This window comes from Quercus suber, unplaced genomic scaffold (genome assembly GCF_002906115.3).
Source record: "Quercus suber isolate HL8 unplaced genomic scaffold, Cork oak 2.0 scaffold_96, whole genome shotgun sequence".
Taxonomy (NCBI): Eukaryota; Viridiplantae; Streptophyta; class Magnoliopsida; order Fagales; family Fagaceae; genus Quercus; species Quercus suber.
Genome location: NW_027069561.1, coordinates 649,968 through 722,056, shown reverse-complemented (window position 1 = coordinate 722,056; position 72,089 = coordinate 649,968). Strand labels below are relative to the sequence as shown.

Sequence of the window (72,089 nt, the reverse complement as noted above, 5' to 3'; positions counted from 1 at the left end):
CCAAGTGGGAAAAACGTTAGTCAAAGAAGGGATATATGTGGAAACCCACTTACTCAATCCACCTTCTGTTTCATTAGCAATGAGCTTAAGAAATATGAGAGAAAATGCTAGATTTTCTTGGAAGAGATTTAAATCAATGTTTCTTAATCTAATTTATGGTCTTTTTTAGTTAATGTTTTCTTAAAATTAATAAATAAATTATAAATAAAAAAAGACAAAACGACGTCATTTTGTTATAGATAACGGCAACAGCTAATAGATTGTTAACGGATGACTTAATTGAGAATAAATGAAACTTAGAGAACTGCAATGACAATACTCAAATTTAGAGGACTGAAATGAAAGTAATGTTATTATAAAATTATTCCTTTTCAATTTTTCTCATGGTATTTCCAAATAAGGTTTCTTAGTTTAACTATTTTTAATTCTTTTCTTCTAAAACATCTAAACAAGATAATTTAGTTCCATTAAATTCAATTCATTTCCATTCATTAATTACACTATTTCCATTTCATTATATTATTTTCCATTCTTTTATAATTTATTCATTTTATTTTATTCCTCTATAAACACCCAAAATAAACTTAAACAGCATTTCCAAGAGTCAAACAATCATAAGACTGCCAAAGCATAGTGAAGCCCTTTCCCTCCTTCCCCATATAGTTGCCTACTTGCCTATAGGGATAGCAATTTAAACTTGTCCCCGCCTCACCTACCCCACATAGCTGATGAGGGATGGGGGTTAACATTTTCCTCATACCCACCCCATTTATATGTAAATAATTAAAAATGTTTTTTTTTATAAGGTATCTATATGTGTGTGTATGCACACGCGTACATGCGCATTCTTTTAGTCTTCAAACTTTAGATTTATGATTTTTTTTTTTTGTATTATTGAATTTATATTTTTTATATTATAAGATTTAAATTTATTAATTGTCGTATTTTTATGTTTTAATACTTGAATTGTTGTATTGTTATATTTTCTTAATACTTGGGAAAGATTTGTGATGTTAGAACTTCTTTTAATGGGGGGACGGGGGTGGAAGGGATGTTGAAAACAATCTCATAAGAATTATTAGAAGTGGCTTTCAAGTGAGAGCAATCGTTATGGTCAGCTAGCAGGCAATCCCAAGAAAGCCAACTACCTAATCTTTCTTATTCCCATTCAAGTACCTTAGATATTCTCAAATTAAACAACTAAGCAAAAGAGCGTTAAAACAACATCTCTCTCTCTCTCTCTCTCTCTCTCTCTCTCTCTTCCTTTGGTCCACAATAAAACTTGGTGGCTTCAGATCTCTCAGTCTACTCACGCATAATCTCAAACGAACCTAATCTCTGAGACAAAGGTATAAGGATGTACAACAACCAAACTAAAGAATTGATCTTCTATATTTAGCACTCCACCGACATAACATGATAATAGCTCTTTGTTTGGGACTTATTAAGAGATGCATTCTCCGTTTATTTGATCCTCGAGTATTTTACAATAACCAAACTAGGGTTGGCAAAATTTGATTGCAAACATGACACGACTAACATGTTTATAAGTAGGTCATGGGTTCAGGCTAAACGGATTCGGGTCATATTCAGATCGACATAGCAATTTTATAAACAAGTCGTGTTCAGGTTCAACATGCGAACCTATTTGACCCCTTTAGCATATAAAGGTATTAGCTTTTTTTATCATTATTTTGTTATTATTGCTTAATTTATGATTATAATTATATGTTTATTACTATATTTACAGCTATAAGTGTATTTTAATTTTAGATATATAAGAATTGATAATAGGTTATTTAGGTCAGGTATGACCTATTGATCAAACAAGTTATTAAACATGTCATTTGTATTGACCTTTATATGACTTGTTAATTAAATGGGTTAAATATGTCGTGTCGGGTCAACCTGTTTGATAAATAGGTTGTGTTAGAATTGAAGATTCTTGACACGTTTACTAAACAAGTTAGATTTGAGTCAACCCACATAGCTAAATACTCATGACTCGATACAACACAAACACAACCCATGAACACAATTTGCCACCCCTAAACCAAACTAAAGAATCACAAGGTGATAGATGAATCAAAGAGCCGATCATTTGGAACCAAGGCAAAACAAATTCTTGTATGCATAAGATGAGAGTTCAAATCAAAATAATGGGAGGAATGAGCAAATCAACCTTGTGAACCAAATATTCAAAAAGATTGGCATATTTTCCTTGGGATTCTTGGAGAAGATCTTCCCAACTACAATTTCCAACCCCCTTTGCCTCTTTGTTTGATTTGATGTTAAATTTAAGAGATGTGAGAGATCTAAAGTCATCAGTTCTTCTAATATTTTACTTGAGAGATTTGCAGCCATTAGGGTTTCTCACAAGTCAGGAAAGGTATAAAAAAATTTAGAGAGAGAGAGAGAGAGAGATGGTGTTTAAACTTTTTAAGTTAATGTAGTTCGCTTAGTTTTTAATTAGATAGATGACTAAATTTTAAGTAAGGGTGAGTAGTGACCGAACCTCGTCGATAAAACTGAGCCTCACCGACAAAACCACACCGAAATTTGGACCGACCGAAGGAGCAAATGCCAGCGAGTGGAACCTAGTGACCCTTCCAACATCGGTGCGGTGACACAGTCAGAGATGATTTTCGAAACCGACCCATAAACCAATACTGACCGATTCTTATATATACAAATAAGAACTTGGTGCTAAACCTCGTGGTTTCACTGGGTTGTTAAAAAACAAAAGAAGATAGTGAAATGGAATCATTTCATTGGGTTGTTAAAAAAAAAAAAAAAACGTAAAATGACTACGTTTTATGCTAGGTTTTCACTTTTCACATATAAATACTCTATTTTATCTTAGTCTCCACAAAAAGCCTTTCTCGCCTCTCAAGTCTCACTCTCAGCACAGCAGTAGTGTAGCATCAAAGCTTCTTCAACAACGCTGGACTGCCAATAACTCGTAAACCAATTTTTATTTTCTCAACACCACTTCGTCTCTCTTTGCACTTAGTATTGATAGTTTTTTTTTTCTTTCACAGAATATCGATTTTAAGGGAGACTATTCTCACTTTCTTAGTCTTTACTCTTTAATCTGCAGAAAAGTGGTAATCATACTATTCACCAATGACCACTGTATTTTTATTTTTAAGGATTTTGAGCTACTGAGATAAGCTATTGCCTAACTATCTAAGTGACTATTGGATATTTGGCTTTTTATTTGTTTCGTTTTAGTAGTAGCCCAATAGGTTTTGCTTTTGATTATGAATTATAATATGTTGACAAGTTTAAAATTTTAAATAAACCAAGTTAGTCTTTGAGGTAGTATAAATTCATTGTAGAGGATTTATTTGGTCAAACAATTATTATGTTATTGTTCCTGATTGTCCAATTGAGTAATGTCTATGTAGAAAAACATTTTTAATACTTAAACCGATTAAATCGATAAAACCGACTGCAAAAAACCGAATTGCAATAGGTCGGAAAATTGACCCTTGGTAGTGTGCATTGGTTATGATTATGGGATAACCGATTCTTATCGGTTTAGTGATAAATTTGGGAAAAAAACTGCACCGACTGAACCGTGCACACTCCTAATTTTAAGAATGGGACTTAAAGAACAATAATTAAAATATTTTATCTAAATTTTGCCCTTAATAAATTGTATATATATATATATATATATAACTTGCGTGTGCTCAGATTGGTAGCCACAAGTACTTATGGATATCTGCTAGAACAGAGCACAAGAAAGAGAGAGAGAGAGAGAGAGGGGGGGGGGGGGACTGCTCCTAAGCGAGAATGGGAGAGATAAAGTTCTCATGCAAAGCATTGCTAGTAGGTTACATAGAATCTCTCTCTATTTTAGAATATGACAAAACTTAGGTACAATACATTAAGTACTGTTCTTTAAGTTCTCTTCTTAAAATTCAGTTATGTAACTACCTAATTAAAAAATACACTTTCATCCCGTAAGAAAAAATTCATATAACCAAACTTTAAAAGGAAATCTAATGAACAGCACCTAATTTATGTACTTAAGTCTTGCCCTTTAGAATAAGAACATATTTTTTTAGCTTTAGCTAACCATTTTTTCTTTTCATCCACACTAATTCCTTATTATAAACTCTATTTTATTAAAATATTATTTCTACCTTCATTTTTTATTATTGCTTTCCAAAAAAAAAAAATCAACTTTACTTTATCACAGTTACCAAGTCATAAAAACAATAAACAAACATTCAAATATTATTTCTTCTATACAAAGTTTAAAGAATGAATAGTATTTTCAAAACCAAATTAAAGAAATTACTTTTTATCACTCTAAACTATACCGTCAATTACCGTTTGCACTCTAAACTTTTCGAATGCACACTTTACACTATAAACTATGATCATTGTTACATTTTGCACCTAACATCAAGTTTACCATTAACTTAGACGGAAAAATATGGCACAACCTTATCAAAAAATATATATATATGGCACAACATAAAAAGACCTAATTGCCCCACTTCTTAATCCTTAAAAACAATCAAAAAAATTACATTTTATCACTCTAAACTATTCTCTTAATTACACTTTACACGTTAAACTTTAAATTTCCTCCCAATTTAACAGTAAATTAACATCAGAATGCAAAGAGTAATATTTAGTATAATTTATGGTAGTAAAGTATCCCGCTAAAAATGCAGCTGTAACTAAAACATATCTTTAGAGAAAAGTGGGTAAGGCATTATGAGTAAATTTTGGGAGTATCTTATTTTGTTACCCGTATTCAATCACTGTAATCTACTACCAATGCTCTTAGAACGTTGCTAAAGTAAAGCAATCAACTAAACGGTCTATTCAATGCAGAGTGTCCTTCAATCGACTAACTGAAGACTAATGGCCATCAGGAATTTTATGAAGGACAAAACGGTCTACCTGATTTTGACTAAAAGAAAGCCTTTAAGGTAAGTTTGCTGTTGACAATTTACAAAAATTAAAAATAAAAGAAAACTGTAGTCGAGAATGGCTCACAACTCCACAATTGTGTATTATTTTGCTGGAACACTCCACACGAGAATCAAAACAAAAATTTTTGATAAATAAGAAACGAAATTCGAAATTCGAAATCTTCCAAAAAATAAAAGTAGAACGCATTAAAAGTCCTCGTACCCAATATTAGCAATAATAAGCAACAACTACAAAATTCAGATACTCAAAAGTACAGCGCGGATTACTAGTTCATTAGAGTAATAACCATGAAGCTTTACGCCACAGGAAGGACCTCAATATCAGTTGCCACTGCAGGCGACCGGTAATGATCCTCCTCCTTTGGAGTGTGGATTGTGACCAGATCAGGTAAGGGAGTTTTGGGGCCCATCTTGCCGTGGGGATCCCAATCAAGCATTATCTTGACCTTGATACCTAGAACACCCTGTATGCCAAATAGATATTTGATAAAAATCAGACTCAAAAAAAGTTATGCAAGTTTATTTGGAACATTTGGCCAATGAGAACGATCTAATAAAAGCAACTCAAACTGAAAAGTCAATCTAACCTGTCTCAGAAGAACATGTCTAACAGCAGAGTCAATATATTCATTGACAGGCTGACCAGAAGAAATCATATATCCATCCTTGAACTTCATGGCCTTTGCACGTTGTGCCCTAAGCTTTCCACTAACAATCACCTGTTAAACGTACCAATTAACCTTAAATCCAATTCCAAACAGATCAATAAAAGCCAGAACAATAAGGGTTTGAAGCTGCTGCCTACAAACCTCACATCCCTTTGCCCCACTTTCCATGACAAATCTCAGTACACCATAGCAAGCCCTAAATGAGAATCACATGTATCAAGTTAGTGCAGTTTTAAATATAAATAACACAAATGAAGTCAATAGATGAAGTAGAACAGAAAAAAAAACTAAACCTATAATTCAAAAGGTACACACTATTCTTAATTGAGTTCGTACTTGAACCAAAAATCACAAGGCAAGATCTCACATGCAATTCACAACATCAGAGAAGTATTAACTAAAGCACAGAAGCTATTTCTATGTTCAAAATCTTGGGATAGACCACCATTTTACCTTATTTATAACCACCACTAGTTTCATAATTTTAAATCCTGTGATGGAGAAAATAAAACAGTAACCAACGAGTCAATGGTATTGATTTCTTCTAGAAGCTCCTTGTAACCATATCGTAGATCGAATTCGTGTGTTAAAAGAAAGAGAGGTCCTTTTTTCTTTGGGGAGGATGGGTGCATTGACCCAAAAAAATACAAACGAAGGCACTGAAGAAATAAACTTGGACAAATAGGAAATAATGTAGCAATTCCAAGCATACAAATCTAAGCAAGTTTCTTGTCATTGTTTGAACAGCCAGAGTTGCAACTTTAATGTAGTCATCTTCCGACACAAAGATGGTATGGAATTTTTACCTATTTGCTTTATAGATGACTGACCATATGGTTAAAGAATAACCAAGTACAGAAAAATTGAACAAAACAAAATACAGCTAGGGCACTGAAAAAATAAACTTGGACAAATGGGAAATATATATAGTGATTCCAAGCATACAAATCTAAGCAAGTTTCTTGTCATTGTTTGAACTGCCTGAGTCACAACTTTATTGTAGTCATCTTCCGACACAAAGATGGGTATGGAATTATTACCTATTTGCTTTATAGATGACTGACCATATGGTACAAGAATGACCAAGGACAGAAAAATGGAAAATAAAAACTACAAGACTGCCAAAGGGCATATGGGTTTCAAAATGCAAATGAAAACCCAATTCCAGAGAAGTTATGAAATAAGGAGAGAAAAGAAGAATTGACAATAATGTACCCTTCCCAAGGTTACTGCATGAAAACCAGAGCACTTCACGAGGATGATGGCATGAAGGGTACTCGAGTAATATTAGTATAGTCATCTTCCGACACAAAATTGGTATGGAAACACCAATCTGCTTTGTAGATGACATAAAAACTTGGACCAAAGTCCAAGTGACATACACCAGATTTTACAAAAACCAGGCCGTGTTAATTCAAATGCACAAACACCCCCAAAGACTTTCCCAATTTTTCTATCCAGAACAAACAAGGATTCTTATTCAACGATCAATACAGAAATATAAGACCAATTTTGTGCTAGAGCAATAAAAACAACAAATGATTAGATTCAAGTTAAACCTAGTGTAACTCTCGATAATGTTACAACATCCAATAATTTTAAATTGGATTAGTTTTTTGACAAAAACTCCATTAGATTATATATATGTATGAGGCTCATTTAACAATGCTCCACTAGCTCAACAATGCAAATTATTCAATCAACCAATAACACACTAAACAGTATTACTTTTGAAAATCAAGATTTATAACCTAATATCCATATTACAATCCTATACACCACTATATTGATATCTTCAATTCAACGCAACTAACAAATCATAGCGAATCCATATAAGCATTATTCTCATAAGTCATTTCCACCATTAAACATCAAAGACAAAAACAAAAACAAAATATATAAATGATTGAAGCATATACCTCCTAACAGCAAGACCTCCGAGAAGCTTGTATCGGAGAGACTCGGCTTGAGCAATAGCGCAAAGACCTCTGTTGTTGACCTTCTCAGCGTAAAGCTCCACGCTGTTCTCTGGAAACTTGAACCTTTTCTGCACCACCGAGGTCAGCTCTCTGATCCTCCTTCCCTTCTCACCTACAATAAACAAGCAATTAAAAATAATGCAAATTAGCCAATCACAAATCCTAGAAAAATCAACACGCTGAGATCACAAATCACGGAATCGAAACCAACCGAGAACGTTCTGGGTTCGTGTGGCTCTGATGATGATCTCGGTTCGCATCGGCGTAACCCTAACCTCGACGCCGGAATAACCGTCCTCAGCGAGCTCACGAGTCAGGACCTCGTTCAGCTCGGCGTAGAAAACTCCGTCAGCTACGAACTGTAACAAATACAAATAAACAAAAGCTTGAAATGAGAAACGACTGGTTCTGCTAGGTTCGCATTTCTGATTTCTTGGGAAACAAACGAAGAGTTAAGGAAATAGGAGGATCTGACCTTTCGCTTCTTGCTCATCTGAGTCGCCATTTTTGAAGGAAGAGGAGTAGGGATCTGAGCTCTGAGCTTGAGGTGGTTTGTGCTCTGTCGATTCGAAAACCCTAGGGTTTTTTCTGAAGTGGAGAAGAGGGGTTATATGTATGGGAGGGGCAAGGGAATCTGACGGTGGATATGGAATTAGGGTTTTCCCTTCAACGGATGGGATTTGTTTATTATTTTACGGTTCTGTTTGGTGAAGGGTTGTGTTTTGTCGAGTGTAATACTACTAAGTAATAACGACCTCTCGTCGTAACACTTAAGGGGGTCTACAGAAAACCTATCAATCTGCCAAACTCAACCTGACTCAATTTGACCCGTTGAGTTGGATCGGTTTTTAGAGTTTAGTGAGTTGGGTTGAGTTACAAAAAAAAAAAAAATTATAGCGGGTCGGGTTGGGTTTGGGTCATAAAATTATAAATTTGCCAAACCTAACCCGACCCACACATATTTAATATATATTTAAAATATATTATATATTTAATATTTTTTTTAACTTCCTCAATTCCTCTTATTAATACTAATTATATATATATATATATATAATATTATATAATTTCAATTCCTCTTATTAATACTAATTATATATATATATATATAATATTATATAATTAATAAATTTTTTAAGATAATCAACTCTTCCTCTCCCATATAAAAGCTAATTAGTTCACACAAACCCTAGTAAATTACTATTATTGTTTAGTCATTAGTGTTGTTTACTTTTAAGGAGTTACATTAATCCTAATCTTTGGGTTTTTTTAATATATTAATATTTATTTTTTTTTACTCAATTTAATAATAATAATAATAATAAAAAATTTGTCAAATCCATGGGTTTAACCCGCCCAACCCAACTTATATGGGTTGGGTTGAGTTGGGTTGGACTTATGGGATGGGTTGGGTTAAGTTAAATTTTTTTGACCCATCATGGTGGGTTGAGTCAAAAAATCTCCTTAACTTGACTCAACCCGACCCATGCACACCGCTAGTAACACTGACACATATCGAGTTATTAACAATTTAACACTTGCTTTCCATCATGCTTTGTGATGAATTTCATTACAAAAAGTCCTTGACAAAGAGGACAATATAAATTTATGACAAAAATACAAATAAAACCTTTGTCTATTGTCATTTTGGTCCCATAAATTCTATTTTTATTATTTTGGTTTTTTAAATTCTTATTTGCTAGTGGGTTCTAGTTAGCTCAACTGATAAAATATATAATAGTTAAGTAAGAGATCTAGGTTTCAATTCGCACTTACAGAAAAAATTAATTGGTATTTTGATCTAATGATAAAGAACTATTTTCAAGAGCAGATACCATAAGTTAAAACTATCTCAAAAATTCTTATTTGCTATCACTAAAATAACAAATGTGAACTTATATGACCAAAAAAAAAAAAAATTAAACATATAAGACCAAAATGATAACTAATTAACTTAAAGAATACAATTTGTATGTTATTCCTAAATTTATTATAAGTTTGTTGATGGTCATTTTTCACGTTTCACACCTAACCATGTGTTTTGCATCTATTAGACGTCTTTTATTTAGGCTTTTTCTAAGAAGGAAGTCAAATTTGACATCTTCATGGAATAAGCTTTAGGGTTCCATTTTGCCACTGCCAATATGTACACAAGCATTAAATGCAATCCAAGAAGGTTTACTGCGAAATGAGCTTAGTCAAAAGTACTCAACAAACAAATGTTAGTTTGTAAGAGCATCAGCAACGGTATGGCTAAATGCCAAATCTAAGCTCCTTTTGCCATTCCTATACCATTCAGCTCAAAATGTCCCCTCCATTGGATGTTGTAAAATGCAACTATTGTTTAAAAAAAAAAAAAAACAATTGTGCCTATATGTAGAACTGCACTATAGCTCAATGGTAAAAAGTATAATAATATTTTATGATTAAACCTTTCTCTCTCCACGGTCTCTCTCTCTCTCTCTCTCTCTCTCCCTCAGTTCCTCTCTCTATCTCTCACAACAACTCCTCCCTCCTCACTCCCTCTCTCACATCTCTCTCGTTCAAAGCTTGCACCGGTGCTAGGTTTTGGATTTTGGAGGTCGGATCGACATGGATCGGCAGGCTGGGTTTGGATCGATGGGTTTGAATCGGGGGATCTGTTGATCGGTTGGGTTGATCGTCGATAGCTCCAATGGTGGCTCCAATGGGTTTGCTTTTGGTTTGGGTTTGATCGTTTGATCGTTCTGAATGGGTTTGCTTTTGGTTTAGGTTTGATCATTTGTTTTTGGTGGATTGGTTTGTTTTGGGTTTGATTGTTTTCCGATGGTGGATTGGTTTGGTTTGATTGTTTGTTTTTGGTTTGGGTTTGATTATTTGGTTTTGGTTTGATGGTGGTGGCGTTGCTTTAGGGTGGTGAATTTTGATTTTGGCTAGATTTTGCTCAGCAGAGGTGGGTGGTGTGACTGAGAAGCTGGACGATGGTGGTGGTGGTGGATGGTTGAGAAAGAGAGAAATGGAGATCAGAGAGAGAAGTGAGAAATGCATTTATATTATTTTTATATTATTTTAATGTGTAGTATGGTAAAATTAAAGTTGAGACGTTGGTTTATTGTAAAATGATATTATATAACTGATAAAGTAGTTTTTTAAGATGGTAAAATATGATAGAATTGGCATAAGCTATTGTGGATGCTCTACATGTTAGCATACATACTCATAAATATATATATATATATATATCGTAAAATGGAATAGCACAAATATAAATATAATGCTTTATGCGGAATATAATAGGCCAAAAAGGTCTTAGCTCCAACTCCTACAACCTTGTTACTAAAGATTAGCTCAAAGCTGTGAAGTTTGGAACATAAGTCAAATTGGCCATAAAGCTCGAAGAGGAGTGTCTTTTTTGGGAGAGAGGGAGTGCTTTAGTGGTGCATGCAAACATATTTTACTAAGGGGTTTCTCTACAATTTCAAAACTATGTGCTGCTATTTTTCTCTACTAAGAGCATTCTTATTAAGGCTTCTAAATGCTAAAAATCCTATTTTTTAACAGCTGAACCCCAAAAAAGCACCTCCATCAAAGGTTTTAAATTGTAAAATTTTGGCACACTGCTACAGTGGGCTTGTATTAATACAAGCCCACTGTAGCATGAATTGTAAAAAAAAAAAAAAGTTTTTTATTCTCAGTTTCTCACAACTCTCTCTCCGTTTTCAGTTCTCTCTTTCTCTTTCCTCTCCCTTCTCTCTTCTCTCTCCCGATGGATGTGATCCGGCGATGGTTCTGGTCTGACGATGGTTTTGGTTCGGCAATGGTGGTCCAATAGTCATGGGTCCGATGTGGTCTGATGGTCTCCCTCTGTTCTCTGTTCTCTCCCTCTGTTCTATGTTCTTTGTTCTCTCTTCGTGGGTCGAAGGAGTCGTGGGTCGGAGTGTGGGTTTTTGGCTTAGAGTGTGGATCGAAGGAGTCGTGAGCGTGGATCGAAGGATGGATCGAAGCGTGGGTCTGATTGTTCATGGGTCAGAGCGTGGGTCTGATTGTTCGTGGGTCATCCTCCGCCGGGTTCCACTCCTTTAATCAAAGATTTCTCTCTCTCTTCACTCCAATGATCGTTGCCTTCTTGTTGGATCCAATGGCGCTGGTTTGTTCTATTGTTTCTTCTTTCATACTCTGTTTTTTCGTTAATACTACTCTTTGTTTGGTTTCCCAGAAAATGGAGGGAAAGAAAAATCAAAATTGGAAATTGAGATATTAATGTATTGATTTTTGGGTTCAATTATAATGGGGTTCGTTCAATTTTTGTTCTTTTTCACATTCAGAGTTTCCTTGAATCTCTATTTACTTGCTGAGAAAATGGAGGAAGAGAAAATATATAGTGCTTTTGTTCTATCTATTGTGCTTTTCACCTTCAAAATTGTTTTGTGGTTGCGATGGTGGTGCTGTGACTTGTGGTGGTGGTGACTGTGGTGGGTTGTGGTTGCTACAATGGTGGTTATGGCAAGTGGAGCAGTGGTAGGGGTGGTGGAGGAGGGCGTTGGCTGGTTGTTATAGATTTTGGTGCAGTTGTTTTATTATTATTTTAATGAGTAGTTTATATTATTTAAATGAAATGGTAAAAAATATAGAAGGTTTGATGTTTGATGAATCTTAAAATGGGATGGTATAATGAATAAAGTAGGTTTTTGAAGTGTTAGATGCTAAAAATTTTAGAATCTTTGATGAGAATGCTCTAATACCTATGACTTTCTCTGTTGTAGTTGTTGTTGTTCTCTCCTCTTGTTCTATTCTTATTTATACAAAATTTTGGGACTTTCCCACCCCTTTTCTAGTTGACTCTCTTCCTCCATCTTTGGCAATTCGTATTACAAAAGAGGTTTTGATTTCTTTCTCTATTTGGTAAATACACTAATCTCAACGCTAACTCTCAAATCCTAGCAACCCTTCTTTTCTAACGAGGATTATCCTATTTAACCAAGGTTCAATCTTAAGATTTTCTAAGCATGCACCTAATGGTCCACCATGTTCTCCATCCATTCAGTCAAAACACTTCCCAGCAAGTCTTTTTTCCGTAAGGACCACGATACATTTCCAAAAACCAAAGATTCTCTCCCTCCACCAAGCCATAATTCTCGAGCTTCAATCAGCGGTAAGTCCTCCTCTCTTTCCAAGTTCGGGATGCAAAGGAGCAAGACCCATCCTTTCCTTCACACTGCTCAATGCCTTAAAATCCATAATTGCTTCCTTGGACCATTTCTTTCATGTTCTGCAACGTTTGATATCTCCTTTCTTATCTTATTGGATCTCATTCTACAGCATGAAACCTAGGAATTTCCCATTCTGTAGTGTTTGAACTTGGGGATTCTCCTCATTTCAAGGCATGTCTCCCTCCTTTCTATCGTGTTTTCTTCTGTTCTACCGTGTTCTTCTATTCTCCCATCTTTTCATTTGAATGCCCAGTGGAGGTTTTGGGTCCGTTTGGTTCCCGTAAAATATTTTCAAGTGTTTGGTTGTATTATGAAAATTGTTGTAGAAAATATTTTCATGTGTTTGGTTCTATTAGGAAAATGTTATTTTCCTACAATTTTTTCACATTTTCTTAGCATCCAAACAAATTTTATTACAAAAAATTTCAACACCACAGCCAATTCAACAACAAATTCCGGCAGCAAATTCCGGCAATAACAACACCACAACAACAACAGCAAATTCCGGCAACAACAACACAACAACCACAACAACAACACAACAACAACAACAACAATCAGTTCATCAAAAAAAAAAAACAACAACAACAACAATCAAACTTAAAAAAAAAAAAAAAAAAAAAAAAAAAAAAAAAAAAACTGAGAGATCGAGGAAAAGGAAGCGATGGGTCTAGGTCGACGACGATTGACAATCGACGGCGCGGCGCGGTGCGACTCACCGGTGCGAAGAGCGCTGGGTTCTGGGTTCGACGGCTTCTAGGTTCGTCGGTGTGAGATCGAAGGCGAGATTGTGAGATCGAAGGCTAGATCGCGAGATCGAGCGGAGGTGATCGAAGGCGATCGCCGGCGAGATCGGCGTAGTGCGATCAAAGGCGAGATCGGCGCGGTGCTCGGGGTTTGCCGTCGACGTCTCCGGCATATCTGGGCTCCTCGGCGCGATGCTCGTGCTCTCTTTCTCTCTTTCCCTCTCTCTCTGTCTTCGTGCTCTCTCTTTCTCTCTATTTTCTGGAAGTTATTTGAAGTAAAAATGATTCCGGAAATCATTTTCACCTTTGACTCACGGTCAACTGAAAATGATTTCCGAAAAATTGCTTTTTCCGGCGCAACCAAACACTCAAAAATATAGAAAACCATTTCCGAAAATGAATTTCACCCAAAACAAACGCAGCCTTTATGTTCCTCCAATTTCTCCTTTATACAAAGGGGTTAGGTCTTTTTAGGCCTATTTCATATCATTGCCTAATGCAAGGGTCTTGAGTCACTTATAGGCCCACTTACTCTCATACCCAATCTTATTCTATAGAAGACCTTTTGTGGGCTTTTTCTATTTTCTTTAATATGTTTGGGCCATTCTCGTGCCTAGGTGCTAACTCTCTTTTCTTTTTTCTCAAACCAATAGGTTTGATTCACTAAGCCTTAAGGCCTTACTTGCTGGCCCAAAATGTGTGAAAATTTGGATATCTACAAAGATAATAGAGAAAAGAAAGTGAGAATTTGTTCTTATTTATAATTTGCCAAAAGCAAAATGTTTGCCGGGTGTTATGTCCCTTTTACCATCTTGCCACTTGTATGGTGTAGACTAGCTCATTTTTTGGATTTGGGTTTAGTTGAGAGGATCAAGTTTACTACTCACATCAACATTGGAGGTGATGACAACTATCAGTGTGTAATTAATTGCGTCCAAACAACATGCCAACAAAGGGTGAGAAGAGAAAGAAACAAACTAACCGTAAAAAATTGCTTTTATTATGACTGTGTGATGGGAAAACAAAGGTTATAGCGTGAGGATGGAGAAAAAAAAATAATGGGCTGCCAAACAAAGGTGAAGACTTGATTCTTGCATGAATTGAATGTTGCGCACAATTTTTTTTTTCATAATACATTGATTTCTAAGGGTGAGAAGATTTGAATCTTCAATGTCTCTATTAGAAACATTAGAAGGTGTTAGTTGACTTATAAGACTCTTAGCTCTAAGTACAAAACTTTTGAAATTCAAGTGTTAATGAAAGATAAGGATAGGTGAATTAAGTTAAAATTAGAGTTCCATTAAAAACATATATTTTTAAATTTAAGAGGGTTATTTTTTTGGGTGGGGGTTTTGGGTTGGGGGGGGGGGGGGGGGACTCTAATAGCATCTTAAGGGTGTCATGAAAATCCTCATGTAAAGAAAGTGAGTTCATGTAAAGAAAGTGAGTCTATTTGAACCAAAGATATTGTCAAAATTTAGGCTTTATTTGGAAGTTAATAAAGAAATGGAATAAGTAAACTACAAAAGAATATAATTGAATGGAATGAAATGAAATAGAATGAGTTTAAGAAATAGAACGGAATAGAATATAATTGAAGCCATATTGTTTATATATATATATATATATATTTAAATAGTAAAGGAATGAAACTTAAACAACCTTGTTTAAGAGAACCGTTAGAAGAAATGGGAATTAATAATTTTGTAAGTGATACTCCTCCTTGTAATAAAAAAGAAATTTTCATTTGTTATAATATTTTTACTGTTATTTTCATATAATTATTAATATTAATAACAACTCAAAATAAAAAAGCAAAAGGATAAAAAGTGTAAAAAAAAAAAAAAAAAACAAATTGATTATGATGATGGCTTAGAATTATAACCCATTTAAGGTAAGACAACAAGATTCTGATACAAAAATTAAAGAGTAGACAAATAATAAGTGGTGGCTTAGAATTAATTCCTGTAGGGTCAATTTTTGTGGCCCAAGCCCAAAAGATCTAGCGTCTGAGCCCAATGAACCCAAGACAATGAATTTGTAGAGAGTGAGTGAAAGAGCCGAGCTAGATAGGAATTAAACAACGGCTAGCATGGGATTCAAAGATAAATAAACATAAAGGCACTCATAAAGCCTGACTGAATAAACGTCCGAAGAGATAGTTCATAAATTATAATCTTATTTTTGAACTCTAACAATCTTTTGTACTAAAGTTTCTCTTCTTTTTCTTCCTTTTTCTTTTTTTTCTCCCCCTTCTTATGGGGGATCTTTCACATTATAGTGCATTTTGGATCATCTTGATCGTACACTTGTTAGTTATCTGAGCATCTACTTAGGTATATATCCCATCAGACCTCTTCTTTGGTTCTTTGTGAGTGGTAGTGGTTAAGAGTGCACTGTTCAGGGGTCTTCTCCACATTAATGTGGTCAGAAAAGTTGATGCAGTGCATTTAATATGGTGGTCGCAGCTTTTCCTCCAGATATTTATCCGTTCTTATCATCTCTATACATGCTTGAAGTTTATCCTTATTATTGGAACCGTCAGGAGTGCCACTTGAACCACCCAGGTACTTGCTTGACCGAGAATCACCATATTCGAGGAGATCATACTCTTCGGACCACTGACGCTCTCTTCGGACTATACTCATCGCTCATTTCCAGGCATATTTTGCCCACCTGGGTCCTTTTTCAATCATTTTCTCCTCTTCGGACACGCCCTAGTCTTCAATTAAGGTCTTAGGCCCATTACATAACTCTGGACTTTTACTCCCACAATTTCCATTTAAAAAAAATAAAATACTCCCTTCTTATTATTCCATTTTGATTAAAATTTCATTTCATTCTATTCTTCCCAATTTTTCTCAATTTTCAAAGAATGACAGCTTTTTGAGAGGAAAACAAAGTGTACCTTCATAATCATTCAATTCCCTAGTTTGTGCTTGTGCGGCTGTGGGTTGGGCTAGTAGCCCTTCAAAGCTCGTTTAAACAAGTGTCAGAGATTGGGTCTCCAATGATTTTCGGGCCTTGTGTAATGCTCATTTAAGTGCACTTATCTGGGTGTACAAAATTGGCCCCAAACAGATTTCAAAACTGTTCCAGAGCACGCTTTAATTTTGCACCCTTTTTTTTTTTCTTTTCTTTTTTCGAAAAAAAAAAAGTGCCTTTTTTTTTTTTGTATTATAATTTTTGTTGATGTAATGGCTTGATATCTTGTACCTTGTTATTGCGATATAGAATTTATTCTCTCTATCGCGAAAAACTTTTTCAAACAAAAGGTCTTGCAATACTGATGGTAAAGGAAAAATTAAGTTGATGTGGGGGAGGCAATGATTCAAGCAAGAAAGATGGATTTTTGAAAATTGATTTTGTTAATGACTTCAAAGGACATAAGAGTTTTGGAGAATGAAGGAATGAGAATGTATGCCAAAGAACATAAGAGTTATGGAGAATGAAGAAATGAGAATGTATGCTTTTGTTGTTTGACTTTCAATGACGTTATCTTTTGGCTAAATATAAATTACTCCATTTAAATTTGGTGAATTATCATTTTCCTCTCTTAGATTTTACTTTGTTATTTTAGTTCTTAAAGTTTATGTTTGTTATCAATGTTTGCCATTTTGTCTATAAAAATGTTAACTATTAAAAAAAAAATTCCTCTTAAGCCTTCATTTATTTTTCACTTGAAAATATTATTTGAAATAAAAAATATTTTCAAGTGTTTTGTGTTATTCTTAAAAATGCTCAAAAAATGATTTTTTTCAACTACTTTCAGTCTTTCACGCATGTTCTCAACTTCCAAACATATGTATAAGTATAATAAACAAATTCCAAAATAAATCCAAAATAATAGAAAAATATTAATGGAAAAGAAAAGTTAAGAGAGAATGTGGGATTGGCAACACAAAGATGGAGTCTCATGGATCAAGATTGAGAGAGAAAGACAAAGGGAAAATATGTGTGTGTGTGTGTGGAGGTTGTGGTTGATGAGTTTTGTACAAGACAAAATATTTGGCATGAAAATAGAGGCGCATATAATTTTACTCCAAAATGCTCCAAATTGACCAACATTTCTAGTTGTACCAAAAACCTTAAATTGGAGACTATTTTAGGTGAAAAAAAATCCAGTTAATACTAAAAAAATTAATAAAATTTCATTTTAGTATTAAAAATACTTTTAATGACAATTCACCAAAACTTAAAGGGAGTAAATTGTATTTTTGCCAAAAATAAAAATGAAAATTTATTAATTTTTTTAGAATAAAAAATATTTTTTTAATAATAGTCAACCAATTTTATGGATGAAAGGACCAACGTTGACAACAAACATGAACCTTAAGAACTAAAATGACAAAAATGATGATTCATCAAATTTAAAAAGGTGTAATATGTATTTTAGCCATTTTTAAAAAAGAAAAAAAGAAGAAGAAAATGTCAATTTCTATTCATTCTTTGGTAATATGTTCTAAATAAGCTTTGTATTTTTGACGTTTTGGACATATCTAGTGTTGGAATTAAAGGGAAAGGAGAATCTTTTGAGAAAATAATAATAATAATAATAATAAAGGGTTATGTGGTTTAGTATGACGGCCTACATCTACAAGAGAAAGTAAAAGTAACTACAACTTTATTTTTTTCTATAATTCAATAGTTGGGGCTTTGGGGGAGGGTCAATTTAAACCCTAAATGAATTTGTTTGAAACATTAAGAAGTGCCAACAAATTTAATTGCAAGGTTCTTGGCTAAGTAGCTACATCCTTATTATTCTTGGTTGTCTTTACAATGAACCCTAAGTTGGTATATATAGAGGTTAGGGTTAACCTTAATTGGATGTGCAATATAATTTTCACAAAAATTATAAATCTAGTAATATAAAAATTTCCACAATTTTGTTGTTGACAAGATCCATAAATGATGTATAATAAAAATAATGAACCCAATTTAAATTAAATGTTTTTATTAAAAAAAAGAAAGATGCAATGGGGTTCGATTGATATTAGTGGTGTCTACTTTATGGTGGTTATTAATTACTCTTTATAGACGAATACACCAATAAGTTCTTCTTGGTGTATTGCTAGAATCAGAATCTAGATCTCTTACTCAACAACAACAAAAAATACTTTACTAATAAGCTGTGAAATTGATATATTACTTCCATCACAATCTGCAACTTTAGCAAGTTACAAAATGTGTCTCTAACATTGCCAGGTGATTAAGACTAGTTTACCGGTTAGATATCAACCGCATCAACTTTCAGCTATTCGATCAAGTACTTTTTTTTGTTTGAGAGAAAAAGATAATTCAGATCAAAGATCTTTCATGATCTGAGGTATTCAAGTAATTGGTATTTAAGCCATGACGTTGTTGATCCAACTGATCAAAGCCAGCATTAAAGCGTTTTGCCTGTTGCCCAAACCCAGGAAACGTAGGAAGATTGTGAATTTGTGATCATTCATGATATGCACTTATGGCTTATTGTCTTCTATTGATTGCATTTGCATCTCCCAAGGGCAATAGTACTCAGATAGATATTTTTGTTTTTCTTGTTTTGGTGGGTCTGAACTCTGGACTTAGACTGGCCCCTTTTTAGTTTATATCAATACCATTTTGCAGTTCTATGTATGAAGCCAGATAATGGTCCAGACTGAAGGTCTTGTGAACAATCCCTCTGGCTTTGTATCAACAGGGACAAGTACACTATCCCTGAAGTCTGAACGATGGACTACAGAATCAGTCGTTATAAAGAGAACATCATGAGACTATAGTCAGGGCGGAGCCAGGAATATTCGTTTGGAGGGGCCAAGTTGCAATTCTAATATATTTATTGAGACAACTCCCACATACACTTATACACACGTTTTTTTATTATATAAACACACTTTTTTATTTGATAAGTTATATATACACACACCAAACAAAAACAAAAAGAGTTTAGTAATTTTAATCAAAATTATGTTTGGTAGCGATCTTTCATAAAATAAAATTCGTTTTTACTATTTTTATATAGTGAAATTCTTAAAAAATTTCATTTTCGATACAAATTATCAAATTTTATACTAAAGTAAAAAATCTTTCAATTGAACTAATGAAATTTTTAAAACATAAATGATCCAAAACTTGGAAGAATAAGTTAAGTTTCAAACATATTTGATGCTATCTTGCTCTAACCCATTATGTAGTAACTAAAAAGACATTTCATGTATAGTTTTAGTGACATTATTTTTTTAATGAGTCAATGACTTGTTAATTGCCACATAACTGGTTGAAAAAGATACATATTCAAATATGTTTAGTGCCAAACTTTATCAAATATTTAACAGATATAAGAGCATATTTTACAATAAAAAAATAGAATTGTGAAAAATAATGTTATGTCTCTATAATTATTAGACCAATTCTTTTTTTTAAGAGCATCATTGGACTAAATCAAATATTTGGAAGGACCAACTCTTATTTTTATAGACTAAATTAAAAAAAAAATTATATATATATATATATTTAAAAAAATCAAAATTTTGGCCCCCCACCCTTACACGTAGCTTCGCCCCTGACTATAGTAGTTTCTAGTTTCTACTTGCTATGCATATGGAGTGGTGAACAGAACAAGACCAGCTAGTGCTAGCCACGGTTGCAATGAGGCAAAAGTATCACTCCAACATGCTCTTTTTCACTATTTGTTGACTTGTTATAGCATTCGGATAAGTTTGCAAAAACTTTTATCTATAAGAATCTACTTTTTTTTTTTTTTTTTCTTTTCAAAACAACTTACATCAAATTATCTATTTTACATTATATTTTATTAAAATAATAATTTTTCTTGATTTTTAAAATTATTTTTCTTTCTTCACATGCAAAAATCATCATCTACTCTTTTTATTCTTTCTTGAAATTCGTAAAGAAAGAATAAATAACTAAATGCAAAATAAATAATGTTAGTGTAAATTTACACGGTTTCTGTAGTAAACTTATAAAATTTACATAATTATATAAGGATTGATCTTAGTCTTTTTGGGCAAAACTGTGTAAATTCTATTCATTTTTTCTATTGTACATACACGAATGTGAATTACCGGAGGAGAGAATGGAAATGAATAAAAAGAATTATTTTAGAATATTCTTCTCTTCCCTTGTTTGGGAATTTAAGTAGAAGGAAATAGAATGAGTAGGATGGAACGCTCATTCCTCTTTATTCCCTTAAAACTTCAAATTTTCATTCCCCCCGAAATTGGGAGGAATGGGAGGGAATGAAATTAGATTTAATGATTTTTTTCCTAAAACTCTCAAAATACTCCTGTATATTCAACTCTTTATTTTAAAATAGAGGTTTAATCATAATATTGTCATAAAATTATTCAATTTCATTCCTTTCATGTTACTCCCAAATAAGATTACTTACATTCCATTCATTTTTATTCCTTCATTTTAAAACATCCAATCAAGGTTACTTAATTTAATTTCATTTTATTCTATTCCATTCATTTTCCTTACTTAAATACATTTCATTCCTTTCCATTCTCTTATTATTATTCTATTCTATTCAATTCCCTTCCCTTACGAACTCCCAAGCGAAGCCTAAGTTCTGAGTAGTGCAATTAATATTATTTTATATAGTTTAATTACTAATAATGCTTTTATTATAAATTATGTTGGTACCACATAAGTGGGCACAGCTTTGTGCTATGAGTTATGATTGGCAAAGGTGTATACCCACAGGATCCACTGACATATCTTTGCCAATCACAACTTGTAATGTGGCAAGTTGTGGCACAAAATTGTGCCCAATTATATAGTACTAGTACAACTCTTTTATTATATACTAATCATAAATATCACCTAAATTGAAATTTTTGTTTCATGTACACAGTAAGAGGAATGTGAAACAAGACCCAATTAAGCACTTATTCCAAAACAAGATGTAAAACAAAAAACACATGGCACGTTTTGCTTATGTCCTATTAGCACGGGAACAGAATGCAAGTATGCCTGAAAGGAGAAATATTGGACATATTGGAGACTTAAGTACATGCGTTTAAATACATATTTTTAGTTTTTAAACAATATTAACTTATTAAATACATATTTTCAATTTTTAAACAACATTAACTTTTTTATCCACGCATGTTTTTAAAAAATACAAATAACATTACTAGAATAACATTACCAAACAGACCCTCATTACAAGAGAATTTTACAAAATAATTTGATATTTCTTATGTTAAAATTTTACTTTCATACAACTCTACAGCTTTTTGACTGTAAATTTTGAAGCATAGAGGGTGCATTACTGATAGGAGCTGTATAAGTATAGGTTCTATGGTGTGTGAAGTAGTGCACGTGCTAAGGCTGTGTTATGATGAGCTGGTGGCAGTTGAAGACAGTTATATGGTGTGCACGTGCTAAGCCTGTGCTGTGATGAGCTGGAGGTAGTTAGAGGTAGAGCTGAGTTGGAGTTAGTTAAGAGATTACTGTGATTAGTTGTTATACAGTTAGTTAGAGGAGGATGGGATTGTATAAATAGACCAGAGAATGAATTGTAAGGATATAAGAGAAATGTATAAACTTGTTCTTCTTTCCCTTGTTCTGTCTTATCTCTCTTTCTTCTTCTTTCTTTCTCTTAACTCTGTTCTTCCCATCTTGAAGGCCTAGTTTCCCTCGAAGAAACTACCATAGTGTCCTCAATTTCAATCAATTTAGCAGGATCTTATCATTGGTATCAGAGCCATATCTTTGTAACTATGATAGAGACACGATCTGTAGCTTCATTACTGATAAATTCAACGTGCTATCAAAGTCCGTAGATCAACATGAAGCTGAATTCAATACTATACATCAGAAGTTAGATGCTGTGACCATTATGTTGCAGTCCTTGTCTGAGATTGTTCAAGGAATTACGGAAGCTAGCAATGGTTGGCACCAGAGACAACAGCAGTGACCAAATTCACCAATGGGGCATACATCTCCACTTGTACAAGATCATCAAGAAGCTGTGATGGCAACAATTCCAAAGTCTGTCAAACTGGAATTTCCAAGATTCAGAGGTGAAAATCCTTCAGGGTGGATTTACAAGTCTAACCAATTCTTCCAATTGTATGGTACTCCTCCAAACTAGAAAATTTTACTAGCTTCATATCATATGGAAGATGAGGCGCTAATATGGTTTCAGGATGCTGAGGAAGCTGGGTTGTTTACAAGTTGGGAAGCATTTGTTAAATCCTTGCATGTGAGGTTTAGCACAACAGCTTATGATGACCCTATGGAATCCTTGACAAGGCTGAGACAGGTGGGTTCAGTGGTTCAATACAAAGGGCAATTTGAGTCTTTATCCAATCGTGTCAAAGAATTATCTGAAAAACACAAACTGAGCTGCTTCCTGAGTGGGTTGAAGGAAGAAATTAGGCTGCCTGTTAAGATGTTCAATCCTCATAATCTTGGTACAGCATTTGGCTTAGCCAAGATTCAAGAAACATACCTTAATACAAGTAGGAAGGGTACCAAAACATGGGGGGAGGTACCAGGGACAAGACCATCAATTCTTGGCCCACCCCCTGCCAAGAATGATGTAAGATCCATGAAGACACCATTCCAGAAGGTGCCTACTGCCTTGATTAAAGAGAGGAGGAAGAAGGGGCTGTGCTTCCATTGTGAGGAGAAATGGTACAATGGACACAAGTGTAAGTCACCAAAGGTTTTCCTTATGGAAAGGGTGCACTCACAAGGGTTGGAGGCTGATCTAGATGCAGACCTTGAAGGGGAGTTTGATGGAATTAGTGCTCAATTAGAGTCACAACCAAAGGTCTTTGAGAGAAGTGCTGAGATTACACTTTATGCACTCTTGGGAAGCCCCTCTCCGGGAACTATAAGGGTGTTAGGCAGAATTAATCATCAAGACTTAATCATTTTGATTGACACAGGCAGCACACATAACTTCCTGGATACTTCAATGTGGATGTTGCTGAAGCTGCCCTTGTCCATCAAAGATAGTTTTGATGTCAAGATTGCTGGTGGTGCTGTGTTAAAGACCAAAGGAGCTTGTCATGAGGTTGGTGTTAGGATTCAAGGCCAAGAATTTTTTATGGATTTGAATGTATTGTCATTGGGAAGGTGTGATGTGGTATTGGGAACTCAATCGTTGTTCACTCTTGGTCTTATTTAGTGGAACTTTCAAAAGTTGACTATGGAATTTAGCTATCAAGGTAATCCTGTTTTAATCACAGGATTACAACCCTCAGGCCTTGACCTTCAAGCCCCCAAGAAATTTTTCAAGCCCTCTGTGAAGAAAGGTTTGTGTCTGCAGATTCTGTCCACAACAGCTGCATTAGTGTCAGGGCAATCCCAAGCAGCCATTGAGGAGCTACTAACTGAGTTTGGGAAGGTTTTTGAGTTACCCACAGGTCTGCCACCATTACGAGGACATGAGCATCAGATACTTTTAAAGGAAGGCACACAAGCAATCTGTGAAAGACCTTACAGGTATCCATTCTATCAAAAATCTGAAATTGAGAAAATAGTGACTGAGTTGTTAGAGGCTGGTTCCATTAGACCAAGCCAAAGTCCCTTCTCTTCTCCTGTGTTGTTAGTAAGGAAAGCTGATGGTAGTTGGCGAATGTGCATAGATTATAGGTCACCTAATAAGGCAACTATTAAGGATAAATACCCAATTCCCTTAGTTGATGAATTGTTGGATGAATTACATGGTGCATCTTTTTTTTCTAAGTTAGACCTTAGATCAGGATACCATCAGATAAGAATGAAGGAAGAAGACATTGAAAAGACTGCATTTAGGACTCATGAGGGGCATTATGAGTTCCTAGTTATGCCCTTTGGGCTCACTAATGCACCATCTACATTTCAGTCACTCATGAACCATATTTTCAAGCCTTTTCTTAAGAAGTTTGTGCTTGTTTTTTTTGATGATATTTTGGTTTTTAGTGCTGACTTGGCTGCCCATCTTGTTCATTTGAGACAAGTCCTTACTGTCCTGTTAGATAACCAATTGTTTGCCAAAAGAAGCAAGTGTGTGTTTGGTTGTTTGGAAGTAGAGTATCTTGGGCATCTCATATCTGGTCAGGGAGTCAAAACTGATCCTAAGAAAATTGAAGTAATGGTAAATTGGCCAGTTCCTAATTCAGTGAAGGCCTTGAGGGGTTTTCTTGGTTTAACTGGTTACTACAGGAAGTTTATCAAAGATTATGGTGCTATAGCTGCTCCTTTGACAACCTTACTTAAGAAGGATTCCTTCCAATGGTCACCACAAGCTGTCTTCATTCTAGGAATCAGATGTTGGCTTTACTCAAACAGAACCTGTGTGCAGCCCAATTTCGAATGAAGTTGCAAGCTGATCAGCATAGGTCTGATAGGCATTTTTCTGTTGGTGATTGGGTGTATTTGAGGCTTCAACCTTATAGACAGAATTCCTTGAGGTCTAAAGGGTTCAACAAATTGTCTCCTCGTTATTTTGGTCCTTTCCAGATTGAATAGAAGTTGGGTTCTGTTGCATATAAATTGTCTTTACCTGAGGGCAGCCTTATCCACCCTGTTTTCCATGTTTCATGTCTTAAGGGCAAGCTTGGTTCTCACATTGTTCCTATGCCAGCCCTCCCACCTGTGGACTCTGAAGGTTTATTGCAGCTTGAACCTGTTGCTGTCTTGCAGCAGAGGTCTAAACAGCTAAGAAACAAAGCTATTACAGAGGTTTTGGTTCAATGGCAAGGACAGAGCTCGAAGCAAGCTACTTGGGAGTCTTTGTATCAGTTGCAATCCAAATTTCCCCACCTTGTGGGCAAGGTGTTTTGACTGGGGGGGTATTGATAGGAGCTGTATGAGTATAGGTTCTATGGTGTGTGAAGTAGTGCACGTGCTAAGGCTGTGTTATGATGAGCTGGTGGCAGTTGAAGACAGGTATATGGTGTGCACGTGCTAAGCCTATGCTGTGATGAGCTGGAGGTAGTTAGAGGTAGAGCTGAGTTGGAGTTAGTTAAGAGGTTACTGTGATTAGTTGTTATACAGTTAGTTAGAGGAGGATGGGATTGTATAAATAGACCAGAGAATGAATTGTAAGGATATAAGAGAAATGTATAAATTTGTTCTTCTTTCCCTTGTTCTATTTTATCTCTCTTTCTTCTTCTTTATTTCTCTTAACTCTGTTCTTCCCATCTTGGAGGCCTAGTTTCCCTCGAAGAAACTACCATAGTGTCCTCAATTTCAATCAATTTAGCAGGATCTTATCAATTACCAACAAGGGCGGAGTGAAGATTTTAAACTAGCGGAGTCTGGAGTAAAAAAAAAAAAAAAAAACCAAATAGGCATCCGTATAATATTAAAATATTATAAATATATAAAATAGTTGTTTCTAAATACATTAAGATGTACATTTACCAACAAAGATAAAAACAAAAACAAAATAATGTTTTTTTTTAATACTATACTGGTTAGGATTTTTTTTTTTTTTTTTAAGTTAGAGCATTCACAGTATTGGTGGTGCTTGTACATTTACCAACAAAGATAAAAACAAAAACAAAATAATGTTTTTTTTTAATACTATACTGGTTAGGATTTTTTTTTTTTTTTTTAAGTTAGAGCATTCACAGTATTGGTGGTGCTAAAATTTAGTTTTTAGATAAAAAACTACTTCATCTATTTTACCACCTCACTTCACAATACACTCAATATCAAATGTTATATATATATATATTTTTTATTTCATTTAAAATAATAAAGGAAAAGAGAGAATTTGATTTTTTTAATTGAAGGAAGAGATATAATCTTAATAAAATATTGTATTTTATTTTATTTTTTTGCTAAAATATAATCACCATTGTGAATATTTTTATTATTTTTGTTAAGTTTTTGGGTTGGATAGTTGCTATTTGGGTGAGACTAACTAGGCTTATTAAGGAGAAGGGGGTCTAAAGTTTTGGAAGGGGCCCAACTACAAAAATTAAATATATTAGGGCCCGTTTGGTAAGAGATTTCTAATAACGTTGTTTGTATTTTTTAGAAATACATGTGTGTGTGAAAATATGTGTAATATTGTTTAAATACTGAAAACTGTTGTTTAAACAATGATAACAAACGAACCCATAATAACTATAAAAAAAAATAAAAAAGGACCTTGGGGGGCCTGTTCCCCTTGGGCCCCCACTTAGGTCCGTCCTTGATTACTAATATATGTGATTGTTAGGTTTAGCCATTTAGGTGTAATTAAGTGATTGCTAAGGTTAATAAAAACTTCTATTTTATGTATGCAAATAATAGAATTTGCATATTACAATAACAATAAATTTTTTTGGAGAAGATTAGAGCATTCACATTAGTTTCCTCTTAGAGCATTCACATTAGTTTAACTATCTATTATTTTCATACACACACCTCAACCTCAATACGTTATCAATATTGAAATTTAATGTAGTGAGGATAAAGACTCACTACATATAGCGAAACAATAGTACTTATTAGAAGACACATGAAAAAAGTAATACTAGTATTTTAAGCCGTGTTTATAATACATTACATAATTAAACTACAACTGCAAAAGGCCTAACCTTTGTAATTATAGATTAAGGTTATAAACTGTGAACACTAGACACACAACCAATTAGGGGTGGCAAAATTTGACACGACTCACGAACCCGACATGACTAACCCATTTATAAACAGGTCATGAGTTGAGGTTAAATGGGTTAGGGTCATATTTGGGTTGACACGTCTAACCCATTTAATAAACGAGTTAGGTTCATGTTCAACATGCGAACCTGTCTGACCTATTTAGCTTATTAAGTTATTAGGTTTTTTTTTTTTTTTGATATTATTGCTTAATTTATGGTTGTTTTTTTTTATGTTTATTACTATATTTATGTTTTTAATTGTATTTTAATTTTAGATATACGGAAATTGATAAAAATTATACAGGTTAGGTATGACCTATTAAGCAAATAGATTATTAAACTGGTTAATTGTTTTGACTTTTACATGACTTGTCAATTAAACGAGTTAAACGTGTCGGGTCGGGTCGACCTATTTAATAAACAGGTTGTGTTCAAGTTGCGGATTCTTGACACATTTACTAAACAGGTCGAGTTTGGGTCAACCCATTTAGCCAAATACTCATGACTTGACACGACACGAACCCGACCCGCGAACACGAATTGCCACCCCTACAACCAATATGGGATAAACATTAGTGAGACTGATGTGAATGCTCTACAATAACAATATTAATATAGTTTGACTGATAATAACAATATTGATATTGTTTGACTAACAATAACAATAACCAACAAAAAACAATGTGAAAATAGTTTAGGTATTAAATTATTATTTTTAGAATGAACTTAATGAATCTTTCTCTCATTTTTCAAGTTAATTTAAAAAAAAAAAAAAAAAAAGAAGAGATAGAGAGAGAAAGAGAAGATATTTATCATTTGACTAACTAACACTTATTTTACTTAAGAAAAAAGAAATAACGATATAATGGTGATGGTAATCACTCAACAACCCAAGCGGGCTTCATTAATTTACAACTAGTCCATCCAACTGTTTCACTAATTCTACCTATAGCAGAGCGTTAAGACTTCAACATTTTGGTGTGGTCACGATCCAACAAGGACCTTGGGGATAGGTAATGATGGGTCAAACTCTTCTTCCATGAAAAAATCCGAAAGGTGACACCACTTTCAAAATTACCAATTATTAAAACCTATATTAAGTTATTAGATTTATGTCATCATATATATTTAATTACAAAGTGAAGCATAATCAGAATTATTTTTTAATTGTGTCTAGTTTTGCACCACGTATTTAATGTAATTTTCTTATTTTTAGTGTCAAATAACTCATTCATAATAAATAGCATGAAAGTCGAGGTGTCCATCTCACTCGACTGCATAAGAATACCTCATAATCACTATTATTGAATATTTTAAGGCATAAGCACAAGTTATAACTTGGTACTTGTTCATTTAAGTGTGTGTTTGCCAACAACCATTTTTTTTTTTTTTTTTAAAATTCGGCTTAGTTATTTATGTATGATTTTTTTAGGACATATGTACTGCTATTTAAAATCTATTCTTTTCATTTTTTCCCTAAAGAGTGATACTACTACAATTTTAACTACATAAACCTTAAAAAGTGAAATCCTACCAATCACAAAAGCTATTAATTTGTTACATTGTTTAAGTGGCATCACCAATCATATTCTTGTCACTTTAGTTTGTAAGAATTTTGTAATAAAATTTATAATTTTATAGTAATTTTGGCTTTTCCTTTACCAAATACAACTATACTTTAATCAAATTTTAACCAAAAAAAAAAAAAACGCTAGATCCAAACCGACCCTAAGTAGGAAAGAAAATTGATTGGGTCATCGGCTGATTTGGACCATATGTTTTTCTAATGAGCACACTTGGAGTCAAAAGAAAAACAAATGAGATTGGTGAAGAGTAAAACCAAAACATTTAACTAGTATCAATGAATTATAAACTTGTCCAATAAAAAATTTAGGGTAAGTTATATTGAAGAAGTTTTGTTATGGTTATCTAATCAATGAAGGGTTTTACTGAAGAAGTTTTGTTATGGTTACCTAATCAATGAAGGGTTTTACTAATGTATGCCCTTAGGGCATATATCAGTAAACTATTTTAAGAAATTTTTTTATGGAAAAGCGAAAATGTGATTAACCGGACCCATTAACAAAAGTAGGCCAATAAATGTTAAAAGGGCATTTGCTTATCTTTTTGAAGTTTAAATGGATGTTTGTGTATGGCCAAATAAAAAAGTAGGATGTTTGTTGAATTTAGAATTTATTAATATTATCATGATCATTATTAATATTGTTATTAGGCCATAATTGGAGATTTCAAGCATGGGCGGGCGTGGATTATTATTGTTTGATCACTGTATTGGGTCCAACTAATGATGTTGATACCTATAATATCCATTATTATTATTGTATAGGTTAAAGGGGCAAACTAGACTTGGGTTCCTTTCCAACCTATTTGCTGCAAATGCAAGGAACAAAAGGAAAGAAAGGCAAAAAGTAGATTCCCACTTCACATGTTATGTTAAAGCAACGCTTTAGTTTGTCTTGGCTTGGTTTATGTTTATGGACCAACTGGTCTGATTTTCTAGCACTTGATGATTACCTTAAGGAAAAAAGTTAAAGAAGGCTCTAAGTGCATTTGTTTAGTAAACTATTTTTTTTAAAAAAAAATTATAAGAAAATAAAAAACAATTCATATTTTTATAGTTTTTTAATTTCTCATAATAATGGTATAAAAATTTATACAAAATAGTTTATTAACAATTACTCTAAGGGCACAATGGCAAACTTTTAAGTACTTTCAGACTACAGAGAAATGATGCTTATTCCCCTTACATTCACAATGGACCTCATCATAAATATAATGAATGGACTTTATGATGAATATGAGAGAAGAGAGCACAATTTTTCGTACTTTGAAAATAAAATTTCTCACCTTTAATATGACCTTAACTTAAAACAAAGCTCATTTAATTTGATAATTAATAAAGATTGAAGCCTTGTACGGTATTTATTTATTTATTTTTTTTTTTTGGTGATTGGAAAATTAATAATTTCAAATTATAATTTATTCAAAATATTAACATTTACCTAAAAAAATAGAAGAGCCCCTAAACATATACATACATAGAAGTTAGGATTTGTTTGATCATGTGGATTCCAGCCTAGTATTTTTAGCTGCATTGGCGGCCGGTGGGAATACATTTCATTGACCATAAATGGTCTTGATTATAACCAACAGTCACTGATTTTCATCTTTACGTAATTTATTACTGTTTTTAGCCAAGCCCCAAGTCTGATATTGAAGAAAACAGCATGCTATTAAGGCTATCAATTTATTGAAACAAAAAAGTTCTTCCGTCTAAATTGACTCCACATATCCTTTTTTTTTTTTTTTTTTTGCCATTGAAAAAAGATTCTAAAATAATTTGAATGGCGGACCTCCCATCATCGTGTACCAAAAGAGTTACACATAACTTTAAAAATAGTAGTATTGTTTGCTTACTCTTATTAGTTTTCAATACGTTTGGGTTCATAAATTTTTTATTTTTTATATAAAAATATTGATATATATGTTACGGTATCAATATTAGAACCAAGTGAAAGTATTTCGGTTTCAATTACAACTTCTTTTTTTTTTTTTTTTTTTAGTAAACCATAGAATTATATTCGGTTTCAATTACAACTTTTTTTTTTTGGAGTAACCGATAGAATTATATTAAACTAGGAAAGTATATTTGGCCATTTTTTTTTTTTTTTTTTTAGTAAACCATAGAATTATATTCGGTTTCAATTACAACTTTTTTTTTTTGGAGTAACCGATAGAATTATATTAAACTAGGAAAGTATATTTGGCCAAAGCCTCTCATATTACATGCCAACAACATCAAAATACAAAGGAAGATTAATGTCAGTAGATGGGCAATTAAAAGTCATAAAATCTTGATGTTGTGTTACTCCACTCCTTGCGAGCTTGTCAACAAATTAACTGACTTCTCTAAAACAATGATTGACCTTCACTCTCAGGATACACTCCAATAGGTTCTTGCTATCAAAAATTAGTCCATTCTACAACAAACTTTAGCATCCAACTCAACTTCCACCGCCAGTAGGTTCTTCTTAATGCACAACCTTAACCCCTTAAAGCCCATAGTTTCACTTCTACACTATTAACAATTCTTATAATTTTGGCAAACCCCAGAATCCAAAAATCATTATAATCGCGTATGATTCCTCCTCCTCTTGTCCTTCCTAGGTTTCCAAGTGTAGGTATTCAACTTATACCAATTATCTTTAGGCTTTCTCAACTTATCACCTTAATATGTTGTAAAAATTACTATGAAAAAAGTTATGTCCGTAACAATGATCGTTTAGTCTTTAGTAACCATCTTTTGCAACAACCAAATTTATTGTAAAAATAAATTCAGCAGGCAGTAGTCAGTAGTGAGTACAACAATGTAATTTTAGAGAACACCCACGAGTTCCATAAAAAGAGTGATCATGGTCTAAACTCTTATAAGTATAGTAAGGATGAGTGGGTTGATAGTACAGGGACCAATTTGTAGATGAAAGTAATACGGCCTCATCCATCATTATTCAAAATCTAAATCAGAAACGAGCTATTTCCAGCAATCACTCATGTGGGCCATTCTCCAAAGATCAGGAAATTAGGTTGCCGAATGATGGGGTCCACAAAAAAGACATGTACTCAATCAGAGAAAGAGAGAGATGCTAGGGGGAATCATCAAGTTGAAGGTAGTCATAAAGGATATTTATTGCATAAAGAGAATAAAAAGGAGCTTAAAAAAAAAGAAAAAATTCTATAAAGTAAAAAAGAAAAAGAACCTATGTAGAGGAAGAGATAAGCATGGAGAAGTTCAGTTCCATCTCCAAAAAGAACCTTTGGGTCCCTTTGTCATGTTGTTGGGGGTCACTGTTTATACATATCTGTCTGTCTCTAGGAACTGTAGTGCTTTGTTTTAGACTACCCATAGAATACTTTTATTTCCCTACCAATACCGTCCCAGAGATTGTGATTGGTGGGAACAAAAATAAAATATTGGTCAAAAAGCTCATCATCTCTTATCTGAGATTCTGTTCCTGTGGTGGTGTGTGATTGGGAACTAAAAAGATTATCTAAAGCTGCTTTCTTTCAATTTTTTCAGAGCATCTTCACAGAGATGTATGCATGTTCACTTCTCCACATAAAAATTTGAACAGAAAATCATGAACAGTGTGGCTTCTTTGGCAAAGAGAAGTAAAAAAGAAAAAAGAGCTTTGCTAACTAAGGTAGAGATCATGACTGAGAACAGTATCTGAATCCTCTCCACTTCAGTTCTCAGCTAAGGACTAAAAAAGACACTTGCTAATTGGGAGGAGGTTCAAAAGTGGGATAAAGGGTATTATTATGGATGAGTCTTTGTCAAAAGTAGGTGATGATATTACAGGAAAAAGAGATGATACAGCAAATTTATAAAGACCCATATTAGATTTCACCCTTTTTGACGAACAGAAAAAGTTAATAGAAGCCAAAAGCTCTTAAATCTTTTTAGATGAAAACAAGAAATTGTACATGTGTTCAAAAAAATAAGATTACACAAGTAAAAGATTATCTCTCTATTAAATCCCAGTTGGAAAAAAAAATGGAAGGCTGGGGAGGGGGAGAAGAAAGAAAAAGGTTGGAACGAATAAAAAATAAATACGAAATACAAAGAAAAGCTTTGTTACCCATTATCCAGAATAGGACCAAAACAAGAAAGTAGAAGGCATAAACATGCTTAATTTCTCTTTTTCAATTAGATCCACAGTTACATAGAGTTACAATGAGGCCAAGTAGAACTTCTGGAAAATTATTTTCTTTTTTCTCTTAAGAAATGTAAGAAGTAAGTGAAGAACTAGAGAAAGTTCACTGATACAGAAGAGTTACAGAACAATCTAATCATGCTCTACCACCTCAACACAAATTGTGAAATTCTTGTTTACCACCATGCAAAAGAATTAAGAACAGCAATTCTCTATGCAGGCCTATTTCGCTTGTGGCCAGCTTTGCCATCTGATTTCAAAGCCCCACTAGAGTCCCCCTCAGAAGAAGCATCCATGGATTTGGTAAAGGAAGTGGAAAGATCTGCATAGAGGTCAACCACCCTCCTGATATTGTTGTTGAGCTCTCTGATCAGACCCACATTCCTGCTGAGGTTGTCAGGGATCTTGGATTCATGGTTCTGGTTTATCTCATTGATGAGCAGCCTATTCTGATCCAAGATGTTCTGGACTTGACCAAAGTTCTTCTGAAATGTCTGCAAGATCTTGCCATCAATCTGGGTGCCATTACCAAGTCCTGAATATGTGTCACCCTCCATTCTCTTTTACAGTCAAAATTCTATCAAATCAAAACCAGTCCTGCATCCGCAAACAAAAAGAAGAAGAAGATGATGATGACGACCATAGAAGGAACAAAAGCTGAGACAGACTTTTATTAAATAACTTAAAATTCATTTCTATAAATACCCATAATCATATCTTCTTACCTGTTCATGCTTACACAGTTACACAAAGTCACAAACTAAAACCACAGACAAAACATGGGAAGGTTTGGAATTTTTTATGCACATTATGTTGCACATAAGACAAGGTCTGTGGTAGAAATCATGACCTCCATGGGTAGTTTTCTTTACAAGGGGATCAGATAACCAACTTGAATTATTATTATTATTATTATTGTTGTTATTATTATTTATGATGAGATGTGGAAAAAGCAGATCCCATTTCCATAAAAGGGAACCTTTTTTAATGTACTCAGAAAATACCCACCTAAAGCTCAGAGCCCCAAAGAAGAATCTCAAAGACCCCCAAAAAAAAAAAAAAAAATCCAGTCAATGATGCTGAGAAGATGAGGCCATGAAGGAGGTACTGCTGCACAGACAGCATTATTAATCTTTACAAGCAAAATTACAAAAACACAGAAAATAACATTCAAAAACCCCCCATTATACCAAAAAAAAAAATCCAAAATGTTGAAAATGAAATAAAAGTTCTTAAAAAAAAAAAACCATTTAAATAATCCAAATGGGTATTACTTGAAATTCAGGAATACCAGAAGACAAGGACCACAGTGGGAATTCAAACATTCAAACCGTACAAGAAACCTTGCAGGCTCAGAAGCATAAATTCCAGAAGTAGTAAAACAATTACTCCCAAAAAAAAAAAAAAAACCCATATTATAATGCTCACAAACATTGAAAACAAAAAATTCCCACATCTACTAACACTGAGAAAAATCTTTAAACAAAAAATAAAATCATAATCATAATATATAATACGTACAGAATTCATGAATATCTTTACCAAAAAAAAAAAAAAAAAAAAACTGATAAGATCAATGCTTTTTGCAAAAGAAAATTAAGCAACCAATGAATTCAGAAACTTGAAAGAATCCGGAATAAAAACAAAGAAAGTGAGCAAAAAAAAAAAAAAAAAAAGACGTTTTTTTTTTTTTTTTTCCCGTATTTAATTCCAACATGCTTTCTAAAACTGTATTTTTAAAATATATATTAATATTTCGTACCTTGAAAATCTGAAACATTATATTCTGGGAGAAGACACAGATTGAAAGAAGGAGACGAGGGATTCCCGAGGAGAAGTGAGACAAGATCGCCGATTCAATCGAATCTCCGGAACAAAAGCCCCTCTGAATTCTGAGAAAATTGAGAGAGAGAAAGAGAGAGAGAGAGGTTTTAGAGAGAGAAAGAGAGAGTTTTAGAGAGAGAGAGAGAATATGTAGATTTGACAGTCACGCTCGGACCCCTCTGTGTCTAAATATTTTAGCTCTATTCTATAGTCTATATCCAACTGTTTATTTCGTAATTATTAATGTTTTTTTTGTGTTTTTTTTTTTATTTACAATTGTTTTTTTGATTGATTCAGTGGGGGAACTGCTTGTGTCTTCTACTCAGATCCAAAGCATGACTTCTCAAGCTGTTTTGATGTCTAGGCACGTGGCATTTGATTTGTGATGTTGTTTACATCATGACCAAAAGGCCCCACTTTCCGGGATTTCTTGACAGTGTTAAAATAAACTGTATGAAAAGGTTTCCTTCTCATCCACAATTTGCTTCTTTTGGATTTTTTTTTTTTTTTTTTTTGTGTTAAATCTTTTATGTGAAAGCTTTGATCTTGCTGTCATAATGGGGGGAAGAATGACCTACTGTACATTAATTATGCTTAATTAAAATATGTACTTTCTTCCAAAAATTGGTTTCTCTTAAAAAAAATTGAGGAAGCCTTGGACCACAACAAAATTTTGCTAACATTTTTATTAATATTTTTGTTTGGAGTTGTGGTGGGTTTTGATATAATTTTTTTTTAATTCATTTTATTTATGTTTAATAAAAGAGTCTAGAGATGCTATAAAATAATTTTACAATATTTTCATAACATAATCTATATATTCAAATTGTTGTCATAATGGTAGCTGCGAAGAAAGTTCATCCAATTTTAACAAATGGTTATTACACATTGAATAATTAAGATCACTTCTATCATGCTATATTTTCACTCTTACTTTGCCCTTGGGTTGGCCTATTTGTTTATATAACTTAGATATAATTTCTTACGTGATTCATTAATTAAATTCAATTATACTGTTGCATTGGCCAATAAATCATATGATTAAATTTAATTTTCATAAAAAAAAAAATCACAGTATTGTTTTTGTTGTACTAGGCAACACAACTATATAATTGAATTAATTAAGAAACTCAACATATAGCACCTAACATATAGATATTCCCTATTTTTATTTTTTACTTATTTGTGAGTGAGTAACAGTATATGTACATGAAGTCTCTTGTCGTCGAATAAAATATTTGAAGTTCGAATCTCGCTTTACTATAAATCAATTGGTATCTTGACCATATGATAAAGAAGTAAATAACACTCATAATAGAGCAAATGTTGTGAGTTGAAACTCTATCATATTTATTAAAAAATAAAAGCTAAATCAATGCCACACTTATTGATCTAAATTTATCGAAATTTAATTAAATTTGTCATTTACTTCAAAAGTTATGTAAATAATCAATATTCTTTACAAAACAATGACTTTCGAAATTATTATTATTATTATTATCTTCTTTCATTTCTATGTCATTATGCTTGGTACAAGTTTTTTTTTTTTTTTTTCCACATCAATTGTGTCAATTTCTGCATAAGTCAAGATTAGATGAGTAGAAATCTATTGTTATTTTGATGCCTATAGAATCAAAATTATCAAGAATTCTCGCAAGGAATCTATCATTAAGTAATTATTTTTTCGTGTTGATTAATTAAGGAAGAACCATTTTATCATTTTTGGTACTACACACACACACACACACACACACACACACACACACACACACACATATATATATATATTACAATTCATTTTTTAAGGTAAATATGGGAGTCAAGCCCCCTTTTACTTAACATTTCAGTTCAAATAAAAATGGTCAAAATTTCATCAAAAAATAAATAAAAATAAAAATAAAAATGGCCATTTGTCTGGCCCATTCTCTCTTTATAGAGTTCTTAAGGTAGATAAATTTTTTTCCTCTAGTTTTAACTTTTATTTTTGTTGACTTAAGATAATATGGCATATTGGGATTGGAGGGTGTAAAACTTAGGCTTTACATTATATCCTTATAAAATTTAATCTTTATATAATAATAAGAGAGAGAGAGAGAGAGAGAGAGAGAGAGAGAGAGAGATATGGTGTAATTTTAGGAGGGACAAAACCCTATCAAGTGGAGAATGAGATCTTTAAAATTTTTGAAAATCTCTAACCATCATTACAATTATTATGTTAGTGGTTAGATTTTGTTACATTATTAACATGTAAAAACTATTTACTAGCATTATTTTTAGGATTTATTATCAATGATATGGTAAAATCTAAATCACTCATTAACTAATTAATAATTAGGATCTTAAGAAAAAAAAAGTTTATGTCACTTTTTATTTTATTTATTTATTTCAGAACTTAATAATTCATGTTGATTAAAGTGGTTTTACTTTCTCATATACTTATTAGTGACACCATTTTTAGAGTAAAGCTTTCATCTGGTACTCCAATATAATAGACAATACAAGAGTGACATATGATATTTATGTGTATAATTTGTATCTTGTTCATTACATTTAAACTCTCACTTTTATTATGTTACGATCACAATATATCACTTCAACAATTATGCTAATGGATTGTGAAAAGATGTCAACACAAATTTATCCTCTCTTTTTTCTTTTTTGATTGGCACCAGGTGTCTAGAGCAGAGCACCAACTAATCATGGGGGTGCACAAGCTCTTGACAAGAAGTTTCCCACAAATGCATGATGGGTAATTTAAGGAACAATTAAATTCTCCTAGTCCGGTGGACCCAAAGGAGTGAATGCACGCATAGTTACTCGAATCTAAGACGTCCAGGTTTCACGGCTTCTCCCAAAGTATGCCTGACTAATGCACCACACTCCTTGGGGTTATTTTTTAAGAAATAAAACAAACCAAAAAAAAAAACAAAAAAACAAAATAACAAAAGACATATGTCATTGAAGTTTTTATTAGATAAAATTATAAATCTAGAAGATTTAAACCACTAATAAATTAGTGTTCTCTAGGTAACGAATAGAATACCCTAGATCGCCATTTTTACTTTCTAAGTATGACTAACACATAAAACTCAAAATATACGAAGAAAATTTTTGGGACATTAAAATTTAATGAGGCATTTTAGATATTGCATAATGAAATATTCTAGGAATCGTATGATTTTGTTAGAGTTTAACTGAGAGGGTAACAGTAGGGACTATATACTTGTCTACAAACTATAAATGAGGAAATTATTAAACTTTAAAGTTGGGGGGATGAAACTACCCAAAACATAAAGGGGAAAGTACTTTTTCCATAATTCTTTTTTGTTGGTAAAACTATGTGCTTTTTACTTTAAACAATGTGTTAAAAAAAAAAAAGTCAGCCTAAGAAAACTATCTGTAAAATTATGAATTTTGACTCAAAAATTGGCTAAAAAAAAGAAGTCAGGAATACAATAAATGTCACGATATTTTCTCAATATCTTTATTTTAGCTATGGTGGGCTCTAATATGATATTTTATAATTTTATTTTAGAGTAATGCTACATCTAGAACATTTTTACAACAAATCATAGGTAGAAAATTGTTATTGGTTTTTAATTAGGACAATCACTTTAAACTATGCATTAAAAAAACAACAACAAACAAAAAAAACCAACAAAAGAAAATTGTGCATGAAATAGTAAATTTTTGCTCACCAAATTTGACTAAACCAAAAAAGAAGTTTAGGAACACAATAAAGTGTGACAATATTTTTACAGTATCTTTATTTTCAACCGTGATAAGTTTTGGTCTAATATATTATTATTTATTTTATAAAAATTCTATCTCAATAATATTTTCATAACAAATTTTAGTTGGCAGATTGTTACTGATTTTAAAATGGATCCACGATTGGTATTACTTTTTAATCCATCAATAGTAGCTTACCTATGATTTGTTGTTAAATTAATGTGAAAATGTTGTGGACTTAGCATTTTTTTATTTGATTTATAAAAACTGAGATCTCAACAATTGTGAAAATATTGTGATAATAACAAATGTTACAACACATTTATAATATTTATTTTCAGCTGTGGTTGGTTATAGTATCATATTTTATTATTTTATTTCGATTTATAAGAAATTGATACTTCAATAATTGTGAAAATATTGTGAAATTTGTTATATTAATATAACAATATATATACCAACTCATATAAATATTTAAAAGAAAAGAAAAGCAGAAATCGATGACCGAAGGAAAAAAAAAAAAAAAACATTATAGCTACTGTAGCTACAATACTAGTTGAGCAAACTAAAGAAGTACTATTTGCACACTCGTGCTTTTTATATATAGGAAGTGGTTCGAGGGATGGGTATTAGTTTGGTGATGGAAAAGTTTCATTTTAATTATTTTTAATGATAAGGTTTGTCCTAATTCGGTACTAAAACCTTTTATTTTTATTTTTTTATTGTCAGCATGATAAAAGCTAGTAGGAAGTGACATCATGAAGTCATTAGTTAGATCATTACTAAGTTTATATAAGATAATTACCCTCTAGATATTATTAAGAATATAAATAACAAAGCACTAAAGAGTAAATAAAAAGAAATCAAATGTGCATGGTAGTACGGCAAAGGATCACTTATTCAATGCCAATGCCCAAATGAAAGTAAAAGCCTGTACTATCCAGACTATGTTCCTTTTGTCTTTTTCTGGCCAGAACTATCTGACCATGCTTTATTCTTAATTATAAATCCAGATTTATCTTAACTAATTAGGTCACGCTTCTGATTATCCCAAAATAAAGGTCACGCTTCTTCTTCTTTTAGTGCAAAATGGTCGGTTTGGGATCAGTTTATTTTATTGAAACTGAATTTTTTTGGCTAAAAGTACTGTAGATAAAGATGAAAGTTAATTGAAATAGTACAGTGAGACCTATGAATAGTAGCAAAATTAAGTTGAATGGTAAATATAAATTGACAAAATTAATCATGTCAAATGGACACTAAAGCAGGGGATGAGGACTTATCGCTTATAATTTTGTAATTTAGTGATACAATATGCTCTCATTCACTAAGAGAACCAGAGTTTGAATCATTCTAACCTATTATTGTAATTATTGAATTATAAAAAAAACATNACTAATGCACCACACTCCTTGGGGTTACACAAATTTGTCCTTTAAACTCATGAGAATATGAATTCAAAATAATGTGAACAAAATTGAAGCGGTCGGCATTAATATTTTTTGGTTACTCACAAATGCTGACGTCCAATGAGGCTAAAATGGTCATGAAAATAATATTGGCTTGGCGTGCCCCAAGTCCGCCCGCGGATCTTCGTTTTGGCCGAGAATGGGAAGTTAGTGCTCATAAATATCATATTATATATAAAATCTACCGAACAACTGTTTCCACCCAATAACATGCACACACGTGTCCAATGAGGTTCGGGAGATCTACAGCTTCGGGTCCGAGCCTATCCACATTCCCGAGCCAGCTGTGGTTTTCCTCTGCTCCCTTCCCTGCAATTCTTTTTCTCCCCCAAAAAAAAGAGGGGTCCCACATCCAAACACGCCTCAGCCTTATTTTATACAAAAAAGTTAATACTAATATATATAAACAGAACCTGTACAGTTCAGTGGACACTCTGTTCAACGCTGATGTTTGGCTCCTGACGGTACCTACGGACACCATTTACCATGCCTCCATCACACTTAACAGTACTGTTTCAGTCCCCCATCATTATTATTATTTTGTTATTAATAATAGTAATGATACATGAACAAAAATTTTAATTTCATAACATTTTTCAAAAACAGACTGAGTAGTTTTTATTTAATTTTAAAAAAAAATTTGTTATTAACAATTTGCAAGCTTTTATCCCTGATGTATCTATCCTATGTGATTCTTAAATAAAGTTTCAATCTTTCCATAAGAAGACAAAAAAAAAAAAAAAAAAAAAAAAGCAATTTGCAACATCAACCGAGAGTGAAATTTTGTGTTTATAAACTCTCTTCGATAGGGCAATGTTATATAAACAAAAATTTCACATTTTTTTTTTAAATTTTCCACATCAGTTGAGTTCGAAATTTTTTTATTGGTTTTCACTTGAACTCAATATTAACATTACATTTTTACTTATTATTAATAATTTGTCACATCAATAAGTGTTAAATTCTTTTTATATTTATAGACTTTCTCTTATTATTAGGATTCGTTTCACAAGAGCCTACAGTAGTGATTAACGTTGAGTTTTTTTTTTTTTTGGATCCAAAAAAAAAAAAAAAGTTGAGTTTTTTTATTAGGAAAAAGTTAATGGATGTTCTAAGCATATTGGTTTATGAAATATTTCTAGAAAATTTTTATGAAAAAGAAAAAAGAAAATAAATTGTTTGACAACATTTTATCCCATGAAAATTGCATCAAAACTTTTCTAAAATAGTTTATTAACAATTGCCCTAAGGGCAACTATTAACCTGACCATTTTTATTATAATTGATCAATTTTTTGGGTGCAATTGCACATTAATCAGTATATTTGTTTTTATTACTTTCTAATGTTGTGGGATCTAATAAATTTTTCTTTGATGGAAGCATGATGACACTCATTAACAAAAGTCTTATTATTAATTACAAAATAATCATTTTCATCCTTAATGTTTGTTCTTGCTTGATGTAAAATAATCTAATTTATAATCCACCTTGACACATTATTCTAGATGATTATGGGCTATGTAATTAGGCACATTTATAATAAAGAAGATCCATATTTTTTTTAAATCACATACCAACAATCTAATAAACTATCATAAACAATGATGATGACTCACTATAAATTGATCAAGAAATTAAAAATAAGGCCAATGGTGGTGACCATGCACACTTATAATAGTGGTGACCATACACCTTGACTATTAGGGTATTGTAGGGTCTGTTTTTGTAGCCCTAGCCCAAAGAATATGGGTTAAAGGTCCAACGAATCCAGAACAATGAATTTGTAGGAGTGGATCGAAGGTTTAGGCGCTGGCCGGCGTTCATGAAGCATGAACTCCTTTCTTTTTTATTGAAGAAATACTTAGAGCAGTTTACAACTGGGGAATGCTCCTCGGCCATGGGCCGAGGAGGCTTTTCTCCCTCTCACCTCCCAAAAACCTCTCTAAAAAAGACCCCCTTTTACATTTTGCTCACATTTCTTATATATGCTCATCTTCTTCCTCCTGTTGATCATCTATTGGCCTTCCTCCTGACGGCCTATCCCATCAAAAGGTCGTATCCGTGCTCGAGTGGTTCGCCCTGATCGATGTCGCCCTGGCAAGGGGTTACATCCCCATTAATGCGGCCAGAGGGTTAGGTGAACGTATTTAATGTCGAGGTGACGGTTCGCCCAGAGCTTGCCCTTCTCCGTACCGAGGTCTCGGACGACTGAGGATAGGGTCACCCTCGGACCCATCGTGTGTCCTCGGCGTGGGCCATTTGGGCCTGGGTTGAAGTGGGCCTTGGCTACTCGATTTTCTGGCCCCACAGGTATAATTTTTAAGTAATAATTTTTTTTAAAGTTGGAATATTTTTTATACAATAATTAAAGGATTAAAAAAAATCTTTTTTAAATTCAATGAAAAAAGTGTAACGCTTTTAATAATTTAGGGATGAAAAAAAATCAAATTTTAAATTTGATGGAGAAAAATCAAAATTCATGCAAACCTAAGGACAAAAATAATATTTTAACATTTTATTTTTAAATTATTAAATGTGCCCAATCGCATCACACGCGTCAATATTTTATTTTTAAGGATGTAATTACTAGTTTTTGAACTTTAGAGATCAAATTTTAAAAAATGGCATAAACTTTAAGTATCAAAAGTGAAAATAAATAAGAAAATGATGGAACTTACCTATGGTTTTTGATTAATTTGTTAATTCCAATTTCACCTCAAATAGTACTATAATCTCCATACACGCTTATCCTTTTTTGTTGTTGATAGATACATAGAATTCAACGTATGACGTCTGTTTCATGATAATTGATCTCTATGATCTGACTAACTGACTAAGGCACCAATGACTGGCCGAGTTAACTATAATCCACTATACACACACATCCTTATTCACTAATGATGGTTAGGAATGTGGGACATAACTTATAGTTGAGTTAACCAAAACACACAAATATATATGTTTTAAAAAGTTTTTATCACATGTCATATACATCACATATAAACTATACTATTTACGAATATATATATATATATATATAAATATTATATAATAAAAGTTGGATTCTAAAATCTCTAATTGTGTCTAGTCGTAATCTTTGATTAAAGACAAATGGATACACTAACATTAATTATTAAGATAGTTTATTTAAAATGAAACTCTATTACAAAAATATCAAGTGCTTATTAATTGATAGAATACTTTATTTTAGATAAAACTCTACCTAAACTTTTGAAAATTTAAAATTCTACTCAAGCTAAAATTCTCTTAGTAAACAATTCAAGAAATTTTAAGAATTTTTAAAATAAAATTTGAATTTTATTTTACTCATTTAGATCATCTTTAACAACTTTATATTTTAACTAGTTAACTATTCGTGTGTTGCATGGTTTTGGTCAAAAACTTATTAAATACAATATATATATAATACATTCGAGAAATAATAAGTTAATGAAATATTATTGTATAACTTCTGAATTCTCTTCAGTATAACAATTGTCTAATAAAACTAAACATCACAAATTAATATCAGCATTTAGCAAAATAATATGTCCATGTAAATTAATATCTAAGCATTAAATTAGTATCAACATAAAATTCACAAATTATAAGCTATCCAAATGTATAAGCATTAAAAAAATAATTTGTTTTCATTTTTTTTATTTTAATATATATATATATATATATTAAAGATAAGAGAATTGAATGACCTTCACATTGAAAGTCTACACAACCTTGGAATTGAATGTCAAGAAAATATAAATCAAGAAAGAAAATTAAAATTAAATTAAAAATAGAATTGTATATTATACAACCTTTAAATTTAATGTCAATTTAAGAGTTTCCTATGAAAACACTGAAATTAAAATAAATAATAGATCTAAAACTATATAAAAGAAAGCAAATGAAACATGTATTTCATCGATCCTTTGATAATGAAAACCAACATTATTTCCAAATTACTAAGAATTAGCTTTCAATTTCTCTTAGAAAAAAAAAGAAAGAGAATCACTAACCTTTGTTGTTTATTGTTGGATTGAGATTGTGATATGGTGATAAATCAAACCTATTCATCTTAATACACATAAATTTCCTTACCTTCCCATCTTAATATCACAAATTGCATTTAAAAAACCTAAAACTAAAATAAATAATAAGTCTTAAACTATATAGAAAAAAGAAAAAAAAAAAAGCAAATGAAACATGTATTTCATTGATCCTTTGAGATATCTGATTCCATGATGAAAAAAAAAACATTATTTCCAAATTACTAAGAATTGGCTTTCAATTTCTCAAAAAAGAAAAAAAAAGAAAAAAAGAATCGCTAACCTTTGTTGTTTAAGGTTGGAATGAGTTGTGATATGGTGATAAATCGAACCTATTCATCTTAATACACAAAAAGTTCCTTACCTTTCCATCTAAATATCACAAATTGCTTTTAAAAAAACTAAAATTAAAATAAATAATAGATCTAAAACTATATAAAAGAAAGCAACTGAAACATGTATTTCATAGATCCTTTGAGAGATCTGATTCCATAATGAAAAACAATATTATTTCCAAATTACTAAGAATTAGCTTTTAATTTCTCTTTGAAAAAAAAATTGAGAATCACTAACCTTTGGTGTTTAAATTCTATGATATAATTATAGAGTTTAAATCCTATTGAAATTATAATTTCTAATCAACGTTAACATTAAAAAAAGAAAATGAAAGAAAAAAAGAAAAAGAAAACGTGATTGATGGCTGTAATCTGCGAGGAAATATGATAGAATTGGAATTTTTTGTTTTTTTTAAATGGAGTTGTTATATGGTTTGTTAGCATTCTCTAACTAAAGTAAAAATCCTAGCTTTCATATACCTAAAACTGGTACCAAACCAAACCTCTTGCTCTTCCGGCTCTGCTCTTTGATTTGCTCACCATGTTGAAAGTAAAAACTCTGAGAAATCATAGGGTTAAGCGTAAGCTTGAGAAGCCAAGGGTTAGGGGATTTTTTTTTTATATTCACGTGAGTTTCTCTTCTCCAAAAAAAAAAAAGATAATATATCAACTTAAAAGATGTTTAACTAATGTAGAACTTTAAATTATAATGACATTAAGATTTTTAATTAATTTAAAAATAATAAGATAAAGAGAATGTATGTAAACAAATAATTTGGAAGTGAAGAGAAACCTAAGGCTAGAAAAAGAAGTGTAATAATTGATAAGAAGAATTTTTTTCAAAAAAAGATAAGAAGAAGAAGAATTACATGTAGTAGTTTTTTATCAATTAAAATTTTTTATCAACTTATAAATTATAATAATAAAAATGAAGCATTTGGATTGTAATCAAATTATGATTGTTATCAACTTAGAAATTATAGGAGAAGAAGATAAGAACAAAAAAATTGTATCTATTTTTTTATAAAAAATCTAAGAAAATTTTCTATAATTTGGTGAGGCCACTTGGCGCAAAAACGAGTTCTAAACCAAACGTTAATTATATAGTATATGATATAGTAAAACTTACACACAACATATGTTTTTGTTACCTATAGTTATTTAGGTAGTTAGTTTACTTTAGACGAAACACTATTAAATTTTTTAAGTAACTCACTAATCATTAAGATAATTTTGATAATATCAAATATTTTCTTTCTTTTAAATAAATTTTTAATTAATCTATTCACACCACAGGAAAACTGCTAGTAATGATAGTAAATTGCTATCACAATGCATTTGCGTATTGTAAATTATTATTTTTAAGCATTAAACTTAGTATTTTCTATTAAAAAAAAAACCTTAATTCATTACTACTTTTATTTATTAGTATTATACTTTTGTGATGCAAGAATTAATCAAGAATCGTATATAAATTTAAAATATTTAATTATAAAATAAATAAAAGAAACCTTATGTTATATAAAGAATCAAATATAGAAGAAAAAACTTATTTATGTTAATAATAAATTCACATTGTGTGAGTTCCCAAAAAAAAAAAAAAATCTAAAATCAAATATAGATTATAAAATAATTAAAACACTTTTAATCAAAAACCAAATATAGATTATAAAATAATTCAAAATACTTTTTATCAATACCAAAATATAGATTATAACACAGTTTAAAAAAAAAAAAAAAACTTCCTTTAAATATATTTAATTTTTTTTTTATCAATAAGATATTTTAACTCACCAAATGGAACCAATTGAAAATTTTTCTTTACAAAAATTTGATTATCTATATGTATCAACTTCATAGATAATGTTGCATAAAATCTGGTCATGTATTAATGATTTACAATGTTTAGGCATCCTTGTTTTTTGTTTCCCAAAAAAAGAAAAAGAAAAAAGGCATACTTGTTTTCCACAATTCCAAACTATTTAATTTTATATATTTTCCCTTTTAGTATAATCTCTAAAACAATCAATAAAAACTTTTCAAATATTTGCATGAAGATTATCCTAAAAAGTTAGTACCAATTTTAGAATATATATATATATATATATATAGAGGGTGCCCACAAGTCGATTTAGGTTGGGTTTGTGCCTAACCCAAACTTGACCCGACCACTTCGGGTGGGAAAGATCAGAACCCGATGCCAATTGTGAAGATTGTCAAATTGGACGAATCGAGCCTCATCGAGTGGCGGGTAGAGTCGGGTTTGTGGCAGGGGGAGTTGATTTCGCCGAATTTGGTCGATATTTGGTAGGATCTAGCTGAAATTTGGTTGAGATCTCCTTATACAGTTGGAGAGAGAAAGCTTTAATCTTATCGAAATGGAGGCAAAATCGATGATAGATGATCTAAATATTGGGGAGGATAGTAGATGAACCATTATATGGACGAAGAACTTGCTAGAAAAGGGTGGAAGATAGGAGTTTTGGATAGGTCAGGTCTGTCGGGTTTTTAACTCTTTAACCCATCATTCAAACTAAGTTGAACTTTCATAATCTAAAACCGCCGTCGCCACCATGCTCATCAGATTGGCTGGAGTTTGGTTGGTTGTTTGTGGGTTGGACAGTTTTGGTAGGTTCGTGAACACCCTTTTTTACAGAACTTAATTTTCCTTGAATGGAGACATAACTTAATTAAGAAAAATAAAGTTCAATTGTATTTGAAGAACTCAAATTTATTTGATTTCATAACTTACTTTCTTATAGGGATGGAAATTCGTGTTTGCGTGTTGGATTCGTGTCGTGTTGACTCATATGTATCTGATTATATGGGTCAACACTAACCCGACATGTTTATTAAACAGGTTAAGATTTCTCAACCATATCACGACCCATTTATTAAAAGGGTCAGTTGTATCGACTTGTTTATAAGATTTTATCAAAAAATAAAAATAAAAAAAATAACCAAATTGATATGGATTATGAAAAACCAAACAAATACATATTTTTATTATAAAATTTAGAACTAATGAGTAGTTGCAGCACAAATAATCATTCAAAACTAAAGCATATCTCAATATCACAAATAATTAATCATAATATGTCAAACAAAATAAACAACAACTAATAAGTTTATATACCTAGGGTTTAATGGGTATATTGGTAAAATATCATTTAATTAAATGGGTCAGAGAGGTTAAATGGGTTCCATATGGTAGAAACTAACTCAACCCGTTTATTAAACGGGTCAGTTATGTCAACCCAAATATGATACTAACCCATTAAGCCCCAACCCATAACCTGCTAATTTCATTCCGTGTCGTGTCGGGTTCGCGGGCCGTGTCTAATTTTGCCATCCCTACCTTCTTATCTATCAAGTAGTACCATATCTACATTCAGATATATATATATACACATATGAAAGTATTCCTAAGAGAAAAGGCCTCACATGAAGAATTTCGAATTGAATCAAAGTTAGGTTTTTTAATATACTAAAAAGGTCTCACATATTATCTACTACTGAAAACGGAGTCATCAAATATCTGTTGTAATTTTCTTCTATCTCAACTCTTTATTTGAGTGGCAAATGAGATCACTCCTTTTGCCATTGGAAGCCCATATTTATCTTTTTCCCAATACAAAGTCTCAAAAGATGATGATCAAGAAAGTGTCTTTTAACTAATGCCATAAGCTAACAACCAAAAAAAACTGTTAGTTGCATCTATCCATCCATTATCTAATGATTTTTTTTCATAACTATTTTTTTAGAAGACTTATATAGTATAGGACTATTCTAATGGTAAAAGTTAAAAATATACATGTCAATTAGATAAGATATTAACTTAATGAAACCATGAATTTTGTGACCCAATTTTTATTACCAGTGACACAATATTAATCTAATATACTAATTAAGTAATTATATAGATTGCTTATTGATTTTTTAATCCTAAAATTCTGTGTAAAAATAATATTTACATAATTAAGAACAAACTCTTTTATCCTTGTTTCTCAAAAAAAACAAAAAAAAAACTCTTTTATCCTTTTGTCGCATTCAAAGCAACAAGAACTGATTAAAATTTAAGACCATCAATATCCTTCATCTTTTTATTTTTTTTAAATTTCGGTTCTTAATTTTTGATATTGGGCTAGGCACAGCCACTTGTTAGATATCAATCATATTGCATTACTTCTCAAGTTCTGATAGATCATTTTGATATTAATGCTCATCATATTTACCCAATCAAAACCCCGAGGGCCATGCCTATTAATTAAATCAATATTAATGCTAAAATGTGGGTGGGAGCATCGTAGTCAAGCTCAGGGAATGAGAATCTATTGGGCATTGTTGCTTTTAATAATATAGATATAATGAACAAACAGCCTTTCACTTTCTGGGGGTTTTGATGAAGAATATAAATTAAGAAACAAAGAAAGCTACAGTACACAACCGTGCGCCATATGCGTATAGTTATTATCCTGTTTTGATATTAATTTCTTAAACTATTGTTTAGAGCCCCAATGACTTCAATGATTATCTGTAACGTCCACGATTGGTTTTCTTAATGGGAGACAATCTAAAGACAGATGCTTCGGTTACACTGATTATAAGAACTTGTATATAAGAAAATTATTGTGTATTTCTGAAATAACATAAATGTGTATTTTTTTCTTTCACATGAATAGTGGGATCTACTAATTATATTTATAGTGAGACCTACTATTCATGTGAGAGGGAAAACTATGCATTTATAGTATTCCGAAAATACTTAATAATTTATAATTTTCTCATGTATATAGTTGCAATGTGAATATCACAGATCTCCTTAAGGTCTTTGAAATATTCTTTACTCTTCCCAGGATGTCTTCCATAACATTTACTAGTTTTTAAGAACTAAAAAAAAAAAAAAGAAAAAAAAAAAAAGAAAGTTCTTTAGAATTTTTTTTTTTATGTGGTGGTTTATTGCTTTCAACAATTCTACACAATATACAAAAACATTTTTTTTTTGTTTATCCATCTTTCCACCCCCACCCCCAACAACAACTACAACAACAAAAAATGAAAAAAAAAAAAAGAAAAAGAAAAAGAAAAAGAAAGAAATAAACTAACAATGATTTTAATGTTAAATGCATAACAGAAGAGCTCCTAAAGCTAAGTTGATGTATTTAGCTCTATAGTGTTATTTTAAGAAATAGCAAAATTAATAAATTATTGCTTTATTCACTAGTATAAATTAATTTTGGATAAATTATGCTGACACCTTAATGTATTGCAAGATTAGATTCGATAGACCTGATTATCCACTAATGACATTGTTCCTCCAAATTTTCAATATAATTGACACCTTAAAGCATTCACAATGGGAATTGTAAATGCCATATGTTAGCAACATTTAGCATCAGCCTCAAAAGCACTCAACAGCTGGCCTGCTAAACTTATAAAATTGTAAATTTTTTTGGCATTGTGCTACAGTACCACCATACATGGTGCTGTACCACAATGCCAAAAGATTATATTAATATTTTATTCCTAATCTTATAAAAAATATATATATATATATATATATATTTCCTAAATATCAATCTCTGTATCTCTTCTCTCTCTTAACATTCCAAGCCTCTCTCTCACGATGGTGGTTTTTTCTGGCGTGGGTCGTGGGTCCGACATGGGTCTAGTGGTGGCGTGGTGTGGTGGTGGCGTGGTTTGATGGGTCTCTTACGGTGATTGGCGTGGTGTGGAGCTTTGTTGATGGGTTGTTCATGGAGGATCATGACTAGTGGTTAATCTTTCCAACCCCAAACTCTTAGCCTCTCTCTTCAATCTAGTGGGTTTGTGGTGGGTTAGTGGTGGAGATCGTGGCAGATCGGTGGTGGGTTTCTTTGGAGGTGTGGGTTATTTTGGCGTGGGTTTCTTTGGTGGTGTGGTTCAGGTGGTGGGTTTTGTTTGGCACGGGTTAGGTGGGTTATGGTGTGGAGATTGCTGTTTGGCATGGTAGAAATTGGCGTGGAGCTGTGGTGGCTGTGGAAAATCGGCATGGAGCTGTGTGTGTGGCTCTGTTATTGGCTCCGATGGGTCTCCGTTAATGGTTTTATTTTTTTGGGTTTTCCGGTATATGTGGGGTGTTTTGGTTTGGTTTGATTTGATGGTTTGATGGTTTTTTTTTTTTTTTTTTTAAATAGATGATTTTGATCTTGTGATTTGCTATCGAAAGAGGGAATTATAGGTTAGATCTTGAATATTTCGGCATAGGTAAATATAGAGATCGAAAGACTTGTATGAACCTGTGTAGTATTAAAATCATTGGTCTTAATGCTTTCTTGCTTTATTAAATTGCATACTCTTGTGTAAATTGATGAACAAGAATGTTTCCAATTGACTGTCGAAAGAGGCTTTTGGATGTTTTTGTTGAGATTGCTAACAAACAGAGAGAATTAAATTAAATTAGCTAGATGAGTAAAGCATAGTGAGGGATTGGGTGAAATCGATTTCCTAGAAGTTTTCTTCCCATTAATTTGATCTTTGAACAACATATTTTTTTTTCCTCTGCTTATTTTCTTTAATTTGATTTTATTTTAAATTCCAATTACAACAACCTTAGTGACTTCTTTAGATAAAATCGAGATTAGCATAATTTTGGTATTTGTCAAAAGTAAGTTACCAATCCCTGAGGACGATACTCTTCTCATCACTTTACTATAAAACTACGATACTGTGCACTTGCAGTTTTGCACCGATCAAAAAGCCATGATTGAAACATGCCAGACTAAACCACGTGTCAAAAAAAAGAAAAAAGAAAGAAGGAATGGAGGGCATTCTTAGGACGAACAACGCAAGGACAAGGGGCAACTGATGGGAAAGACTAAGTGTAGCTCATCCTTGTGTAGTCATCCATAGAATGTAAGCTCGTCCTTGAATAGCCATCCATAGGATGTAAAGTATCATGATAACTAAACCTACTATCATTCATGGGTTCTTAAAGAGGAGCCCATCCAAACCTTGCAAGCTCGTCTAGACATGGACGACCCTCAACGAAAGGTTCGTCTACATAAGTTCGTGAATCGAACCACGTGGTGAGATCTTAATGCATCATTGTAACTTCCTGTCAAACACTTAACTTCCAATAGTAGTTATGGAAGATGAGAGTAAATATCTTAACTTCTATAGCGGTTATAAGAAGTGAGTGTAAAGCGTCTGACCTCCACAAATGTTGGGAAAGTTACGAGACAAGTAACAGCTTCTATAGCACTATGTAAACACTCATTCCCAACAAATAAAGGCAAGTTTTTCCCTTTACACAATCCCTAGAAATTTGGAATTTCAGATTTTGAAGAGAGAAACTAACTTCATCATCGGAGGATTTTTGACCGGTCGACCCCGGTCTCCTTTGATTCTTTGTTTTTCTTTTTCAGGCCCTCCTAATCATTCAAGCTCGAAACATCCAGCCTACTGATTTTCCGAGCATTATCAAAAATGATTTTGTTTTTTTAGGGATCAAATTAGTAACAAAATCAATTTTAAGACCAAAATAGAATTGACCCAAAATATAGGGACCAAAAGTGCATTTTCACCATAAATCAAATGTGCCCATAAAAGAAGCAAAATTGAATATATTATTATATTAACTTTTAAGGATTAAGCTAGTTCAAATTCTTTCTATCCTCCTCAGTTAGTAGGGTTAATATGCTCCTGACCTATGTGTGCCACAAGATGATGATAGACAGAAATCTTTACATCAGTTGTACCTTTCAGAATATTAATGCAATAACATTTTTGCTACATATGCATGGTCTTTGTGATCACACATATTCTTAAGGTTGTGATTCAACCTTCCAAGAGCATTTGTTATAAATATTTGGTTGAAATGCATCTTAAAATGTAGTTTATCTTACCAATTCTGCAGAACATCACATCAAAAATATGTATTGTTAGAAATTATCTGATACGGTTTCTCCTCTGCACCTGATCACCAACATAGTAGAAATTAGTTTTCTAATTAATTCTGATGTCTTGATATGAGTAACCAGTTTCAAAACATATTGAAGGTATCAAATATCAACAATGTTGCTTGATTCTTTAACTTCTCTCATTTTCTGGTGAGTGCAGTGAAAGTACTAACTACTGCATCTGCTTTGTCACTACGTAAGTTTAAGAGATTTTTCTGTATGATGTTACTTAATTCCTTAACTTGTCCCATTTTCTAGTAGGTTGAGAATCACAAACACCTCTTCTTTTGTAAAAAAAAAAAAAGAAAAGAAAAAAGAAGAAGGATGGGATAAGGCTCAGGGTTATGAGTTCTATCCATATGACCATAGAATTCCACTTTAGGCCAAGGATTGTTTGAAACCACTCTTCAATAGGCTATTTAGCAATTTGCACAGATGCCTTGGTGAAATGGGGTATTTAGCTATTTAGCTAGCTTACCTCTGTTTGATTTTTCTGGCTTGTACTCTTTTTAGATCTTTTAGCACTTAGTCCCCTTTCCAATAAGCTCATATTTAACAACCAAAAAGACTACTAGGAAAGCCTTCGGCAAGAATATTTAACAAAATCAAATGAAGCATGATATCAAAACTAGCCTTAGCCCAATCACTAGCCATTTTCTAACAGACAAAATTCGGCTACAAAATTGGTTGCAGCCTAAGTCTACCATCTAACTCAATATCTTTTTATTGGAGGTTAATTTTGAAAAATCCACCATTAGATTACATTTTCTTATTATATACTCTATACTTGCAAGATTTCTAGGAAATTGAAGATTAATAGGTATCTCGTCAATAAAGTGTTTAAATTGCAAGATTTAGCAATATAAAACTATGCATAAAATGTAAGCTTATGGATCATATAGTAAATAATATCTGATTGACCCATAATTTGATATGTATATTAAGAGTGTAAAGAACATGCAATCTAATAGTTACATTTTTAAAATATATAGTAATGTTTATTTTATTGAGAAATGTTGTAACTTGTAGCTTTAGACTACAATCAATTTTGTAGTTAAACTTTGTCATTTTCTAACTCTGCGTAAGATCCCAACTAGCTCCTGCCTAGTTTAACTAGTGCCAACACAAGATATATGCCCCCAATTACACATACGTAAGTACAATACACAAGAAGAAGATGGCCCAACCACTGGCCTTGGGAATAGAGCCTAATAACAGTTGGGTTTAAGGCCTAATCTATTAATGTTCTTAATTTATTTGATTTACTTTATGAAAGGAAAAAGTTTAGCTATAAAATTAGTTGTAGCTTAAGGTTATAATCTTATCCAATAAAATAAATATTACTACATATTTTGAAAATTTAACCATTGAATTGTATGTTCTTTACACTTTTAATACACATATCAAATTTTGTGTCAATCGAATATTATTTTCTATATGATCTATAAGCTTATATTTTATGCATATTTTAAATTACAAAAACTTACAATTTAAACAATTTATTGATGACATAGCTATTGATCTTTAATTTTCTATAAATTTTGTAAGCATGGAAGATATAAGAAGAATATATAATCTAATGATAGATTTGTCAAAATTCACCTCTAATAAAAATATATTGAGTAAGATTGTAGCCTTACGCTTCAATGTAGCTAAACTTGTCCATTTTTTAAATCTTATTTTATTTCCTACATGTTTTAGGGATTTAATTCACCTTCTTACTTGATTAGTAGAATTTTCATTAGTTAGAATTGTTTCCTTTTCTTGTTAGGATAATAAGTTTGGAACTCTATTTAAAGAACCAGGAGTTCAGTATTGTATACAGTTTGCTACAGCAATAAAATTGATTGTTGGAGTTTTTCCTTCAATAGCTTGGTGTTGATTCCAGATAACCCTAGGTTTTGATTTCTAAGGGTTTTTATTTTGGTTCTTGTTGAAGCCGCAACATTAGCCTTATTTGATTAGGCCCCAAGGCCTTAAAGACATCCCACACATGATCTCCTGGCCATCAATAGATAAGAAGTAAGAACCAAGCCAAATATTAATGAACTCGCCACATCATTATGATGTGTTTTATTTACTAATATTAATTAATATTTTACAAACTTCTTAGTACTGATTACAGAAATCTTTAGTGCATGTATAGATTAAATTAACTTTGCCAATTGAAAGCAAGCACAACTAAAAGTATGGCAGGCAGCCTAAAGCCGGATCCTTTCCCTTAGTGCAGTATGCCTTCCAACCTCAAGGATTACCATCTGAGCTTTTCGGGGAAGTACTGCAAAAAGAAAGGAAAAAAAAAAATCCAATTTTAGTAAAGAAAAAAAGTTTTTAAAATTACCAAAGCACAGAATTTTGCACTGGTACACACCTTTTTTATGAGGGACTCATAGTATGGTTTAACTTTTTCAACGTCAATATGAACGCTGCTCTTACTGTAGAGATCATATTTGCTGTTATTTTGTACAATACAATAAAATCAGTTTAGTTGTCACAATTAGCTGAACAAAAATTGAATAATTGGTGGGGAAAAACAATGATGCTCACAATCAGCTCAATGAGAAATGAATAGTTGTTGGGGAAGAACACGAGTAAGAAAGAAAAAAATGTACAAATTAAACAGCTAAATGGAAACTTACTTGAATGTTTGAAGCCACTTCAGATTCTTTCTGTCCTCCTCATTCATTAGGTATTGATATGCTCCTGCCGTATGCATTGCTGCGAGATGGACAGATAAAACTCATTTTATTGTATAAAAACAATTCGAGAATATTAACTATTTTTCAAATTTACAGGAAAAGTTAAAGAATAATACTTACGGTAAAATGAGTGATATCGGATAGTAAATAATGCAGCAGATGGTAGAGTAGTTCCATTTGCTTTGGCCACCTAAGGATTTGGAAACAACGTTCTTAGTATTATGATTGTTATTTTGGAATAACATATTGTGGAAATTTCAATATGAAGATTTTATTAAAGATTTTTCATTAAAAATTCATTGAAGGTTCAGAGGATATACCATGTACATGTAATCGTCATGCCCCCATGTCATCAGCACATTATCCAGTCCACATCCTTCAGAGTAGATTCCAAGTTTAGTGTTGTAGGCAGGATTGTTGTAATCTGGATTTTCCTTGAAATACTGCAATGCAAAAGATTCGAAGAAATTTCTTTCAATTGACTGACTACATATAATCATGTCAAACATAATTAACTAATGTTTTTAAGAAGACCTTGTGATAAACAATCGATTCGTCATAAGCACAACCAACAGGATACGTATCTCCTGCAACATCAGAATTCATCATCAGATTGAAATGACATGAAACAAGAGAAATATATTAACATTTATTTGGTCAAAGAACATTTCTTACCTGTAACAGCCCACTGGGGAAGCGATCCAAATTTAGAATGGAAAAGAACCTTTCCAAGATCTGAAATCCATGCAAGAATCAATTATCAAGTTGTTTAATATATTGTTTTATGTAAACTTGAATATATAAGGCCTAGTGTGTGTAGTGATTATCTGATGTTATGAATAAGAGCATAGAGCCATCAAGTTAAATAAACATATACAATTACACATTCAAAGAACTTATATTTTGCATGTTAGCCTTAGAACAGAAACTAGGAATGTGCATGGGGTATTTACCATGAATAAGGGCAGTCAAGTGTAGCCAGTCTTCATTAGGATAATCTTTTCTTATGGCTTCAGCCGACTGCAGCAAATGCTGAATCTGAGGTTCATCAATGTCAGGGTCACTTTCATCCACAAAACTGTCAAGGAGTTCAATGGCTTCCCATATGGACATCTCTGCTTTGTTCAATTTTGCATACTCTTCCCTTGTTTTCTTTACCTGCATTTGCATTGATAGTTTCATAAATCAAGTTGAATCTATGAAGTCCTAAGTGTGCATTTGGGACAAGTTGAAAATTTCAGCTTATTTACAATTCCAGCTTATTTTTGCTACTATTTATGGGTCTCACTATACTTTTTGGTACTATTTATGGATCTTAATGTACTATTCCGCTAACTTTTACTTTTATCTATAATACTTTCAGTAAAAAGTTTTCAGTTTTAGCTAAATAAGTTGTTTCCAAATAGACACAGTAGTTTAATATTTAAACATTAACTTATTGAAAGTGTACTTACAAAATCATATGTTTGGTTAATATGATTCAACCGATAGCAATTCTCCACAATGCTTAGCCTCACACTTGATTCATAATCCCTACCACACATTTCGACACAATTCATTGAATGAGAAACTACACCATTTATGAAAAACACCCGATCTTATAAACAAAGATTGTGGAAGAAAATGTCAAAACCTGAATGATTGGCCAAAGGCATTGGATTCTGGCACAACAAATCCACCTGATGCATCTTTTGGTATTGCATTCTCTGACACTTACATTTTCAAACAAAATAACACAAAAATTAGACTCCAGTTGAACTAAGCTTATAGACTTATAATAAAATAAAAATTATTGACATTCATGGACAAAAGGATGATGGAAACAATAATCAAAGCAGTACCAGGTGCCTGGTTCTCAACGGCAATCATCTTGTTCCCACTTAAAAACTCAGAAGAAGGCAAACAAAGCAAAGACAAATACGTTTGAAAGGCTGCGGTCAGATTTATAGGTAAATAATAAGTCCTCAACTGAAATTAGACCAGGCTTGGACTCCTCAACTGCAAATTTTCATTATCCTAGAGCTAATTTATTCAAACAATCTTTACCTTAAAATAACTTGTTTCTGTAAGAGTATTGAATGGTCAATCATTATCTTCATTTTAGCCTTGTAACCAAATTCCTAATGCTTTGGTTGTTTCGTTGCCAAAAACATTCATCGTTGTAGATATTGTGATAACGCATTGAGTCAGCTTTGTGGATAGTCACATCCTATTTTGAGTAATGCAAAAAACTAGCCTAAGATATGGATGACAAGACAATCCAGTCATGGCCAACTCCCTACTGATGTTTTGAGTTCTGTTATGAGGATAAGGCTTAAAAAAAATAAAATCAACAACTGAGCTAAGATATTTGTGAATGAATAGCCAAGAACCATCAAGAAATTTCAGTTTTTTTTTTTTTTTTTTCTCTCTCTCTCCATTGATAGGATTGGAACCTAAGAACTATGCTCACCAAGAGGAGATGGTTGTATTTTGCCACATAAACTTGACTATGTGTGAGTTTCTATCTTTGTATTGTATTTACCTGAAATAGCCAAGATATGTATGAGATGTATAATTAGGATATATTAGTTTAGAAAGTATAATTCATTTTTTCTACCATTGAGGACCGAGTCAAGACATTGGTTTCAAGAGAAAATTATGGGATTGGTTAATAAATCAAAGGATTGATTGCTAAAGAAGATCATGGAATTGAAGCAATCAATATGTAATTTTTATTCAAATGTCATGGACTTTTGTATCCATTATAAATATGAAATTCATTGTAATGTAAAATGTGAACAAGCCTTTTAAGTTGTAGCTCAATAAGCTTCTAAAGTAGTTCTAAACAATGTGTCCAGATTCAAATCCACTCCCCCCCAACTATTAAATTATTAAATTAAAAAAAAATGAAGGAGAATCTATATATTTATATATAAACTATAATTAACAATTTTGTTCAAGCAAGCAGTGATGACAAATTGTGTTCGAGACATTGGTATCCAGCTACATGGGCCAATCCTAACCTAACTCATTTAATAATCATTTCAAAACCCTTCTACTCTAACAAAACCCATTTATTAAGCGAGTGACACAACATGACCCACATAGCTTGCTTAATATACACAAACACTACTCATTTCAAATGTTTTATAAACTTGTATTGGGTTAACATTTAAATGACCCATTCCAAACCATTCAAAAAATAAACCAAAATGAATTTAAAATTCTTTTAATTACACCGTTCTATAGAGAAAATTCAAATTTATATTAAATAAAAATGACATTTATTTATATGAATGGAGCCATTTTGGGTTGATTTTAGGTTAAGCAAATTAACACAAAATTGACTGACTTATTAATTATGTCAAAAAGGATTCGCTAAAAGCATTCTCTCTTTTCAAAAACTCTCCTGCAGTTCCATTCTTATAAAGCTACGGTTTACTAACCCTTGGTGTTTTGGCTTGGATCCAATATCCTGAGTGGATTGGTCAAAATTCAAATATCCTTCAAAAAAGTTAAGCCCCTTTTCTTTTTAAATTCCAAAATCTGTCTTGTTTTAAAGTTTATGCTTGTTTTGTTTGCAGAATTAGGTTAGGATTTTGTTTGACCACTTTGAATGAAGAAGATGTAGAATCAGAGTTTCATTTTGTCAGGATGCGTACACATGCCTCACAACTGCGTATGTATGTTCAATGTATGTTTATGGAACAATAGGTCATGTGTATGCCTCTTTGCAATCATAACAATTTAAAACCTACTTTAGGTTAAGCACCCACTGTGTATAATCTTTGTACCCTATTTTCTTGAATTCTTTTTAGTTTAAATTCTACTCGCTCTCTCTCTCTCTCTCTCTCTCTCTCTCTCTCTCTCTCTCTCTCTCTCTCTCTCTCTCTCTATTGTGAACAATTTTTTTATTTTACAATTCATTTATTCTAGACTCTTTAGTTTTTGTTCTCAATAACTCATTTGGATGAATATTTATGATGTGGTCCCACATTTAATTCTAAAATTAGGACATAAAACTCTCTCTAAAAATAAATAATATAGGACATATGACACAAAATTGTACTCTAATTTGAAATTCTAACTAAACTTTCTCTAAGGTTTATCTTTTAATATATACTAGTGTGTACTCCAAAATTTTAGAAGATGTTTAAATTATACATGGTATTATTTTACACTTTTTTTAAATCATACATTTCTAAAATATGGGATGGTTTCTCATTTTATATATGGAAAATGTTGTAAAAATGTTGTGGATATAGCATTTCTCAACCTCTGTGTGTGTGTGTGAGATTTAAAATTTAATTGATTTTATACTCTTTGGTTTTTGCACTTAATAATTCACTTGCCAAAAAAAAAAAATAGATGGATTAGATTTGAACTCAATAATTCACATGGCACAAAATTAAAATTAAATAGGACATGTGACACAAAATTGAGAATCCAATTAGAATCTAATTGGATTTTCTCTCAGTTTTGTCTATTAATATATATATATATATATATATGTGCATACCTAAAAATGTAATGCTAATGGGCTTGACCTCTACATGGGCTCACAATCTATTTGTTTCGTGGGCTTTGGTGTTTCCTACTGTGGGTGGTCCTATGCTTGGCAGGCCCAAATACAATTCTATTTCCACAAGCCTTTCTCTTTCCCTCATAGGATCGCTCATTTGCTCCCTCTAAGTGTTTGCTCTCTTCTCCTAGTACTCTTTTCAGAATTGCCAACCCCTTTCCTCATCCTCATCTCTTATTTATAGCTCAAGATTAGTGGAAGAGTTATGATTACTTTTGTGGTGAGTGGAAAAGGAGGTCCAATGTTATTATCATTAAGAGTTGGAAGTCATTGGAATTGGTTCCCACATTAGAAGATTTGCCCGGTAGTGATATTCTCCAGGCAATACCAAGCATCTTGGGACTCACCTTCTTGGGAAATTGCATTCCCCGACCTGATAGGGTCTCACCTTCACCGTTCATGTCATAATGGCTTTATTATGATTTCTGGGCCTTGGATGGATGTCAAGGCTTACCTGAGCCAAGTTCGTAGGCCTAATAGTACACATAATCATGTACAATGTCCAAGGCCTGAGGCCCAACAAGTCCAAGGCCTTGTACACATGGGATCATTGCGATGGGTTTTATGAACAATGGGCTTGAAGGGAAGTAGCACCCCGTACAATATATATATATATATATATAAGAGAGAGAGAGAGAGAGAGAGAGAGAGAGAGAGAGAGAGATTCTATCAAAACGCACATCAGAATATNCCACCATCAATAAGGAAAAAAAAAAAAAGCCACAATTGATTTCTAAATAATAAAAAAGACCAAAACCAAAACCCACCGATTTAGAAAGCACGATGGGAGGAAAAGAACCAAAAAAAAAAAAAAGAAAAAGAAAAAGAAAAAGAAAAAGAAGAAGGGTGAGACACGTACCGCATGCCTGTCCAAACTGCAGAGTGCAGACAAATTGCAAAAGAGAGAAGAAATGGGGTTGGTGAGAGGTATTTAATTGGAATTGGAGGTAATATAGTAACGCCAATTGCATGATGTTTTCACATTGGTTTTCTCTACAAAACGGAGAGATCTAATGTTGGTAGGCTAGAGGAAAAAATAATTGAGCCCTACCAAAAATCCTCCCAATTTTCTTTCTTTACCAAACAATCCAAAATTCTATTTTCTTTCTTTTTCTCTTCTATTCTTCTTATTTCACCTCCAACCAAACGTAACTTTAGCCCGGATAGGTTGGGGTTAGATACATATGTGATTTCTAATTATTGGCACATTCTGATTACTGATTTATTGTAATTTTTACGATAGATTACTCCAAAAGTATTTAAGAAGTTAAAACTACTTTTAATAAGAAATTACAGGCAGTAAATGTACTATATGACTTTTGAAATAAATAGATTGAATTTTACTACACTAACAACATTTAAATGAATATTAACTGTGGGGCCAGCTATACAAAGTGGTATTGGTAAGTTTGTAAGGATTGGGCCTGCGGCCCAGTGGCCCAATCCGAGGACAGTAATTCGTCCGATGATGATTTAATAAAGGCATGATACGAATAATATAAGAAGAAGAGCTGAAGATTGCAAATGAAAATCCAAAATGTGTCCGAGGAAAAGATTCACCTCAGAACGATAGTCCGAGGTGGATGCAACTATCTAATTACCCTAGATAGTCCATAGGGTTGTATTGTAATTGAGAAACGGATATGGGATAGTGGAGGTAACAAATATCTTCTGACACTGCTACCTCCACATTAAATGCTTCCCAGCTAACTCTCTGGCCGCATTAATATGGAGGTGATGACTGAATAGTGATCAAGCAGCCTTATGATTGCTAGTTGGGGATTCTAGAGAGTGGGAGATGGGACAGAAAAGAGTTCCCAAGATAGAACCTACACGTGTACGGCGAAAGCAAAGGGAGGAACATAGTATATAACATGAAGTGGAATGACATTATAGAGGGAGGGGGTGGAAAATACAAAAAACAAGAGACTTTTCCTATCAAATAGAACTAGTTCTTTCACCCACTCTCTAAAAATTTATTGTTTGGGCTTGTTGGACCGTTTTTCCCTCTCATTTTTGGAGGCTTTTCCAAATTGAGTCCCTACAATTGGCGCCGTTTGTGGGGAGAGCTTGATCTATTTCTAGGGAAAGGCAAGTGCAGCGGTTAAGATGGAAAAGGGAGCACCGTAACAACCCGTGGTGAACCCACAACAGACAGATGTTAACCCACACCAGGCAGAGTCCAGGGTGTCTCAGCATGATAATCCGTTGGTAGTCCATGAACAAAGGGGGGATCGCGAGGGAAGTGTGCGAACAACCCATGCTGAAAGAAGTCATTCTCGGGGGAAAAGCCATATTTCCCATGTAAAGAACGACGAGGACATGCAACGTGAGATTAACAAACTGAAAAGGGAATTGCGACACGAACGATGAAAGCGTAGGTCATAACATTCTAGGTAATCTTTTGAAGAGTCCGATGACACCAGTTATAGGCGGAGGTCAAGAACTCCGCCCAGTAAACCTTTTTCCTAGATGAGGAGCACCACTGCAGACAAAAGGATAAGAGTCCGCCTTACCAGGGGTTGGGAAATGACGCCCTGAACAAAGCTTTGAGTCAGGTTTCAAAATCACCTTTCACGCGACATATCGAGGATGCAGATCTTCCTCGGTGATTCCATCAACCCATGTTCACCATTTACAATGGTCGGACGGATCCAGTGGAGCATGCCAGCCATTTTAGTCAAAGAATGGCTGTTCATGCTAAGGACGAGGCCTTGATGTGTAAGATTTTCCCATTTAACCTAGGCCCAGTGGCGATGAGATGGTTCAACGATTTGAGAGCAAATTCCATTGGCTCCTTTGAGAAGCTCACCCAGGCTTTTGGTGTTCGCTTTATCACCTGCAATAGGGTCTCTCAACCCTTGGGTTCGTTATTGTCCATGTCTATGCGTAAGGGGGAGACCCTGAAGGCTTATTCTGATAGATACTGGAAAATGTTCAACAAAGTAGATGGGGCCTACGATGACGTGGCCATTAATACTTTTACAGCTGGCCTGCCAACCGAGCATGGTCTGAGGAAATCCTTGACTGGTAAACCTGTTACCAGCATGCGCCAGCTTATGGATCAGATTAATAAGTATAAAAGGGTAGAGGAGGATCAAATACAGGGTAGAGGAAAGTCCAAGGTAGTCCCTCAAGAAAGGAGGGATTTCAGGTCGGACCGGTATAACAATAACCGACCTTGGAAGGATTTTGGGGGGCAACTAGGATCTGCTAATTCTCAGGTGGTTAATGTTGTGTTCTAAGAACCAGTGCAACGGGTTCTAGAGAAGATAAAGGATGAGCCATTCTTCAGATGGCCCAATAGAATGGCAGGGGATCCTGCGAAACGTAATCGAAATCTATACTGCCAGTATCACCAGGATCATGGGCACACTACTAAAGATTGCAGAAATTTGTGGGATCATTTGGATCAGCTGGTCCGAGAAGGAAAGTTAACCTAGCTTTTGCATCATTCCAGTGGTCGAGGAAGTTAGGCAAGTTCGACATTTTGGGGGGATGCTTCTTCAGGACCCCTTTTAGGTACGATACACGTTATATTTTCTGCCTCTGGTAGAACTGGATCATGTCATTCCAGGGTAATGTCTATGTCTCATTGTTTAGATGAAGGATCCAGTTCAGTGCCGAAGGGAGCCAGATTGGAGACATTGCTGGTCTTAGGCTTTTCAGAGGAGGATAAGAGAGGAACCATACAACCATATGATGACGCTTTGGTGGTTACACTTAGAATCGGGGGGTATGATGTCAAGAGGGTGATGATTGACGAGGGTAGCACAGCCGAGGTGATGTATCCCGACCTGTATAGTGGGTTGAATTTAAGACCCTAGGACCTGACAACCTATAGCTCCCCATTGGTGAGTTTTGAGGGCAGATCGGTCATTCCGTTGGGCTTGATTAGATTGTTTGTGCAGACTGGCTCAGACGTGGTGGAGGTAGATTTTATCGTAGTAGATGCTTTTTCTCCGTACACTGCTATTTGGGTAGGCCCTGGCTGCATACTTTAGGGGCTGTCTCTTCTACACTTCATCAGAAGGTGAAATATCCATTGGGAGGCCAGGTGTTAGAGATATTGGGGAATCAAACCATGGCAAGGCAATGCTTGATAACGACTATTTAACATCGACCAGAGGCAGATATTTCGACCACAGCCGAGAATGATTTATAGCAATCAAAGGGTTTTTTTTTTTTGGAACTAAATGGTGGTTTTCACTTTTAATACAAATATATAGTATACGATTCTGAAAATAAAAATTACATATATATATATATATAATATTATGGAAAAGTAAGTTTTTTTATTTATTATCTAATGATTAAAAAACATTATTTTTTATATTATATAAGAGGGATATAAAAATAAATTTATACAAGTCATATATTATATCTCTCTACTTTTACATCCTCCCAAACAAATACTATAAGAGAATTAAAATATTATCTATTATTCCCCTTCCCTATATCTCCAAACCAAACGACCCTAATTCTCTCAGAACAACAAAGTCAAATATCATTCATTAATTAAATCTAGTGACAAATATTTCCTCCTGAAATCAAATAAAGTATATGATAATGATCATGTAGTAAAAATAATATTAAAAGCAACCAGAAATTCAAATAGTTTAGCTTAGACTCCAGTAAAATGAAGGCTGCTGCGTTTGGTAGCTCTGTTAATCACAGAGTTGCAATGAGATCTACCTTACTTACTTGAGTATTGAGGGCTACTTCTATGAAATACAATTTTGGTACTGCATTTGACGATTCAGAAAATACACTGGACTGGACTGGATTCAAGAAGATTTTGTGCTTTGCTTTGTTTTTGGCCCCCAGGTGATATGATATTGATATTTCTCTGCGAGTAGAAACCCACCTACTTTCTGATACCATCCCAAAATTGAAACCCTTTTTCACTCACTCAAGCATGAAGCGGCAGAGGATAGAAACAGAGGCGAGGGAGAGGAGAGAGAGGCAGAGAATTGAAAGAGCGGAAAGAGCAGAAAGGAGAAACGTGAGCAGTGAGACTTGCCTATCACCTGTTCGACAAAATGCCCAAACCAACGCTGATGACAACAAAGACATAATTAGCAGTCTACCGGAATATATCCTCACCCACATCCTCTCCTTTCTCCCAATCCAAGACTCTGTCTCGACAAGCATTTTGTCGAGCAGGTGGAGGCCTCTCTGGGCTCTTGTCCCTGTTCTTAACTTGAACCAGGTAGCGCTTGTAAAAAGATACTTCGATGAAAAGAATGAGAATTTTAAGTTTGCGGATATAGTGTCTAGAATCTGGACTCTTCGAAATGCCATTTCCAATCCAATCCCCCCACTACACAAATTGTGCATTCATTGGTATTACAATTGTCTTCCCTTCTATGTCGACACATGGCTCCGAGCCACCAATATGCGTGATTTGCGAGAGCTTGATCTCCACCTACTTACTTCTCCTCATCAACCCATGGAGTTGCCCCGTACTCTCTACTTTTCTACCTCATTAGTGGTTCTGAAATTGAGGTTTGCAATTCATCTCAATCCACCTTCTGCTTTTGTTCTCCCTTGTCTCAGAATTCTACTACTAAATTGTGTTACATTTGCCAATCGCGACTCTCTCCACCATCCTCAACGCCTGCCCAGTTCTTCTAGATCTGACCCTCCATGTAGATGAGGAATACTTGAAAATTTTGAACGAGTTCAATGTCATTGTACTTGTAGCTACGCTGAAAAGATTACATTTACGTTGGAATGTTCAGCCTTTTGTCGAACTACATATTCAAGATAAACACCCCAGCTCTTGAGTACTTTCATTTCAGCGGTTATTTGAACGGGGATGATGTGTTAGAAAACCTCCCAAACGTGGTTGATTCTGTCATTCAAATTGAGGATTGTGATTCGATTTATGATTATGCAAAGAGAGTATGGGACTTCATGGGAAAACTCTATAATGTTATATCCATGAAATTGAGCACAATAACAGCACAGATCCGCTGCCATGGTTCTAAATATGAAGATAGGCCCACATTTCATTATTTGTCCTCCTTGAAGTTTTGTGGTAGCATTTGGTTTAAGTGGTATGCATGGCATGCAGTACGGCTCTTGCTTTGTCAGGCTCCAAAGCTACAGACACTTATCATGGAACATTCATTTCTGATAGCACCCACGCCACCGTGATGGTGGTGCTATCATCGCCGGCCCCCTTTCGTTCTCTCTATTGTCTTTTCTCTTATATATATATATATATATATATTTTTTTTTTTTTTTCTCTTTTTATATGCTTTTTAGAGATGACCGAATTTGGGTCTCATTTTGTTTCAATTTTGTTAGTTTGATGGCTGAGTTTTCTTGTTGAGTCTAAAGCTTGATAATTTTGCTTGGGTTTGAAAATTGGGGGTTTTTGGCATGGCCTAATGTGCATTGATTGAATGAGAAGTGCTGACAATTTAACAGGTTGTTTTGGTTTTGTGGACCCCTCCTAAAGACTCGGTTCTAACTCTAATTTCTTGCCTCTATCTCATTGTGTGTTTGCTGATTATGCTTTTTATTGTTTATATTACTAAGTCTCTAGATTCTTGTGGGATTAAGATTCTAAATTTTGCTATTTGGATTTGGTTTGCTTTAATTGAGGTGGGATTTTGCTCTTTCATTTCTTCTTTGTCTAGTTATTATGTTTTGTTCTTTACAGTTGCTTATTGTCAAATAAAGAATTTTGTTGATGCAATACCATTTTTAGTAGTTAGTTTATGTTTAATTTGATAATTTCTTTCATTTGTTGTAAAAAATATGATGTGGGAAGATGCTTTTGGTTGTGTATTCAAGCTGAATAATTATTTACACTATGACATCTTTTTGCTTAGTTTATTAAAGAATATGGGATTTTCTTGGACTGATTTTTGTGCCACATTTGGATCTTGCTCTCCATTTGGTTTGAAACAATTTTGTTGATACTGATGCTTGTAACTGCTCTTTGGATAGTTTTTGTAACACCTTGATTATTGTCAAAAGCTATGATTTAGTATCTAGAATAGCACAAAAATGAAAGAACATTTACTTGTGAACTGCTGAAAGTGATATGCTGGTTGCTATTTGCTATTGTTTTAGCAAATATCTAATGAGTGTGTCTTTACTTTTGTTCTTTATGCTTTTAGATAGGATCATACATTGAAGATTTCAAGTGCTCTTGGTTGGTAGCAAAAGCATTGGATCTTAGCAATGAAGAGCAAAAGAAAGTGTTATAAATGACCAAGTCAAAATTCATAGCAAAAATTGCACGATTTGTATTAGAAATTGCAACTGAGGTTGGAGACTTGAAGCATGCAAGACTTTTTCTCTCCTTATTATGTGAGAATAATGAATTATGATGGTAGAAAATTATTATTGTAACTATCATGTAATGATGTTATTATGACCTTGTAATCAAAGAGAATATCTCAATGGAACTCTTGTTATTTAGATCAAAGTGTACATTTTAATAAAATTTTGTTTATTTTGAATTAAATTATTTTCTCATCTACTTCTCTCTTGCATCAATTGATTGTAAAACGGGCCAAGCATTCTTGGAAGACTCGTGATATTTGACATGTAATCCTTTTTTTCTAGTTCTCAGGGGCATATATTGAACTTGGTCAAAAAGTAGTAAACTGACCAAGAAGTAAAGCACTAATAGCAATTTTATGTTGCAAGAACTATTATCAAGGTTTCAAATACAATACAATTATCTTTTCAGACTTCACAAATAACCAAGTTAGAATCAAACCTCCTTTATTGCTAGTCGGAGCTTGAATATAAATTTCAAAGTAATATATAGCTTGAATATAAATTTCAAAGTAATTTATCTTAAGTTTACCAAGGATTAGAACACATAAAGCCTGGAAAAAGAATTTTTTGATAAACAGTAAAAGAATAGAAATAGGCATCATGCAAACTTCATTTAGGACAAGTAGAAGCTGGACCATGTAGATAAAACTTAAGAAATTGCATGCAGAGTTTCCTTTTCTCCAGTAGGACGCATTTGAAATCTTACAGATCGAATGAGCAACAAAAGACTAGTGTGAAGCATTCAATAAGAGAACATGAGTTAGCCAAAATAAACAAGAGGTGAACGTGAGTGGAAACTGTAATGAGATGCCATAGAAGATGCAATCCCTAATAATAAGAGAAATACAACTAATCATGTAAAATGAATTTCCGATGTAAAGTAAAAATACAACAAAATAGTGTGTACCATGAGTAGTACTATAAATGTGTCTCTATACATTACATATACTCATTACTCATGAACACAAAATCAGCTACAACATGAAAAATTCAACAACTTGGTCAACAATTCAATTATACAAGAGCAACAACTAGAGAAAAAAAGAAAGAAAAAAAGATCGACGCTATGGACGGGACAAGTTCAGTGGCGCAAAATCCTTTGAAAGACCTCTCTGACTTGTCATTCGAAGGACCTCCTTGATGGCGGGTTAAACTTGGGAGAGCTTCTGCACTTTGTTCCCCAATATCAGCTTCCTTTTCTTCTGTAAGTAGGAAGTGAAGGAAATCAGCCAATTTGGAGAGTAGCCCGATGTATTTCTCAATTTGATGAATCTTCCACAAGACTGCACAACATGCATAGATAGAAATAGCTTAACATCATTTCAATTTTTCTAACACATATTTTCACAAACATCTTCTATGCATTTTCAAAATCAACTTTAAAATAAAACATAACAATGAAGCAACTTCTCATCCCTCTGCAGGCCCCGATTGATTTCAATAAAGCATTTTAAATTCTGATTTTTAATTTATTTGTTTCCCTACGTGATTGATTTAGGAATGGATAATAGTTGAAGCTTAAAAAACAAAACCAAAGGTTAAATTCATTGTTTCTAAGCTTCCTGGCCAAAGGTTTTACAAAATTTTAAACCCAAACCAAATGGTTAAATTACAATTAGAAGGTATGATCTTTGACAAAGAAATCAAGGAAAATAGAAAATAAATAAATAAAAAGTACCTAAGCATTTCTGAGTAGTAAAAGGGACGATCAAGTCATATGTAGCTAGAAATCTATAAAATTTTGCCCTCACCAACAACAAGGTAGCAATAAAAGTAAGGTCCATTCGCAAAGATAACTTAGGGTAAGAATGATTCTTATATATATATATATATATAAAAGAAACTAACTAGAAAGAAAAATCGATATGCATCAAAAGGATATATATAATGATAAAGGTCGAATGTAGTGTCAGTGCAAGGAGAAGCTTGGCCAGAAAACAAAGAAAGGAAGAAGCAGAGAGCTAGATAGTGAGATGAGAGAACCTTAAGAGAGGAGGGTCACATCGGAGAGCACCGCCGGTGGTGGTGATGTGGGACTCTCGGTGGCTAGCAGCAGTGATGGAGATTCGGCCATGGGTGTGCCAGAGAAAGATCAAGGGTAAAAGAGAGAGACTGTTTCTTTCTGAAATTTGGACAAACTGAAGACAAAAGAATAGAGAAGGGAAAGGCAAAAGTGTATCACGCGGATCGCCAGGGTGTCTTATACGAGGTGTCAAATTTATAAGCGTTAGATTAGATCGACGGTCTAAATTAATAGAATTGCACACCGTGCAATACCTATCTCAATCCGCCGCTGGGTTTGGGAGCTCTGTTAATCACAGAGTTGCAATGAAATCTACCTTACTTACTTGAGTATTGAGAGCTACTTCTATGAAATACAATTTTGGTACTGCATTTGACGATTCAGAAAATACACTGGACTGGACTGGATTGAAGAAGATTTTGTGCTTTGCTTTGCTTTTGGCTCCCATGTGATATGATATTGATATTTCTCTGTGAGTAGAAACCCACCTACTTTCTGATACCATCCCAAAATTGAAACCCTTTTTCACTCACTCAAGCATGAAGCGGCAGAGGATAGAAACAGAGGCGAGGGAGAGGAGAGAGAGGCAGAGAATTGAAAGAGCGGAGAGAGCAGAAAGGAGAAACGTGAGCAGTGAGACTTGCCTATCACCTGTTCGACAAAATGCCCAATCCAACGCTGATGACAACAAAGACATAATTAGCAGTCTACCGGAATCTCTCCTCACCCACATCCTCTCCTTTCTCCCAATCCGAGACTCTGTCTCGACAAGCATTTTGTCGAGCAGGTGGAGGCCTCTCTGGGCTCTTGTCCCTGTTCTTAACTTGAACCAGGTAGCACTTGTAAAAAGATACTTCGATGAAAAGAATGAGAATTTTAAGTTTGCGGATATAGTGTCTAGAATCTGGACTCTTCGAAATGCCATTTCCAACCCAATCCCCCCACTACACAAATTGTGCATTCATTGGTATAACAATTGTCTTCCCTTCTATGTCGACACATGGCTCCGTGCCACCAATATGCGTGATTTGCGAGAGCTTGATCTCCACCTACTTACTTCTCCTCATCAACCCATGGAGTTGCCCCGTACTCTCTACTTTTCTACCTCATTAGTGGTTCTGAAATTGACGTTTGCAATTCATCTCAATCCACCTTCTGCTTTTGTTCTCCCTTGTCTCAGGATTCTACTACTAAATTGTGTTACATTTGCCAATCGCGACTCTCTCTCCACCATCCTCAATGCCTGCCCAGTTCTTCTAGATCTGACCCTCCATGTTTTTTTTTTTAAAATTATATATATATATATATATATATAGACACACTGTAATAAATAGGATATGCTTTAAATTATTTGGAAGCCTTTCTATGATGGTTGCTAATAAAGACATCAATTAGTTTCATTTTAGTGCAAGTGAGATTTGAATCTATGTCCCTTATAGTGCGGGCTCTAAAGTATAGGTGATAGAGGCAATCGTTTATGGCCTTCAAGTAAATAAAGACCCTAAATTTTAACCAATATGGTTATTTCTTTCATTGTAATAGTATTAATTAAGCTAATATTAGCCAATAAATAAAATAATATTTCTTTTTATAAAATGAAGAATAAGAAAAAAAAAAAAGAAGATAAAAATGCTACGTTCATAATATTTTTAACAACAAATCCTAAGTGGCAGGTTGTTACTGGTTGTTATTAATAGGCAAAAAAGTAATTTTACTTATGGGCTCAAATTAAAAATTAAAACTAGTAACAACATAACATCTAACATAACATCTAGGATTGTTGTAAAAATGTTGTGAATGTAGCACTTCTAAAAAAAAGGAGCAATTCACAAAACTTTTCACAACATTTTTTATAACAGTTGAGTTGACAAATTATTACTAATTCTCATCTAGATCTACTGCTAGTATCATCTTTTTACTTACAACTATGAATCTACCATATCAATAGGCGTGAAAAATTTTGTCAATTTTTTGTGTCTATAGACTTTTTCCAAAACAAAATCTACACGGTTTATGTTAATTAGCAATTTTGCATCTAAAACAATGGAATAGAGTTTAGTAATATTTAATTTTTTAAAAGTCATATTTAAATATATAAAAGACCTCAATTCTGTTTTTGCCTTAGGCCTCCAAATGCATCAAGTCATCCCTGGTCCCTTATCTGAGGACAAGAAATTTTATTAATTGAATTTGTTAAACTCATAGCATTAGCATTGGCGGTGTCAAAAATTTAGTAATTTGGCATTACAAAAAGCTACTTTATTTATTTTACCACCTCATTTTACAAAATATCTAATATCAATGGTTTTATTTTAGCATTCAACACAATAAAATAATATAAACAACATAATAAAATAATATATTTACTACAATAAACAACAACAACCATAATAAAATAATATAACTTTTAATAAAATATTATTATTAAATTTTTTTACCATCTTAAACAGCCAATTTTTTTCCCTTTCCCTCCACCATTGCAGCATAGTTTTTAGTATTGGTGATGCTTAAAATAGCAATATAACATTTTAGCACTACCAATACTAATGCTCTATATTATTCCAAATGGCTATTTTAACATAACTTATAGAAAATAATTTCTTTAATTTAGCTGACGTAAAAAGCATATTAAGCCATGTTTCAAATGGCACTTTTAATATAGGCAATTTTTTTTTACTACACTTAAATTAAATGTAGAATTTATTATATTAAAAAAAAGAGTAGAATTTATATATGGTATTGCCATATTATCACTGAGAAAATTATTAAGTTCTCTCGGAGTACCATAAATGCATAGTCTCTCCTCTCACAATAATTATATATGGGACCTACCATTCATGTGAGAGGAGTGAGTATGCATTTATAATACTCTGGGAGTGCACAATAATTTCCTTTATCATTGCTATAGGTCTAAATGCTTTAATAGTCATCTCTGAAAGAAAAAAAAAGTTTTAATAATCAGGCTTTTGAGTTAAATGATCTCTCTCTCTCTCTCTCTCTCTCTCTCTCTCTCTCTCTCTCTCTCTCTCTAGGTGTGGTTATAAGGAGTGAAATTGGATTTTTTTTTTTTTAAATTTTTAACAAAGCAGATTCAGAATGAATTTTCGATGCACAACTTGTATTCATGTAGTTAGTGGAAGTGACAATGTCGCCGGACTTAAGTAACGCAAACGTTGGTGAGAATTCAATGCCCTGAAAACCCAAGGGCTCTAGTAGAAGGTTTTCTAATTACTTCCTTTGAAAGTATAACTAATTTACAAAGGAAATAAAATGTTG

The 72,089-nt window shown here is 33.0% G+C and overlaps 4 protein-coding genes and 2 long non-coding RNA genes across 6 annotated transcripts; 2 read left to right on the top strand and 4 right to left on the bottom strand.

Moving 5' to 3' along the window:
* Positions 1-5,064: 5,064 nt before the first annotated feature.
* LOC112023516 (small ribosomal subunit protein uS3x) lies at positions 5,065-8,215 on the bottom strand. Its single transcript, XM_024056120.2, has 6 exons — positions 8,081-8,215; positions 7,817-7,964; positions 7,546-7,717; positions 5,768-5,822; positions 5,546-5,677; positions 5,065-5,422 (listed from the first exon to the last, which is right to left on the bottom strand). Exons 1-6 carry the CDS (start codon positions 8,108-8,110, stop codon positions 5,255-5,257), a joined length of 705 nt encoding a protein of 234 aa, XP_023911888.1. The 5' UTR covers positions 8,111-8,215; the 3' UTR covers positions 5,065-5,254.
* Positions 8,216-32,833: 24,618 nt separating this feature from the next.
* Positions 32,834-34,899, bottom strand: LOC112023527 (protein ELF4-LIKE 4). The gene is made up of 2 exons (XM_024056135.2): positions 34,639-34,899; positions 32,834-33,473 (listed from the first exon to the last, which is right to left on the bottom strand). The coding sequence occupies exon 2, from the start codon at positions 33,431-33,433 to the stop codon at positions 33,089-33,091; it is 345 nt and encodes a 114-aa protein (XP_023911903.1). The 5' UTR covers positions 33,434-33,473; positions 34,639-34,899; the 3' UTR covers positions 32,834-33,088.
* A 19,362-nt stretch (positions 34,900-54,261) lies between these two features.
* Positions 54,262-56,897, bottom strand: LOC112027477 (probable inositol oxygenase). Its single transcript, XM_024060142.2, has 11 exons — positions 56,763-56,897; positions 56,555-56,633; positions 56,376-56,454; positions 55,875-56,079; positions 55,597-55,656; positions 55,456-55,508; positions 55,242-55,364; positions 55,042-55,111; positions 54,862-54,940; positions 54,594-54,675; positions 54,262-54,500 (listed from the first exon to the last, which is right to left on the bottom strand). The coding sequence occupies exons 1-11, from the start codon at positions 56,788-56,790 to the stop codon at positions 54,474-54,476; spliced, it is 885 nt and encodes a 294-aa protein (XP_023915910.1). The 5' UTR covers positions 56,791-56,897; the 3' UTR covers positions 54,262-54,473.
* Positions 56,898-62,172: 5,275 nt separating this feature from the next.
* On the top strand, positions 62,173-62,730 carry LOC112023440 (uncharacterized). The gene has a single exon (XM_024056046.2). It carries the CDS (start codon positions 62,173-62,175, stop codon positions 62,728-62,730), a length of 558 nt encoding a protein of 185 aa, XP_023911814.2.
* A 1,042-nt stretch (positions 62,731-63,772) lies between these two features.
* Positions 63,773-66,979, top strand: LOC136068043 (uncharacterized). The gene is made up of 2 exons (XR_010629436.1): positions 63,773-64,697; positions 66,622-66,979. It is a non-coding gene; the product is annotated as an uncharacterized LOC136068043 (long non-coding RNA).
* Positions 66,980-67,640: 661 nt separating this feature from the next.
* LOC112023486 (uncharacterized) lies at positions 67,641-69,738 on the bottom strand. Its single transcript, XR_002884045.2, has 2 exons — positions 68,774-69,738; positions 67,641-68,073 (listed from the first exon to the last, which is right to left on the bottom strand). It is a non-coding gene; the product is annotated as an uncharacterized LOC112023486 (long non-coding RNA).
* Between the last annotated feature and the right edge of the window lie 2,351 nt (positions 69,739-72,089).

Excerpts from the sequence above, each read along its gene's own strand:
- LOC112023516 (XM_024056120.2), bottom strand. The coding sequence starts at position 8,110 with ATGGCGACTCAGATGAGCAAGAAGCGAAAG. Across the intron at positions 7,965-8,080 it reads AGATGAGCAAGAAGCGAAAG|TTCGTAGCTGACGGAGTTTT; the intron begins GTCAGATCCTCC and ends TATTTGTTACAG. Across the intron at positions 7,718-7,816 it reads ACGAACCCAGAACGTTCTCG|GTGAGAAGGGAAGGAGGATC; the intron begins GTTGGTTTCGAT and ends TGTTTATTGTAG.
- LOC112023527 (XM_024056135.2), bottom strand. The coding sequence starts at position 33,433 with ATGGAGGGTGACACATATTCAGGACTTGGTAATGGCACCCAGATTGAT.
- LOC112027477 (XM_024060142.2), bottom strand. The coding sequence starts at position 56,790 with ATGATTGCCGTTGAGAACCAGGCACCTG. Across the intron at positions 55,509-55,596 it reads TCCCCAGTGGGCTGTTACAG|GAGATACGTATCCTGTTGGT; the intron begins GTAAGAAATGTT and ends CTGATGTTGCAG. Across the intron at positions 54,941-55,041 it reads CCGATATCACTCATTTTACC|CAATGCATACGGCAGGAGCA; the intron begins GTAAGTATTATT and ends TCCATCTCGCAG.
- LOC112023440 (XM_024056046.2), top strand. The coding sequence starts at position 62,173 with ATGGCTGTTCATGCTAAGGACGAGGCCTTGATGTGTAAGATTTTCCCA.